The sequence below is a fragment of the Xenopus tropicalis genome, chromosome 1 (assembly GCF_000004195.4).
Source record: "Xenopus tropicalis strain Nigerian chromosome 1, UCB_Xtro_10.0, whole genome shotgun sequence".
Taxonomy (NCBI): domain Eukaryota; kingdom Metazoa; phylum Chordata; class Amphibia; order Anura; family Pipidae; genus Xenopus; species Xenopus tropicalis.
In genome coordinates this window covers 142,581,464-142,640,393 of record NC_030677.2, presented here as the reverse complement: position 1 = coordinate 142,640,393, position 58,930 = coordinate 142,581,464, and the positions used below count along the sequence as shown (strand labels likewise).

The following is a 58,930-nucleotide window of genomic DNA, read 5'->3' as shown; positions in this document are numbered from 1 at the left end:
CTTAATCAGAGTTTTAGATAAGTGTCGGGGGGGGGGGGAGGTTACTTAAATAATACAGCAGAGTTTGATAAAGCTTTTGGGGAGCTAACAAAAACAGACAAAATGGACATAAACAGCACTGACTTGATGAATACTGAGCGATAATGTAAGGTGAACCTTAGCCATGTTTTCCCCTGCAGGTCTAGTGCCAAAGAAAGGAATCTGAATGAGCCAATTCAAGACTTAACATGACACCCATTTCTTTTGTGTGTGACGTCACAAAGTTTTCAGGCCATTTATCTCAAGACACTTTGTTCTTTGCTTGGTATTGTTTTTCCCTATAGTTATGAAAAACTGGAATAGACCAAGTAGGGTATTTATTTAAAAACAATATATTTCCTGTGTTTAGAGAACATGTGGTATTTTAAGGACCCAGAAGTCTTAGGACGCGCGCTTTTTTTTAATTCGCGGAACAGCTTGAGACAAAACTATAGCAAGCCAAAGTGTGGAAACAAAAACATACATTTTAACGGTATAGGGAACATGTGGCTCCAAGAAATAAACCTGAGCACAAACCACAAACATTTCCTGCTGAGTGGTATAGAGGAGAGCGGGGGCCTCTAGTTTGCAGTGTAAATGAAGGCAGATCCTGTAAGTATGCTGTGGTGTTCACTCTACCACTAGAATCTGATTTTATAAAGCCTATGGAAAAATAAATACTGAATGCATACCACATTGTGCAATTTTGCACAGATCCAAACTGAATACAAGCCCTCCTCCCTCAGTGCTACTTTATTCCCTTCTCCCTGGGTGTCTGCCCTTTTTTTCATTTAAATGACACTGCTGGAATTGTCACTAATTAAATGCCCTCCACTCTCGGTGGCCTGGAATAATGTCCAGAATCCCTTGTTCTGCTAATGAACCCTGGAACAGTGCGTATGGAATGAAAAACACAGGACTTTTCTCTGTGAGGATACAAATGGGCAGTTAACTCTTTGAAATCAGTGGTGGCTATAAACAAGTGCTTGTTTTACCTCCATTTTACAGGAAGTCCTCACGATTGATGACTTTTGTGAAATAGCCATATCTTAAGCAAACCATTGTATGATATGATGGAGGGCCCAGCAATGTGAACTACCATACTCAGATGTGTCCCTTTTTGTTCTCTAGCTACACCCCCTACAATTTCACTAGTTTTGGGAGCCCTGCCAAGCCCAAGTGAGAGCTTTGTCCCACCCACCTCATCCTGCACTCTCCCTCTCAAGGTGGGAACTGATCTCTGACCCTGGGTTCCTAGGATAAAAGTATGTTACAGGGTGGAGAGGGTGCCTTTCCTGTTTAAAGAAACATCAGAAGGGAGAGAAGCAGGGAGGGTATAGATGGCGTGTTTGTATATGCTATTATCAGTGTGCCAGGCTTGGTATCAGAAGAACAATAGTGGAATAATTGGCATCATTTTCCTGTGCCAGCACTGTGTAGAGAGGAAAGAGAGATACAGACCTTGTGTTTATGATTCAGCTGTGAATTTATTTTAGACCCATTGAATAAAGAGGGAAGGGAGGAAATGAGAAAGGAGGGGGGGCTTATAAACCGAATGTGCAGAAGTACAGGAGTAAAGTAATGTTCTGCAAATCTCCTAAAATTCCTGATGGTGCTTTTCAAGTATAAAATGTCTTTTCTGACTGAGCCTATTTAGTTAAAGAAAGATTGATGAGCTTACACCTACAAAATGCGGTTTTGCACAATGGTATGATCCATGGCCAATTTGTTCCCAGTTTGCTCATCACTAAGATGCAAGGACTGATGTTCTGCATTTTCTGTCAGGGAACATTTCACACAATGCTTGTATTAGGAGAGGGAATTATCATTATTTGAAAACCTCTCATATGGTGGTTGGAATTTTCTAAAATTGTTTAGGGCTTAGGCTACATTAATTGTCCTCTGCTAAAAACTGACTGGAGACTAGTAGCAATGTATTTGTTTGGGTTTGCCACCAATTTTTTTGATGTTTTTTTAAACCTCATAACAAATGTTTCCTAGGTTTTGAATTATTTGTAGGCTTCTGCCTCCATTCTGTTTGCAATGTAAATTCTGTCTGGTGGTTAGGGCCCGCTAACCTCCACAGCCATAAAAACATTGCTCTGTGATGCTACAATTTAAAGGGGAGCTCTCTGTTTAACTGCCTAAAATCCTGGGCTAGATAAGTAACTAGCTGCCCAATAGGGCCCAATAAGATGCATTCAGATGGCAGTTGGCAGAAGAGTTCCTAGCTCACCTCTGCAGACGTCCATATTAGGCACTGTAAGATAGTCTGCTCTTACACCTTATGTGGTTTAAATCTAGCTCTGGCCTATGCCTCACAAGCAGCTAGTGAGCTTTGCTTTTCATCAACAAATGTTTTTGGAGAAACAATTTTGGGGTCAGAAGAGGAAGGAAATAATTAAAAAACTATAAAAATGAAAGAGCAATTGAAGAGCAATTGAAAAGCTGCTAAGAAAATGAGTTAACCTGAAGATGAACCATGCCTTTAATATTAGTAGTTGTGGATACCAGCAATTACATTTAATAAATAAAAATATCACCCAGGGGAGATTTCATCTCTGCATGCTTTAAAAGGCTATCCTAGTGCCGATAAAGAACATGGTGATGCACCGCAGGTGGCTAGCTGGGAGATCAATGCTCTGTAGGCCACCGCCATGTACAGGAAGATAATTTGCTTGCCTACAGGGGCAGGTTTGTGAATACAAACACACACATTATATATAGGCACATTCTGTAATCTGTAAATATAAAGTAGGTTTTAACCAAATAATACCCCATGAACAAATGTAAAGCATAAAAACTTGAGTACTTCACTGCTATAGGCAAGGTGATGTGCCAGGAAAAGCCCAAGCAACACTTGGGTTTTACTGAGGTATACTAAATCTTGCTGTACTCTACCCTATAAACCATATAAAAATATAGGGAAAACCATATAGAAATATAGGAAAAGGTGGCAACCCTATGCCTGTAGGGCAGAGTAGTGCCCTGTAATCCATGCTGTCGTCTAAAGGATGGAAATGGTGTCCCTCCTCCCCTCCTGGTGATGGTTCTGCAGGGAGGGGGTTATACAGAGTCCTGTGTCCTTCCTGTCATTGTGTAAGAGCAGAACAAGTCTGCCCCTGCATCACTGCCGTTTCCCCTGCCAGCTCTAATTAACCCCAACACCGCTACAGATTTCCATGCACTGTATTATCTAACTATAATATCTGAGAGCATGTCTTCACCTTGGCTATTACTCTGAGAAATACTTTCCTTTCCTTCTATCTGTATTGTAGGAACCAGGTAATCTCTTGTACTGACATTTGTGAGCAAATGCATTGTGCAAGAATGAAACCTACCTGTATGTAGCCCTATTCAGCCAAACCTTTTGCAGAGGATTCAGTATTCTATCCTACCCAAATATTACAGATTCAATGTATCTCTTGTGTTATAAGAGATTTAGATGCTATAGGTATATATATAGCAGATCGGTCAAATATGGAAAAGAGGGTCTGTATGAAAACAGGAAGGTGCCTATGTGTTCAGCGCAAACTAAAGAGAATCCCTCTTGGTTATTCAGAGACAGGACAGAATCCCTCTGTGTTATATGTAGGCAGAGGATGACTGCATTATATATATATATATATATATAGATGTCCCCGTTATGAAATATATATATATATATATATATATATTTCATAAAGGGGACGTTATGAGCAAATACGTTTTAGCTTAATTTGTATGGCTGCTTCAGGTACAAAAAATGATACTTTCTGATAGAACCATTTCCTACTACCTGATATTGACATGACATTTGCTCATCAATTCATTATCACATAAATCTACTTTCGCTTGCTCTGAACTACAGGTTGGACTTTTTGTTTATCAGTAGTGCCAGCAGGGGTCTCCAGAATAAAAGGTGGTGCAGCAACTTGGCCTGGTTTATCTATTATCTATTCTATGAAACAGCAAGTGTCTCCATACTTTAACCCTTGATTTTTCTTTTATTGAAAGACAAAGGCAGTTGTAGTGCAGCAGTGTTTGGTAACTAAGGTTATAAAATGTGCCATGGAAAAAGGCCAGAAAGGTGTTGTGGCTGTAGCCTAATCCCTTCAAATATTCTAACCTACAGCAAACTGTTATATTTAAAAAAATAGTTGTAGCTCTTTTTAGCAGGATGGATTATTATTCACAGGACTCCAAACATTTTTCCAGCATACCTGTTTGTTACCCTTAGCTTTTACTAGACCTGTCAAGTGTTTTATACTGAACGTTCCAGTAGGCCCTTGGTGTTGGAGAATTGGTTTCCATGCTCGTTTCTGAAACGCACTTTACAGACATTACATAGTTTGACCAATTCTTCGAGCCACACCCTGTTATGTCCATGTCACTCCCCATTACATCCCAACTGAAGAAAACTGGCAAAAATACTGGTGAAAATATCTGTTACTTAGGAAGATATACAATCTTCTGTGGTACTGAGGGCCAGAATTTTTCTGGCCTACATGATAGAGGGCCAAAAATGGAAGCTATTTTTGACCAAGTATTGGCCACTCCCCCTTTTAAACCACACCCACTCCCAACCACGCCCATGTTATCACAAGAGTATGGCACACAGGCAGCATAGGGCAGAGTATGGTACACATGGGCAAGGTAGGGCAGGCAGAGTATGGCACACACAGGCCGGGTAGGGCTGAGAGAGTATGGCACACACAGGCAGGGTAGGGCTGGGAGAGTATGACACACACAGGCAGGGTAGGGCTGGGAGAGTATGGCACACAGACAGTACCCTGTCTTCCCTGTGCTGCCTGTATGTGCCATACTCTGCCTGCCCTTTGCTTCCTGTGTGCCATACTCTGCCTGCCCTACCTTGCCTGTGTGTGTCATACTCTGCCTGCCCTACCTTGCCTGTGTGACAGGCAGCATAGGGCAGGCAGAGTATGGCACACACAGGCAGCATACAATGACACAAAGCTGGCACTGCTCCTACAGTCTGAGGTGTGAACAGATGAACAAGGTTGGTGCTTACAGTCTAAACCTGAGGTGTGAACAATGCAGGGATTTAAAGGTGTGAACCATGCAGGGCGTCAGTTAGTCTAAGTACTCACAACATTTAAAGCTTACACAAAGGTAAGCAGTCACAGCAGCCAGACAGGGGGTCACACAGAGGGGGGCTGTGGGCTGGATGCGGCCCGCAGGCCACCAGTTGTGCAGACCTGCCCTAGACCATATCTAAACAACAGGGGACTCCACACACATGTTTTTACAGACCCAACCCCTGGCTAGATTTAACAGTCATAAAGAGTTTATGACAAAATCTCCATAGAAATGTGGTGATTGTTTGGTTTCTGCCATTCTGTAAAACATAGTAAATAGAGAGGCTGATGGACTAACAAAGGTGGTACCATGATTTTTACATAGCAAATAATTCACTCTACCATTTAAAATTTCATTCTTGAACCAAGAAATGTATATTTAGTTGTAATATAGGTGTGTAGGCAGCCATCTCAGTACATTGTGCCTGAGTCTGAGCTTTCAGAAGCAGCCAGTACTACACATTAGAACTGCTTTCAGGAAACCTATTGTTATTCTCCTACTCCCATGTAACTGGAGGAGTCCCAAGCCGGACTTGGATGTCTTACTATTCAGTGCTATTCTGATATTTACTGGTATCTGCTATCTTGCTCCCTTCGCATTGTTCTGCTGATCAGCTGCTGGAGGGGAAAGGGAGGGGGTGATATTACTCCAACTTGCAGCTCAACAGTGTGACTGAAGTTTATCAGAGTACAGGTCACATGGCTGGGGCACCCTGGGAAATGAAGAATATGGCTAGCCCCAAGTGAAATTTCAAAATTAAAATATAAAAAAATCTGTTTGTGTTTTATAAAACCTCATTTCAATGCAGAATTCTGCTGGAGAAGCTTTATTAACTGATGCATTTTTCTATATATTTTCATATACTGTATTTCTCTGACAGTATTTCTTTAATAATTTGTAATAAACTCCTTTGCTTTACCCCTGTGCTTACCTTTCTGTGCTTGTAATGGAACAGGGGTTGCTAGAGAAGAGAGCACAATTGCACACTCCTATAACAAAAAAGGTGGATTTTTTAATATAATCCTCAGAAAATATGCTTTTTGCTGTTCCTAGTAAACTACCTCCCGAGGCAGGGTGAGATGCACCCCCTCTCAATGCAAGAAGCTCATCTCCAAATCAGCAATGAACATACACACACACAGCTCACATATTTTTGCAGCTGTGTTCCATTTCAATATACTGGGACTCACCTTAATAGCAAGTGTCACAAAATGTGTGCCGCTTGACAGGGCTTTATCAGTTTTACAATCATTCTTTTGCACAACCTAGTGATAGTACAATTTCAAAGTCCATCTTGGATATAGCACAAAGTGGTAATTGTATATCAGAATTACCGCAAGAATAGTTCAAGTATATCAGCAGTAATTGGTCAGTCATCTGGTCATGTATGGGTAGGGTTTGGCACTGAAAGGTTGCAGGACATTATCATATCCCAAGTGGTGTAACTTACTCATCCTCCATCTGGACACAGTCTTGTTTTAATAGTTTGCAAGTGGGGCAATTCATGATAAGAGTGTCACGTTCCACAGGAAAGTGCTGATCTAAGATAATTAACTTTTCTGATGACTGCTCTAAGTTACTGCAGACTATACTATTCATAAGCTCTTTGCAAAGAAAGCAAAATAGTAAAAGAATATATACATGCCATTAGAAACATAACATGCAGCGGTGTACTGTGTCCAGATTGCCCTGTGCAGACAAAATATGTCATGTGGACAAGACTTTTGTCAACACAAAATAAAAAGACACAATGCCTAGGTGAAAAGGCCAGGGATATCAGGATGCCCTGTGTGGATCAGCCATAGATTTCTAAGTATCACTTCTAAGGAAATTTGGGTAGTACCATCCCCCAAAATGGTGCTAAATATATGTATGTCTCTGGTACCTTAATTCATTTATTTATAGCTTCATAATTTACTGCATTTTTTGCTGTCTCTGTGGGATACTTTTCTATGGGTTCATTCTGAATGCCATCTCTCTGAGTACATCTTTTGTCTCTGACTAATGCTGCTACCTCCTATCGTGTCTTCCATTTTCACTGACAGTCAGACCTCAGATGTAAGGCTGGAGACGGTGTATATAGAAGCCTTTTGAAGAAAAGATTCTTAACCTATCCCATCAACAGTATGTGCTGTCTAAATAGCCACACAGAAGGACTGGAGCACTTAGTCATAAAAGAAGGTGATTCTGCTGTCAGTATACAACTGGGCACACATATACGTTTTGTTTGCTACTAACTGAACATCTTATGCAAGGCAATTTTAATTGGACTGATAGCGGATATCATCGCCTGAGAAGGCCATGCAGCAGAGTAGGGTCTGACTTTTACAGTTTCACATTGTACGCTGTAAAATCTGTCCCAGCTGGTTTCATGGAAACTGATTTGCATGCAATTTCCATGCAGCTCCATAGACATGATTGGAGATGAGGTTCCAGTGGTGGGATCAGATTAAACTTGTTATGAACAGCAACTTAATTTAATACTCGCAGTCGGGAACTCTGTCAATTCAGAGATTTCAAGAATTGCCTCAGAAATACAGTAGCATGCTATGATCTTAAAGTTTGGATCAAGTAATTACCTAATTAGTAGATTTTGAATTGTATTACAATAATAATATTCTATTAAGAAGTCTTTGTAGACCTTCAACAACCCCCAAGCACTGTAGATTTCCTTTGATGGGACACATTCAGGCCATGGGCTTTTGGATACACATTTGTTTAAAAAATTATTCCTCATAGACATTAGAACAATGCAGAAAATAATAAGCATATGGCATTATAAAAAATATAAGGGTCAATGGATCTTGAGAATAAGAGCACATTAAGGGGCATATTTATTATGCGGTGTAAAACGAATTCGGAGAAAAAACAGAGTAAAATAAACAGAGAAGATCGCTGTATGAACGTCAGATTTTACTCCATTATTTTATGTAAGTTCCGGCGGAAGAAAAAACGCGGAAACAAAATTATGTTGGTTTTACGCCGGTTTTTACATTGTGAAGCCTGGCGATGTGTGGTGAATTTTTTTGCCGCTTTTTACACAGCATAATAAATAAGCCCCTTAATGTAGAAATATAGGCTGTACAATATTTTATTGTGTTCAGCAACTGTCCAGTTCTTAATGCAACCTTATTTGCAGACATTTTTTAGAAAAATTATTCACATAGTTGAAATAGTGAGTCTTTAACTGATCCATGAGAACTGCTATCTGGATATCTAGAAAATGCACCAGTGATGGTGCATTACAGCAAGGACAATATTATGATCCCATGTTTTTAAAAATGTAAAAGTTACTGAGTAAAGGTGGCCATACACAATGTTTATTTGGGTCCTTTAGACCTCAGCAGTTTATCTGCCCATGTATGGGCACCCCTGATGGACCACACGACCAATATCTGGCCTACAATTGGCCAGATCTCGATCTGGCAGGTTTGATTTTCTGTCAGATCGGGGAGCATATCGACTTGATCGTATTGGCCCGATATCACCCACATTAGGTAGGCATATCGGGAGAAGATCCGCTTATTTGGCAACCTAGTGTGTATGGCCACCTTAACAGCCAGTCAGAAGGTCACAGCTCTGGAGCAACAGTAACAGGCAATGTCGCTGCTGAGATACCTTTATATTATATTGAGAGGACTATAAAAACTGTTGTTTTAGATACAAGGTTTTTTAGTATGTGGGGAGCAAGGAAGATAATGCCCCAGGTCACTTTGCTAGGTTTAGATTATTATGAGTAATTAGTGTACTGTTACCTTATGCACAATACTCTTTGTTTTCCTAGGGAGGCACCCATTAGTTTATACTTGAATCTTATTAGGTGGAGGCATTATATAAGGTACCTAGTCCGCCACACCTTAAACTCAAATTTGCCCTGTCCTTGCAATCAAGTACCACAATAAAATTATCCAGAGTATAACAAAGAAGAAGGGCAAATCCCAGGTATTTATTGTAAAGCCTTAGAATAAATAACCCTTAGAATAGCAGGAGTAGCCCTGTTACAGTCCAGACTGTATAAAACTAAAATTAGATTCATGCTATCCATCAAGTACATATTACTGTGTCTGTGAGTCTTAAGATTTACAGTAGGAAAATCGCCTGAGCAAGAACAAATAAATAAACAGTAGCATAATATACAGTATGTAGTAGAGTCCAAATGTCACCATGATAGTCCAAATGATGTTTATTTCACCATTTAAAAAACATGAATTTTTACTTAAAGGAACAATAACACCAAAAAATGTATATATTTTAAAGAAATTAAACTATAATGTACTGCTGCCCTGCACTAGTAAAAGTTTTGTGTTTGCTTCAGAAACATTACTAGAGTTTATATAAACCCTGGTGTGTGGCCACGGGGGCAGCCATTCAAAAGAAGAAAAGGCACAGGTTATATAGCTGCTAACAGATAAACCCTGTAGAATACAATGGTGTCTTATCTGTTATCTGCTATGTAACCTGTGCCTTTTCTCGCTTTTTCCAGCTTGAATGGCTGCCCCCATGGCTACACAGCAGCTTATTTATATAAACTATAGTAGTGTTCCTGAAGCAAACACCCCAGTTTTACCAGTGCAGGGCCACAGTACGTTATATTTCAATTACATCAAAACACTTTCATTTTTTGGTGTTACTGTTCCTTTAATAGATAATCATTTTAAAAGAATAGGTAATGTCATTTTTGTATAAAATGGAACTAAATTGAGCTAAATATCTGGTTCATACACAATTTGATTAGGATGTTACAGATTGCTGTGAAGACACATAATTAATTCAAATTGTAATGTGCGTGTTCTTAATCAACAGTATGAATTTTTTCATTTATCAATTAATACAGTTACAAAATGCATTTGCTCCTCTTTCTACATTTTAAAAATAGAAAAGTATTTTCCAGCTGTTTGAAACAATGTAGCTTAGTAAAAAGGTTTGGTGCCAAATTGTTCTCCTGAAAAACTATTCTCCATTGCACCCAACCCAGCTTGAAGTACTTTTCTGTTTAATAACCAACAGCCAATCCAAAACCCCTCTCATGACCATATATGAGTGGGATCTGCCATCAGAGGGAATGGATCAGCACTATTACATTGCCAAAGAGGGAGGTCTTGATTGAAGTTTGATGCTCCATCATCCGAAATCCACACCTGAGGTCACTTTCTTGGTACGTATTCAACTCATGGGCAAATGGGTTTTGTCCCATGGGTTTTGAGTCAACCTATGTATCATTAAACATTACTTAGGCCAATGAGCCCAACTCTTTCTGTATCTAAACCCCCTTAAATGTATTCCTGAGTCTAGGACTTCTGCCATGTTAGAAACTTCCCTTGGGATTACCATATGTTGCCGAGCTTTGGGGTTGCTGCCATCTAATGACTTTAACTGCAAGTTACACCAATTTACAAAAGACACTTTACCCACTTACACACCCGTGTATGGAAACACTGCCCCAAACAATAGTTCTGTCATTACATTTGCAACTCAACAGTTAGTGGTCCATGTGATTTTTGTAGGAGTGACTGTATACTTTTGCTTATATAGTATATATTATTAAATACTAACAACTTTATTGATGGAATCTTATTTGAAAAAGGGAAATTTGAATTAAAATGTTTATTACTTTTATATAAATTAAGAAATAAATGCAGTGGTGTAGTGTGTGTGAGTATACATAAAGCATAATTTACAATAAAGTTCAAAGTGCAAAAATTAGGCGGAAACCATTTGCATTGTTTGCATCATTGTTGACACCATTCATTAAACATTTTAAGTAATGTTGCTTTAATAAATGATTATAATGTTTAATATAATAAGCAGTTTGAGGTCTAGATGTAAATGCAATCTGTTGGGATAGTAATTCAAGAAGCTGCTTATAAAATGACTCCAGGGAGTATAATTTTTATATTCCGCTCATTAGAAGTGTTGCATCAAATATTATGCTACAAATCACTCTCCAGATTAGGCATTGCATGCTTTAAAATATTGGGATATGCCTGTTTTTCCAGTGTTATTTATAGGCTGATGGTGATAAAGTATCACAGACCCACAATCTTAACCCCTTGGCTGCAAACATTTGCTTAAAATCAAAATCAGGTGTTTCATATAACTGACAATACAGGACATTTACAGTACATATGGATAGGGCAAATGCTGATGTAATAAGGAGCAAAGATGTACTACTTACACCACCATACCCTATCAACTAGTCTACACTTAGGGGCTGATTTACTAAGACACGAATTTGAATCCGAATTGGAAAAATTCAGATTGGAAAACGAACATTTTGCGACTTTTTCATATTTTTTGCAATTTTTTCGGCGCCTTTACGACTTTTCGGAAATTGTCGCGACTTTTTAGTTAGCAATACGATTTGCGTGAAAAAACGCGAGTTTTTTGTAGCCATTACGATTCGCTCGTATCTTGTCGCGACTTTTTCGTATTGAGCGCTCGTAAGCGGCGGGTGAAACAGACAAATCAGACTTAGCATGATTTTGGAAGCCTCCCATAGGACTCAATGGCACCCTGCAGCTCCAACCTGGCCCAAGAAAAGTCACCATACTGAAGCTTGAATGAATCCGAACGCTACGAAAAAATCGGCAGATTTTGCGCAACTTTCGGAATGGCTACGAAAAAGGCGCGATAATTTTCCAAAAAATCGCCAAATACCGATCATTACGAAAAAAACGCAATCGGACGCATTTGGCCCGTTTGTGGGTAAGTAAATGTGCCCTTTAGTAGACTAAGCACCGTGCTCTGGATTGAAAATCCCAGTGTATAATATCTGAAATGAGGTAGGTACAGGGCTCCAGATATACCAGATATGGTATGAACAATGTATAAGTAGGGGGCATGTAGGGAGTATGTGCCAGGATGCCAATGGACCACCCATATCTACATAAAACCATTGCATGACATTACAATTCTTTGTGCTCCATATGGCAGGGACAACCAGTTGTTTCCCTGGTAGACAGTTTTATACTTGATGAATGGGCCCTTACGTGTCTCTCCCAAGGCACCTGTCAAAACTTACAGACTCACTTTCTCTCTTGTACTTTCTGTTTGTTGTTCATTCAGTCTCTACATTTTACCATCCACAATCTTTAATTATCTTAATTTTACATATGCGAGTATTGCAATTTCATTGTACACTCTAAACTTTTTTTTACCCAACATCCCCTATCTCTTTATTACTCAACCTGCCTCCTTTTTAAAGGGGCAGAGGAGAAACCCCAAATATGTTTTTTGATATTTGTGTTATCTACCATGCCCATAGGTGAAACTGAAGGTATTACAGAGATTACTAGCTGGCTGGCTCTTTTTTATATACTAAAAACCCAATGTTTCCTTAATGTAAAGTAGGAGTTAATTGTATCAGTAGATTATGCACAACCCCTGGGGAGGGGGGACAGGATGTATGGGGGCCCTGTGTGTGAGTAGCAAGATAGCAACCCTGTGCATTACTAATAACATATTAGAGCCATACAGTGCCAGAACTTTAATTTTGTGTTTGATGTACAAGTTGTCACAATAACACACAGACATAATGAACAAATATCATGCACCGCTGATCATGATACAAAAGGTACATTAAAATAAATTAGGTACAAAAAAATCCCCAAAATGCTAAATTGAATAAACATCTAAGATTTAGTGATGTTCCTCCCCCAACAGTATACATTTATCCAAGTCTTGAATAAAAGCCAAAAATGCTTACTCAATAACCAATAAAACATTAAATTTAATTATATCCTGCATCTGACAGTGTGTATAAATCACTAGGCTTTACTGTGCACTGGTTGATCAGAGATAGTAAATGGCTGAACAAAGTAGGTAGCCAGGCTTATACTCAATAAAATAGCTTCAATTGTATGGATTGCCACTAGTGTATAATCAGTGCTGGGCCCTAACTATGGCTATTGCTAGCTATTATCTTCTATTATTTATAAAAATCCAATATATATGCTGCAACCCTGCTGACCTCTTTTTCATAACAGCTGTTCAGGTCTATGGACCATCACATCAGCCACCTACCCCTGAACATAACAAGGATAAAAAAGCAAGGGAGAAAATGACTTACACAGCATCACAGGCACAGATCCATTAAGCTTCACCCATACATTGGCCTCTAACAAAAACACAATGAAAAGAAATCCAGTCTGCTTCTAGGTTGGAAGCTGTTCTCCTAATCCGCTTGTAATGGATTTAATAGACCAATCATTTTATATACATTATTGATATACTTTATTATATTTATATATTATATATTTACATATTTCATTATGTCTTCTTGGCAGAATTACACCTTAATCAATAAGAACACTTAAGGGGTATAGTTATCATGCTGTGTAAAAAATGGAGAGAAGCATTACCAGTGATGTTGCCCAGGGCAACCAATCAGCAATAACATTTCAACAGTTAGAAAACCAAATCAAAGCATCTGATTGGCTGCTATGAACAACATCACCGGTGATGTTTTACTCCACTTTTTAGACAGCATGATAAATATACCCCTTTAGAGTGTATGTGATAATTATACTAGAAAAACATGGTATCATGGTGGCGAAAAGGAGAATAGTGAGGTCTTTGGATTTGCACCACCTTAACAAAAGTACTCCAATGTGTTCTATTTATTCGGTTTAATCCATGCTGATCCTGGGGCTTGAGAGAAAAGGTTTGGTGGAAAGTACAAACAGAACAGTGGCAAAATACAAAACAATGCCAGATTTCACAGTAGCTGGGACTTTATACAAAGCAATATATGGGATCTAGTGTTTAGCAACACAGTGTGGCTAGATTCTGACAAACACAACTGTAAAAAGTACTTATGTGGACATTTCCATATAGTTCCATTCTTTGGCGCTGCCTTCCTTTTTGCCTCATCTTCCAAATTATACATTGCTGCGCCTATTGACTTAGGGGAACCCTAGAGCTCCCGCCACCACCTCTGAACCCAGTGAAAGCTTCAGGGTTTCCAAAGTGGCTGCCTTAATTGCTGTAGTGTAGTTGTGCTGAAGGAATAGGCAGAGAACATCATAGGCTGAACGCCATAAATTACAAGAACCGGATTTGAAAATTTTGACCTCTTGGCTGTGATTTCTTCAGCCACATACCCCTCTGGGAACTACAATAATAATAGAAATAAGGGATGCTTTAAGGGTAAAAACATACAATTGTTTTCAAAATTGCACTTAGCCCACCTTAATTTTGGTTGTAAATATTTGGTTATTAGATACTCTGAATGCATTGAGTGTGAGGTATGCTAATCAAACATGGCTGACATGCTGTCCCTCGTGAAACAAGGTGCCTATATAGAACAGCATTGTACATGAGAGCCGTCTAAATTGTATGATTTGAGCTCCCCCTTGGAGGACCAGTCTTTTTTTCAGTGCTCCTTTAGCTCATAACAAGTTATCATTATTACTAATACTATCCAAGGGAGAAAATAAGTGCTTGAACTCTAAATGTCAAACTAAGTGACCTTCTATTTGAATTTTTAGTGGTTGCTAGAAGAGCAATAGGTATTCCATAGTATTACTCTAAACAACCTTCACATGGGGTTGTGCCAGAGATTGAGAATCTTTGCCATAGAGAATAAGGAAACAACAGACAAGTATGTTGGGCAACCATATCAAGAAGCATATATGAGGAAAGTCCAGTTTTGTTTTTTAACCTGACATAAGTAATAATATTAGCACATATCTAATAAACTTATTTTTTTCATTTATATGCAATATATATTTTTTTACATTTTCATCACAAATGAAGATTCCCTCAGGTAGCTGTGTCTTTATGCTGTGTCCCTGTAAATTCTGTCCAGGACTGCTTTTTTCTCTGTTACTGAATTGAACGGAATTGCTCTTGCAGCACTTGAGAGAGATGAAAAGACTTTTCTCGCCTCCTGTTTGCTTGGTGATGAAAAAAGTTGAGCAGAGCCCAATTAGATGGCTAGAACATTGTGTCTGCGTCTGAATGTTATATCTCTGTCCACAGAAAAGAAACTACGGATAACTAGAAATAACTGAGCAAAAAATGTTATACTCGTGTGAGTCTTAGCAATTTATATTATATTTACAGATAGTATATGACACTCAATCTATTGCAGCACATCCAGAATGTATGTACAGTATTTTCCTGTCAATATTCCTGAAAAAGTTGTACTTTATCATTTGCTTGTATGCCAGGGCCATATTTACAGTTTGGTTCCATGAAAGCCCAAGGACTTGCTGCACCTGTCACTCAATGCTCATTTAGCTGAACTTTTGAGGTTTATTTTGTATTTTCTCCAACTTCAAATAGCCTCAAATGAGCCTGAAGTCTCAGTTCACAATCTCTATTAATGGCTACAGGTTAAAATTAGAGTTAGCCAGATTGAACAGTAGGAAATAATACTTTATTGAGGAGCAATCTGCCACACTGAGCCACAGTGAGCAAGATTCACTTTTGCTGGTAAATCTAAAACAATGAGCAGGTGCTTTACTAAGAATCTCAAAATAGGGCCACATGTATAACCCAGTCTTGGAAAAGAAGTCCCTCTGATTATAGACAGTTTCCAACAATGACCAAAAACATATTAGGGATGCATTGAATTCATTATTTTCAATTTGGCAAATAATGAATTCACAACAAAAGATTACTTGAGCACAAACTCAGCTGAACAATAAGGAAATGGCCGAATTCTGCAAAAAAGTGTTGGCCAAATCCCAAATGGAATCCTGGATTGGGTGCATTCTAACATAACATAAAACCAGAAATGTCCATTAACCTTGTACCAGTTTGTCTGTATATCTGCTCATATCTCTATCACAATTAATCACTATATTCAAGAAATAAAGAAAGATATATGTGTGCATACTGGGCTTTCCAAAGAAAACATCATTAGTGACTGAACACTTCTTGCAGCCATAAATAATAGGGATGCACTGAATCCAGGACTTGGTTCAGGATTCGGCCAAGATTCAGCCTTTTTGAGCAGGATTCGGGCGATTCCATTCCTCTCGCCAAACCGAATCCAAATCCATAAAATCATGTGGCTTTTTGTCACATAAACACAGAAGTTGAAAATTTTTCCAATGCACACTTTGTGCGCCGTTGGTTTTAACTCCTTTTTTATCTTTATTTGCATATACAAATTAGAATTCGGTTCAGTATTCAGCCTAATCTTTCACAAAGGGTTCGGGGTTGGGCCGGATCCTAAAATAGTGGATGCGGTGCATCCCTAAATAAGAATAAATATATTTTTGGCATTCTACCCCTTGGACCTAAAGTCAATGTAGAGGGGTCGATATAGTATAATTTACCATGCAAAGAGGGCTGATGAGTGCTATATAATCAGCTCCTTGATTGCTGTACAGTAAATAGGCTATAGGGCATGAGGTTAATGGCTTTTGGTATCCAATTGCTTTAGCAATGTCATATGTACATGTCTAGATGACATAAGCAATCTTCTGGACCAGTCATTGCTTTGGGTATGGAAGAGCTGACTTCACTAGAACAGGGTTACAGAGCAGATTGATTTGACTAGCAAGGCAAAAGCAATGACCTATCAGACATATTATTTAACAAGAAAGCATCCTACTACCAAAATGTATTGGGGGGTGTGACAAGGAGGTTAGTGTAGCTTAGGGCGCTTCACTTCTAAAAAGAAAATATTAGAAACACTATTTTTCTGTGTATTTGGGGGCTAGATCTATTACAGTCAAGGCTATTTAATAATGAGAAGGATAGATATGGTTGCAATGAGAGGAACAACTGTTAAATGTGAAACTAACACAGAAAAATTCTTGGTATTTGCATGTAGATGGCAGAGATCATAAACATGTTGCTGCATGCTTCACAGTTGACAAATGTTATTTTTTTCTACAAAGCACTTCCCTCTCAATGCCCAATTATTATCCAGCAATGTTATTTGCACAGTGGCTGTTTCATGCAAACACAGATGCTTTGAATGATTTAAGCCCGTCCATTAAAGAGATTCAATTTCAACTGCAAGCAGTCAGTGCAGATTTAGCAAGCCACAGAGTTTTATACCAAGCCTGGCTCACAACAGAAAGTTTAAGACCCAGAAAGAGATGTAACTGCAAGGTTTGTAGTGGTCATGACAGCAGCAGAACCCTAGGGGCCCATTTACTTACTCACGAACGGGCCGAATGCGTCCGATTGCGTTTTTTTCATAATGATCGGTATTTTGCGATTTTTTCGGAAAATTATCGCGACTTTTTCGTTACCAATACGATTTTTGCGGAAAAACGCGAGTTTTTCGTAGCCATTCCGAAAGTTGCGATTTTTTCGTAGCGTTAAAACTTGCGCAAAAAGGCGCAAGAGGCTTCCAAAATCATGCTAAGTCTGAAAGTTTTGCCCGCCGCTTACGAGCGCTCAATACGAAAAAGTCGCGACAAGATACGAGCGAATCGTAATGGCTACAAAAAACTCGCGGTTTTTCGCGCAAATCGTATTGGTAACGAAAAAGTCGCGATAATTTCCGAAAAGTCGTAAAGGCGCCGAAAAAATCGCAAAAAATACGAAAAAATCGCAAAATGTTCGTTTTCCAATCGTAATTTTTCCAATTCGGATTCGAATTCGTGGGTTAGTAAATCAGCCCCCTAGTGTGTGACAGGATTAATGCTTCTATTATCATATTAATTCTGTGCAAGAATTTAGAGTAATAGAGGGACAGCGGTGGTGGGTGGGATAAAGACTGATGGTAACTCAAGGCAGAGGTTTTTTTGACTACAATAAGGGCGAGCCACAGTAAATGTTAACATGGGCCCACTGGACCATAATTACACTACTTGATGAGAATACAAGGGTATAAGGATATTATAAGTCATGAGGAGTTCCATGAGTTAATGGAACTCTGAGGTGATTTCTAATATGCTCATATTTTACAAAAAGTTCCAGTTAGTCATGTGACAAGCACCGATTGTAACTGATGACATCACTAAGCACTGTTTATAAGAATATAATTCACAGGATATTCATGGCTCTTGTAACTCGAGTATAAGCCTAGGGTGGGAAATGCAGCAGCTACTGCTAAGTTTCAATAATCAAAATAAATACCAGTAAAATTACATAAATTGAGGCATCAGTGGGGCATAAGTTATTAAATATTTATTTAAAAGAAAAACAGTAAACTAGCTCTGTAAGCGGAGAAGAGGGTCAACAAAAACAATATTAGTACTACTCCATGCTCATTGTGCATTGGCAAAATGCAGCAGACCCAGTCCCGGAGGACACGTAAGGGAGATTAGGGGGCTGATTTACTAAAACACGAATTCGAATCCGAATTGGAAAAATTCCGATTGGAAAACGAACATTTTGCGTCTTTTCGTATTTTTTGCGCCTTTACAACTTTTCGGAAATTGTCGCGACTTTTTCATTACCAATACGATTTTCGCGAAAAAACGCGAGTTTTTCGTAGCCATTACGATTCGCTCGTATCTTGTCGCGACTTTTTCGTATTGAGCGCTCGTAAGCGGCGGGCAAAACTTTCAGACTTAACATGATTTTGGAAGCCTCCCATAGGACTCAATGGCACCCTGCAGCTCCAACCTGGCCCAAGAAAAGTCACCATACTGAAGCTTGAATGAATCCGAACGCTACGAAAAAAATCGCAACATTTTGCGCAACTTTCGGAATGGCTACGAAAAAGGCGCGACTTTTCGCGCAAGTTTTAACGCTACGAAAAAATCGCCATATTTTACGCAACATTCGGATGGCAACGAAAAAGTCGCAATAATTTTCCGAAAAAATCGCCAAATACCGATCATTACGAAAAAAACGCAATCGGACGCATTCAGCCAGTTCGTGAGTAAGTAAATGGGCCCCTAAGTATTGCGAGTGGGAGTGGGCCAGGGCACTGGAGGGTCTGGTTGCAGGTGGCCTAATTTGCGCACAAAGGACAGAGGGTGCTAGTCTGGAGGGACCCATGGCACCCGACTCGAGTATAAGCCGAGGGTGACTTTTTCAGCACATTTTGGGTGCTGAAAAACTAGGCTTATACTCGAGTATATACAGTATATATATATATATTATATCATTTAAATATATTATATCAAATATATTTACTTTTAGTTATTTATATCTTTGGTTTGCATTTTCAACTGCTTTGCCTTCAAGCTGCTAGGCTGCTTAATACCTCAGCAACTGGGAAACAGTTCAGCAGAATTGTAAGATACGCAATTTAAAATAAGAATAACAAAATCATTGATGCCTTGCAGTTGGTATAATTATATGGGGCGGGTGACATTAATGTGAAATGATATAAGTTGAAACACATTTGTCAATAGAATTTACCTGGCATTAACAAAATGTGATGCTATAAAGAGGGGTGAAATTAAGGGGGTTATTTTAAAATATTTTTGAAATTAGTATTAGTGATAACATTTTGTCTCTCCAATAAGGAAAACAGTAGAACTATAGTTAATGCTGAGAAATGTTGCTTTTCTGATTTTTTTTATAAATGGAGTATTAAAGACAAAATGTTGTCAATATTCTGGCAGACACTTGAGCATGAGAACCATTGAGACTTAGCTGATTTATATAGCCCTGATGTGTTACATGTCCAGTATGTATGGGTGTGATTTTATAAAAAGGGACCACATTTTCTAATGGACAAAGTTAAAGATATAATGGCAAAGAATAAAAAAGCAGACCCTTTTGTTAATTGATGTAGTTATAGCGTTATCTATTAGTACCTTCCAATTAGTGGTCTTATAATCTGATAAACAATATATTCATGTGTCAGTTTATAATAAAAGAATGAAAGTCATGCAAAGAAGTCAAAGAAGCCCTTTGGTCAATTAATGCCCGATCTGTTTAAACTTTTCTGTCTGTCACAAAATAGAAAAAAAGTAGGTTGGCCTCATTTACTATTAGCAGAGACAACACCATACAGAGTATGCGCCTATATTTTGTGTTACCTAAGTCAATCTATCTGTTACATCTGTAAGTGACGCACTTTGCACATTAACCTATTATTTGCTACCTAAGGCAACTGCAAAGAGGTTGGCAGTTTTTGGCAGGTGAACTCCTAAAACACCCCCCAAATTATGCATCCATCAGGTTCAAAGAGTCTAGGAATCATCAAGGGCCCCAAGAAGCAAGAGAGCCCTCTACTGCTCTTTCTATGGCAGCACTACATATTGCACCTTGCATAGTATTCTGCCCATCATGCAGAGGGGAATCTGCACAGACCAGTGCCCCAGGTGCAACTGCAACATACATGGAACCTAATGGGTTCAATTTTGTGCTCTTTAGTGCACCTAGGACACTGATAAATAAATACCATGCTGGTAAACATATAATAAAATATGCAGATAATTCTAGTTATTCAAGTTTTATGTGCAAGGTCAGTTCTAGTGACCATATGTGCATTGTAGAACAAAACACAAGTACACAAAAGAATGTTTTAGAAACTTAGTATTTAATAAAAATAAAATAGGTGAACATTTTAATTCATAAAGTAGTTCTACATTTAAAAATGTAAACATTTCCAGCAAATTACCATATGCAGTATGCACAGCTACATTGAATTTCTAATTACTCCTTGTGGGTTTCCATGTTTCTTCAGTATTCTGGTTATGTGCTGGCTTGTTAATAAGAATTCATAATGGGCACAGTAATATTTATTGAAAGCCATTATATGGCAAATAACCCCCTTAATTTCACCCCTCTTTATAGCATCACATTTTGTTAATGCCAGGTAAATTCTATTGACAAATGTGTTTCAACTTATATCATTTCACATTAATGTCACCCGCCCCATATAATTATACCAACTGCAAGGCATCAATGATTTTGTTATTCTTATATTTAAATGGCTACTGAAAAAAAATCATCCCTGAAGTCAGAGCCATGTTTGGGTAAGAAACTGCTGCTTTATGCATATACCATTGCTGCCCATGGGAAACAACTCAAGGATACCATTGCGTTTAGGTCAACTCTACTATTATAGGTAGCCACAACACCATTTTTTCTTAATTAAAGGCTTATAAATAAGGATGCACTAAATCTTAAGGTTTTTTTTAGGATTATTATATTTATTCATAACCCTTAAGGGGTCATTTACAATTCTCCCAAGCAGAAGTGCGAGACCACATCCGTAAGTGCTCCTGCACAGAGTACTTTTGGCCAGTGGAATGGCTGCACTGTGCACCTCCTCTCAGATTAACAAAACCTGGCATGAGGCGCACAGCTTAGTGTCAGGCCGCACTCTACTTCTCCCTAACTTGTATGTCTGATGTTAGGGGACATGTAGAAAAGACCCTATGTAGCTCGGCTATTCAGGAATATTGTGCTGGTCAAGGCAGGCAATGCTATAGTTTTTTTGGGCAGCCTGGTGACTTTGCACAATGCCACAGAGATTGTAAATAACCACTTTAGATTTAGTCATGTGATTAATGGTAAAGGGTCACAGGATTAGAATGGGGTCTCAGGGGAGGAGTGAGGGGAGCACAGAGTCTACCTGCTGCAGAGTCTAACTGAGTGCTGTCCAACTGGCGGCCCCTTGTGTGGTCCCCCATCTGTCTGGCTGCTGTAGCTGTTTACCTTTGTGTAATCTTTAAATGGTAACAGTACTAAGATTAGCTGGACCCTCCATTGTTCACACCTCAGATTCAGGCTGTAAGTCCCTGCATTGTTCATACACATAAGGCCCTGCATTGTTTACACAAATAAGCATTTGTGTTGTTCACACCTATATGTCCCTGTATTGTTCACACCAGTACAGTACAAACTTGTTACAGTGGTCATAAAGCGTTCTGGGTTTTTAAGAATGTAAATAAAGTTCGAGTTTTATCCATTCTCTGGCTGACCATGGTGCTTTGCGAGCCGCTTTCTTCAGAGATTTGAGTTTGCTCCCTTGGGTTACGGGTTCGGGGCTCCAAGCACCCGAACCAAATTTCAGCATCGGTGATTGTGTGTATATTTATGTGATCTTCACTGCTTGTGTACTAACATTTGAAATATTTGGCGAGGGACCTGGGGTATTTACACCCAGGTCAATACCTATTTTAGGTAAAGATTTTTGTCTTTAACTCTGATCTCTTTTATAAATTGTCTAATTAAACTGTGTTAGCACACTATATATATATAAATTTTACTGAATTGGGTGTATTCTTTGAGGATTTAGACAGTGGTCATAATCAGTTACTGTTCTTGCAAAGTCATGATAGGCTTCCCTGTCTCCCTGTGGGGGCAAGGGCGATTCTGGACATATCGCCGCCTGAGGCGGCTCCTGGATCCCGCACCCCCCCCCCCGCTCCCCAGCGCTTACCTTCTGAGCGCAGGAGCGGGTCCGGGGGCGGTGAGATCGCTAGTGCAGAGAGCGCAATTGCGCTCTCTGCACTAGAAGAGCCAAATTTCCGGTTTAAAAACCAGAAATTCGGCTCTTAAAGTTACCAGGTAACTGGGGCGCTTCTGCCGCCTGAGGCGAGTTTCTCAACTCGCCTAATGGCAGAAGCGCCCCTGGATGGGGGTTCCTGTGCTATCCACAGGAGCCTTATGTATTTAAGGGTATGTCTTAATATGACTTAAAACATTTTTAACATATGTGTGAAGGGTGATATCCCTGCAGTGGGAACCAATTATTTGGTTTTTTTTATGTGATACCACCATTAATGTGGGTATGGTCTTTAAAGCTTAAAAGCAAAGAATTTTGATAGCACTGATCTAACTGATATTACTTTTCAGTAAATAATGCAAATATCATACGAAAATAACCTTTGCTGTATGCTTTCAAATGCACAGAAGTTGCCAGGCTAAACAGCCAGAGGTCATTGCATGTACGGAAAATTGGTATCACTGAGACCTGGTGGGATAAAACATGACTTGGCAGTGAATTTATAATTTACCTATTTAGAAGGGACAGAGAGATAAAAAATGTGGAGAAATTTTGCTTCATAAGCCATATGTGACATAGCAGGGTCTGACATCATGACACTGAAGGTGCTGCTGTTGCTGAATTACTCAGCTTAACTCCTTATCATTTTATAGTCTTTTTGGCAAAAATGTTCTTTTGTTAGACTTCAAAAACTGGTCAAAATCGATACTTCTCTGCGGGCCCAAGCCTACACTGCATCATGGTCACCGAAAACACTTACTGCACACTGTGCCAGCTTTCTATCTGATATGGAGAAATGATTTGATTTATATGATGTGCGTGCAGACCACATTTTCTGAATAAACCACATTTTCTGGTGCCACAATTATGTTCATGTATGGAATATTGATTCCTGGCGAAACGGCAAATATGAATTAAAAGGGATCATCATTATTAAGAAGAAAATGTAGTTTTATCTACTTGGATTCATTTATTCATTAATTATTCATGTTCACCTTTTAAAACAGAATAGTGGTATATATCAGATCAGAAGAGCACCTTCAGATGAATGTATTACACAAGATTATGGGGAAGGTTTATTCTTGCATTTGTCATCCTGAAATTGTTTTGCCATTAACCTGAATCACAGTAAAATGCAAATGCTAAAATGAATAAAAATGCTTTATAATATAGGACTGGCTTTGCGCAGAACAGATTGCGCAAGACTTTGGGATATACACAATAAGTCTGAAGTCTGTAGTGCTTGCTGGAAAAAACATGATCAAAGACAATGTGGAATCTCTGTTTCAGTGACCTGATTTGGTATTTGGATTTTCTTGACTTTTTTTCTGGATGTCAAGTTGGTCCTGAGCTTGTACGGGCTTTGTTATGGTAGTATGTGGGGGAAAGGGCTTGGAAAAATCCCGCCTTATGTTTGTCTGCTGGTAAGAAACATGGCCAGGCCTTTCTTGCTGTGGACTTTCATTTGTGCATGATGTGCATCTGAATGATGCTCCCCTACTTGCTCCAGAGTTCTCTGAAACCATAATGTTGTTGTCTCCAATTTGCACTCCATTGGTATTTTGAATAATAATATTAGAGCCTGGAAAAGAAATAATATATTTTTAAAGCACACACATTCCAATCACTGGCATGTGAATACAATACTGACAGATTTCCTGTTTCCACACAAAAACCTGTTAATATGCGACCCCTTTGTCATCACTTGCCTGTTCTGTTTTTGCAAGTAGTGTTTGTACTGGTTAATGTATATGATATCTTTGTGTATATGTATATGAATATGTAGGCACATTATATATAAAGAGAGTACTATGTCCAAGGGTAAATTTAAGTCACTAACGAAATGGTTGTTTTTTTCTATTTTAATGCTTATCAGTTGCAAAAACAGAAGTATGATGTCTAATATTCTTTACAAATAAAATAAGTTGGGAAATGTAAATGCCAGAGTGGCACAACAGAGAAAATAGATGGCGTGGCTATTGGGCTTGAAAGGAGGACAGGAGATTAAGATCCTGCTGTGGTGGATTACACAAAATGACACTGACATGTTTCTGCAGTGGAAAATGAAGTATAAATAGCCCTAGAGATGGTATTAGGTGGATTTGATTAAGGGAGATTCAAATGTCACCAGAATGGAATCAATTCAGGGAAGAATGGATGTTATTATATTATTCAGATAGAAGATAGAATGTGTGGACTAGGGGTTTAGTTAGTACAGGTGTAGGGGTTTACTAAAAATAGGCCCCACAGGATGGATACCCCTAGGACAGGCCCCAGGGAGGTAATGGTTAAGGGACACTGGGTATGGTCTGGGACAGCAATAGTTAATGGGGAGTATCCCTGTAGTTTGGGTTACAGCCACAGGGTGGTGCACAAGTTATATAAAGGGATGCAGCCATGTGCTGAGGGAGATTGAGTGTGGGGATTTCCTCTGGACAGAGGTGCTCCATTTAGTAGGGGTTAGAAAGCAGTTTCCATGTTATAGGACACTCTAGGAATGCCATGTAGAAAGTGGTAGAAAGAATGGGCCGACATTGCCCCTCCAGGAGTGTAGAGGGGTTAAGACCCCCCAGCATTACATTAGCTGGAAGATCAGGGCATACAGTGGTTAGGCAAGAGGGAGAGAGTCCCTATTAGATGGGAGATCCCTGATAAAGAGTGCCTGAGCGTGAGTACCGGGGGGGAGTCTTTGTGGAGGGTCTGCCTAGCGTGAGTACTGGGGAGAGCCCTATGAGAGGGCCTCTTGGCGAGAGTACCGGGGAGAACTCCTAGATAAGATCATCTGGGCAGGAGTACCGTGGGTACCCCTTTGAGAGAGTGGAGGAATGGTGGATGTGCCATGACTGCATGTATTACACTCCTGGAGAGGTCTGCCCAAATAAAAAATCCATCTGTTTCATCATATACCTCGGTGTTCAGCTTATTCATACCCAGGACCACTAACCAAGCCGGTAAGAAACTACCCCAGGGAGGGGTAATACTGCCGGGCATAGAGCGGATCCCCTGAGGGGTTGAACTACAGCATTAAGTTCCCAGGGTGGGAGTTGTAGTCCCACAGAATCATCCCTGGGTGGAGGCACGCCATTGCTGGGAAAACACCTGTCCCCCCAATAGTAAGCGGGGCTCAGGGCTCCTGTAGCGCCAAAGTGACACCAGGTATAGAATCTGTTACCCAGGAGGATATTTCTGTAATTTTAGTCACCATACCTTAGATCTGCTAAATATCATTTAAACATTAAATAAACCCAATAGGATTGTTTTGCCGCCAATATGAATTTATGCAGCTGCCATCAAGTACAAGGTACTGATTTATTTTTCAAGAGAACATAGAATTATTTGCTTATAATAGAGTATATGGGAGATGGCATATGGATCCCATACCAGTATGTGGATAGACAGAGCATAGGTTTTCAGGCTGTGGGGCTGCTTCTTTTAGTTGTGCTTTTGGTGTTATAACCAAAGGAGGGCTGTGACAGCTGCTTGCAAACTGGGGGCTCCAACTGTCTGAAAACCTCTGGAATAGAGTGAACAATGTATATGTCACAATGGAGGAAGAGAAATTATAATATGGAATAACTGGGGGGGGGGGGCTGGAATATACAATTGGAAGTTCAGACTGCTATGAAAGGGATAGGACTTCCCATCAAAGGGGTAAGGTTTGGGCAGACCAGGGACAGGGTTTATATGAATCTGGTGAAGTTTTGGTGAATCCGGGCCTGGCGAGGTTGGTGTATGGAGCCCCTTTATTCCTAACAGCAACCCTAAAAGAAGTGATACTAGAAGGTTCAGAAGGAAGTTGGAGACGCATGAATGCCACTCAGAATAACTAGAGGGTGAGTGAGACATTGCACACTGAATAGTGAAAGAGGGAGGTAGATATTTTACTCAAATTTGACAGATTAATGTATAATTTGTTGAATAAGAGGAACACTGACTAAATAAAACGACTTTAAGCTGTCACTCAGCTGAGTTTGATGAAAGCAAAAAAAGATAATTTCCCTTGAAGAAAAACTTATGATGTGGAAAATGCTGTCATGGTTTAAAATGAGGAAAGAAGGTTATATTTGCAAGATTGTGAAAAATACAAATTGTCTTGAGTTACTGCTAGGCATCTAGGGATTCCCATGTCACTGAATACAAGTGACCAGCTACCTGTGTGCATGATGTGTGGGTGGAAAAGCACAAAGGGAACTGAAAGAACAGAGGATTTAAAATAAATTGTGATGTGATAAAGATGAATAATTCAAATTCTCCCTGTTTGTACAAGGGATTTAGTGGTACATTGCAGGCAGGTGTCAAAAAGATTCTACATTTCAATAAAGGTAAAAATACTGAAATGAAATATCTTAATCTAAGGAAAAAGCCATTAGCAAAATATCCAGTAAAATGATAACTAATCAAAGTGCAGGTTTTAAAGAAATCTCGAATGTTGATCTTTTGCAAAGCCATGAAAAATCTCTGTTTAAAATGGTAGTTAAGTGGATAGCAATATTCTAAAGCTTTTTCATGGTTTTGAATTATTATTAGCTTTTTAGTACTGGAGCTCTCAAGCTTGGAATTCCAACTGCTATCTGTTTGCTAAGGATAAATTTCCGTAGACCCCAGAAAGTAGGTAGGAAGAGTGAATTGAATATGAACAGAAGAGGAACTGATTAAAAAGATAAGCAATAAAATATATGTATATAGATATATAATTATATGTGAAAATATGAATAACAATATATTTGAAGCCTCAAAGTCAATTTTTGTTTGGTTGCTGGGACCAGTTACTTAGGCAACCAGGTAGCACTTTTATTTGCGGGATGGAAATAGGTAGAATAGACAAAGGCAAAAGTTGCATAGTAAGGGTGCATTTAAAGGCTAGTTTGAATGTGAACCTCTTCTTGAACTTTTAGTCAAGTGAGTTAATTTCTGCTTACCATGGTTAGGGTATGGAGGGTTGAAATACTGAAAAAGGAAAGAAGGACACAGTACATTACTTTTCCATGCTTAGGTTGGTTTACACAATTCTACTTGCACTAAAATAATGCTAGCAGGATAAAGTTAGTATGCCACCGGGGTCATCATATATTAAAAGCACATGTAGCACTTAAGGATAAAGTAAGTTTCTTATGGAGACTCAAGCTGTGGCCACAGTTTCCTGAAACACTTGCTTTATTTGCAACCAGACCACTCATATGTCTCCTAGCCATAACCCATCTTCATTTAATGTTTAAGGATGTTTTTTGCACTTTGTTCTATTCTTGCCCCTACCTGTTCCATAACTTTAGTGCCATTCAAAAGTGCAAGTTAGGGAGTGTCAATAGATGCGTGACGCAAGAGGACCCTGTCCTTATCACCTGCCCAGTGCGGGCAGTAAGGAAAGAAACTGACCTTTGCCTCCTGACCTGTGCTTTGTTCCTTGTGCCAGATTTTCAGAACAGTGCAAGGGTCAACATTCCCTGGAGCGCAAGTCTTTGTTACATGCTCTAGAACTTGTGCCCCTTGGAGAAGTAAATGACCCCCTTAGTATTTAACATGTTCATTTATGGCATCCATAAAGTCTAGCTTATTGAGATGGTTTACAGTTATGAGGTATTAAGGTAAAGAAAAAAAATAATGAGGCAATATATATACTATTACATATATAGATACTATTAACATTGCAGATTATAACATTGTGTAGCACAAAGCTTTAAGTTAATTACATACCGATGGTCCATAGGAGCCTCTTGGGTAAATTGGATAATGAGGATAGTAGACTGAAACAGCAAAATAAAATAAGAAAACCACAGATAAGTCATGAATAGCATCTCTTTTTTCTGTGATAGTAAGTCCTACCTTGCTAGGGGCAATCTTTAAAGATTTTTGGGTTGACAGTGACATTGGTAGAAAAGAAGTTACTCTTGAAAATGGAAACCATTGAAAAGAAAAGTGGTGACCAAGAATAAAGATACCATTGCACAATGGAAGATATAGAGGGTAGATATTATAAAGAAACCCTGTACATATATACATATACTGTAGTTATAGATAAATATATGTGAGTAACACAGGACATTTGCTTGGTGAGAAGGAAGTGAAACGCTGGGCAGAACATACCTGGTCTGACAAAAGCACGATGAAATTTTTGTTCTGGTGCCTAAGTTAAAATGCGAGAAAGACAGAAAGTTGTATAATAAAAGCTCTGCAATACCATCCAACATACAAGGGGTAAAGTTTGAATTTAATTTATCTGCGATATTTCTAGAATAATTTGGCATTAAAACATAAACTGATTGTTTCCCCAACCAGACTGCGTTAGCCTACCTGCCCAGTGAGTAAAATAAATTTCATTGGATAGGTGCTGTTAAGTATGAGTTAATAGTTCTATACAGGGTGTTTAAGCCATGGTTAATCTGGGTAGGGATATCAGGCAACATGACATAAAGGTAACAGATACATACAATTACAGTTCCTTGCAGTATGCTGAGCTCTTTTTGGTTCACTTTCTGTGATTATTTGATGTCTTTCCCTTTCCATATAATATGCAGTGAAGTGCTCTTTAAATAAATAAAGATGATACAAAAATATACAGAAAAAATACCAAAGTACTGTATTTGTTATTAGAGTTGGTATGTTAAACTTGCCACTTCTCCACTTTGACAAAAATATGTCAGTCTTCATTAGAAATTTGGAGCAAAACTGGTTCAACATGTTTTTATGATATCTCTCTTGGCTGACAAGTGAGAAAAATTAAACACTTACCATTCCCCATAGAGGAAACCTGGAGGAGTGCTGGTGTGAATATCCCTGAGGCTGGGTTTGGTATTCAGTTTTATCTTCTCTTGTCATCACTGGCCTGTAGTTTTCAGGCTCTGCCACTATGATTAATGAGTAGAAAGGTAAAATGCCTCAGTAGAAATTAGTTAAAAAAATAAATGTTGAAGAAAGACATTTATGTGTATTTATTAAATAGTGAACTCATACTTTCACTCAGTGATAAATAAGCTTCTAAATATCCCATAGGAAAGAATGGAAAGTGAGTGATTTTTTTCTGTGGTGAGCTCTAATCTCACGTTTTGATAAATCTGCCCTATAATGATTGTAGATACACACCATTAATATATCATAAATCTCACATTTTGATAAATGTGCCCTGTGTGCAAGTGATTTGTATACTCTGGACCCATCTTACTATTATTTTTGATTAATGTAAAATTAGGTTTTATGATCCTTATTTACTTTGTGCAGGTGGCATCGCTTCAGTGAAGTGAAGTGTCTGGAATTTTCTAATTGCTTCTGACATATCAGTGCTAGCAGTCATTGTTGTGTTCCGAATGGATGGAGAATCTGTGGTTGATTTATTCTTAAGGATGAGAAAGACAACTGGTGAACAGGTGATTGGTTAATAAATGAGTATCAACACACTACTGGGCTGGCCAAGCCTTATAGGGAACCCCAACCTTTTCCACATGGTCAATCAGGGCATATATTTTTTCTTTTAAGAAAGACCAAAGATAATCAACTAGTACCTTTGTTGTATTTTTCATAGATATAATGTTTGAGTTATTTTCAAAGTAATGACAATTTAGATTGTACAGAATAGATGAAATAAAAATGGATGCTTTCAGCCGAAAATTACCAACCTCCTGCACTCATGGTGTCGAATACAAAACTCCACAGCCTCAAAATAGTCAATAAGTAGCCATGGTATTTTAAAAGTAGATACTCTATGTTGTAAATTTCCTCTCAAAACATTTACAGCAACACTATGGGGCTGATTTACTAATCCACGAATTCGAATCCGAATGGCAAAAAATTCGGATTGGAAACAAACTTTTTGCGACTTTTTCGTATTTTTTCATAGCTGTTACGACTTGCGCGAATTGTCGTGACTTTTTCGTAGCCGTTACGACTTGCTCGTATATTGTCGCGACTTTTTCGTATTGAGCACTCGTAAACAGCGGGCAAAACTTTCAGACTTAGCATGATTTTGGAAGCCTCCCATAGGACTCAATGGCACTCTGCAGCTCCAACCTGGCCCAAGGAAAGTCTCCCATAGGGCTCAATGGCACTCTGCAGCTCCAACCTGGCCCAAGGAAAGTCTCCCATAGGGCTCAATGGCACTCTGCAGCTCCAACCTGGCCCAAGGAAAGTCTCCCATAGGGCTCAATGGCACTCTGCAGCTCCAACCTGGCCCAAGTAAAGTCTCCCATAGGGCTCAATGGCACTCTGCAGCTCCAACCTGGCCCAAGGAAAGTCTCCCATAGGGCTCAATGGCACTCTGCAGCTCCAACCTGGCCCAAGGAAAGTCTCCCATAGGGCTCAATGGCACTCTGCAGCTCCAACCTGGCCCAAGGAAAGTCTCCCATAGGCTCAATGGCACTCTGCAGCTCTAACCTGGCCCAAGGAAAGTCTCCCATAGGGCTCAATGGCACTCTGCAGCTCCAACCCGGCCCAAGTAAAGTCTCCCATAGGGCTCAATGGCACTCTGCAGCTCCAACCTGGCCCAAGGAAAGTCTCCCATAGGGCTCAATGGCACTCTGCAGCTCCAACCTGACCCAAAGAAAGCCTCCCATAGGGCTCAATGGCACTCTGCAGCTCCAACCCGGCCCAAGGAAAGCCTCCCATAGGGCTCAATGGCACTCTGCAGCTCCAACCCGGCCCAAGGAAAGCCTCCCATAGGGCTCAATGGCACTCTGCAGCTCCAACCCGGCCCAAGGAAAGTCTCCCATAGGCTCAATGGCACTCTGCAGCTCCAACCCGGCCCAAGGAAAGCCTCCCATAGGGCTCAATGGCACTCTGCAGCTCCAACCTGACCCAAAGAAAGCCTCCCATAGGGCTCAATGGCACTCTGCAGCTCCAACCCGGCCCAAGGAAAGCCTCCCATAGGGCTCAATGGCACTCTGCAGCTCCAACCCGGCCCAAGGAAAGCCTCCCATAGGGCTCAATGGCACTCTGCAGCTCCAACCCGGCCCAAGGAAAGTCTCCCATAGGCTCAATGGCACTCTGCAGCTCCAACCCGGCCCAAGGAAAGCCTCCCATAGGGCTCAATGGCACTCTGCAGCTCCAACCCGGCCCAAGGAAAGCCTCCCATAGGGCTCAATGGCACTCTGCAGCTCCAACCTGGCCCAAGGAAAGCCTCCCATAGGGCTCAATGGCACTCTGCAGCTCCAACCTGGCCCAAGGAAAGTCTCCCATAGGGCTCAATGGCACTCTGCAGCTCCAACCTGGCCCAAGGAAAGTCTCCCATAGGCTCAATGGCACTCTGCAGCTCTAACCTGGCCCAAGGAAAGTCTCCCATAGGGCTCAATGGCACTCTGCAGCTCCAACCCGGCCCAAGTAAAGTCTCCCATAGGGCTCAATGGCACTCTGCAGCTCCAACCTGGCCCAAGGAAAGTCTCCCATAGGGCTCAATGGCACTCTGCAGCTCCAACCTGACCCAAAGAAAGCCTCCCATAGGGCTCAATGGCACTCTGCAGCTCCAACCCGGCCCAAGGAAAGCCTCCCATAGGGCTCAATGGCACTCTGCAGCTCCAACCTGGCCCAAGGAAAGCCTCCCATAGGGCTCAATGGCACTCTGCAGCTCCAACCCGGCCCAAGGAAAGTCTCCCATAGGCTCAATGGCACTCTGCAGCTCCAACCCGGCCCAAGGAAAGCCTCCCATAGGGCTCAATGGCACTCTGCAGCTCCAACCCGGCCCAAGGAAAGCCTCCCATAGGGCTCAATGGCACTCTGCAGCTCCAACCCGGCCCAAGGAAAGCCTCCCATAGGGCTCAATGGCACTCTGCAGCTCCAACCCGGCCCAAGGAAAGCCTCCCATAGGGCTCAATGGCACTCTGCAGCTCCAACCCGGCCCAAGGAAAGTCTCCCATAGGCTCAATGGCACTCTGCAGCTCCAACCTGGCCCAAGGAAAGTCTCCCATAGGGCTCAATGGCACTCTGCAGCTCCAACCTGGCCCAAGGAAAGTCACGATACTGAAGCTTGAATGAATCCGAAACTTTCGTACTTGGTGCGATGGCTACAAAAAAGTCGTAATTCGCGAAAGTCGTAACGCTACGAAAAAGTAGCGACAAGTTGCGAAAAAGTCGTAACGGCTACGAAAAAGTCGTGACAATTTACGAAAAAAAACCGCAAAATACCGATGATTACGAAAAAAGCACATTCGGACGCTTTTCGGACATTTGTGGATTAGTAAATGTGCCCCTATGGGTCAGATTTATCAAAATGTGAGATTAGAGCTTAATACATAAACACTCAACCACAATCTATTCATTCCTATGGGGTTTCTAGATGCATATTTATGAAAAGCTGAGTTCTAACTTTCACATATTGATAAATACACTTCTAAATTTACCCTAGGAATGAATAGAAAGTGGGTATTAAGCTCATGTATTAAGCTCTAAACTCACATTTTGATAAATCTGCCCCTGACACTTGTTAAGCACTTAGGGGCAGATATAGCAAAGTGTGAAATTAGAGCTTTCATCACTCTCTATCATTCCTATGGGATTTTTAGAGGAGTAGTTACCAATGGGTTAAAGTTAGAGCTCACCATTTGATAACTATGCCGCAAAACATCCCATAAAAATAAATAAAGGGTGGTGGAATTTTTCTGTGATAACCTCTAATTTCACACTTTGATAAATCTACCTCTTTATCTTTTTGAAGAATATTAAGACCACTGCAGACCAGACTCATGTGCCCCAATTTTGCTCTTTGCCACGTTATGGTAGGCTTTGCCTGTGGTGGTTTTCAGTTTCAGCTGGCAGCATTGGTATATTTAAATTGTGATTTAATCCCAGCACCTTCCAGACACCAATTTATTTTCAATTACCTACTGAACACACATTCTTTTATGTCAGGAACCAAATGCTGCAATTATATTATAAATAAATTTAGTAGTATCACATAAAAGTAAACTCAGCACTGCTTATACCTACCATGTTATCTTGTACTTGTCTTACTGAATCCAAGATCTTGTTTTTATGTGCTAAGCAAAATATCTCCCAGCTGTTACAGCATTCTGCAATAGAAATGTATGTGGAGAACATGCAAGTTGTGCAGCATCAGACAAGGCATCATTCCTCTGTACATAAACTTGTAGAGGGAGATTTATAAAGAAATATTTCTCAGGGTGGTATTACTACTGAGTTTCATCTCCAGCTTACATATCTATTTTTGGGTCCCATTCATTAAACCACGATTTTTGGTTGTTCACGATTGAAAAAAAAATTCGGAGTAACCAAGATAATTTCTGATGTTCGAAAATGTCACCAAAATTCTTTTCTCAGTTGTACGAAAATATTGTGGTTGCGATCTGAAAGGATCCGAAAGATCGCAAACAACTTGAAAACCTTTCTGACTTAGAAACCTTCAATGCATTATTTTGGAAGCCTTCCATAGGACTCAATAGTACTCTGCAGCTCTAACCTGGCCAAAACATAGTCACCAAAGCTTGAATGAATTCCGAAATGTTCGTTGTGAAAAATGCGACTTTTTCGTGGAAGTTAACAAAGACCACAAAAATTTAAATTTTAGCACAAATATCGTGGACATAACGAAAAGTTCTATAAATTAGAAAAAATATGTTTTTTTCTCAAAAAAAAATGGTGCTTTCATGAATGGACCCCATAGTGTCAGGGGCACAGTTGCAGAAATATGAACCTAAGGTATAGGGTATGTACTAGGCATAACAGATTACAATTTGTTATTATTGCATAAAGGGGTAATTTCTTCAGTAAAACAACAACTTCCTCTCCTAGGCTTTATGGACCCTTACACATGGTAGTGATGGGGGAACAGAATTAGTTTCTGGGGTTTGAGGTAACTATTCCACCCCTATTGAACAGTTTAATAACCCACCTCCTGCTAAAGGGATCCCCACCATGTTCATGTCAACCTACCTCCTTCCATAGTGTCAAAGTAATGAGTCCTATTGATAACCTACTGTGCAATTTAATTTACTGATACTCCAAATGCATTTATAATGGAGCCTAAGAACAATCAGCATGTACCCCAAAGGGTATGCAGAGAGGTGTTCAGATATATAATCATCAAGATTACAAAGCTTTAAAAGAATACTGTCACAGGAAAACATTTTTTTTAAAAAAAAAAAAACACATCAGCTAATAGAGCTTCTCCATCAGAATCCTGCAGTGAGCTCTGTTTTTCAAAAACGCAAACAGAATTTTTTATATTTAATTTTAAAATTTCACATGAGTGATATCACCCCCCCTCCCTCTCCCCCCCAGCAGCCAATCAGCAGGACAATGGGAAGGTAGCAAATCAGCAGTTCCTAGTAGATATGAGAATAGCACCCAATAGTAAGAAATCCAAGTCAGGCTTGGGACTCCAGTTACATGGGAGTAGGAGAAACAATAGGTTATCTGAAAGCAGTTCTAATGTGTAGCACTGGCTCCTACTGAAAGCTCAGACTCAGGCACAATGCTCTGAGATGGCTGCACACCAATATTACAACTAAAATAAAATACATATATACAGTATGTTGGTTCAAGAATAAAACTTTAAATAGTAGAGTGAATTATTTGCTATGCAAACAGTTTCATTAAGAAATAAAATGGACCATAAAAATCATGACAGAATCCCTTTATGTTACAAAATTCACACTAAATTCTAATGAAGAGAACCCTATATTTTGAATAGCATTTTAGTTTCGATCCAGTGTCTGTCTGGCTCAGTTTTGCAGATGTCATTTCTTGTGATAACCCTGTGCCCACCTGTAAATGAAGGTCTCTTGGATGGGTTGGGCTGCCAGCAGCAATGGGTAAGCCTAATTGCCTCCTTAAGACATGCAACAGAATATTCTTCCTCCAGGGACCTAAGACAGGGCCTGTCCCCTTCGCAGACACGTTGTCTTATCAATGTAGAATTTGTAACTGTTTAAGAGTAAACATCTGGTTAGCATTCTGCAGAATTACTAACATTAAAAATGAAAATCCTCTGTTTATACCTGTATAATGTCATTTACTCTGTAGTTTTTGAACACAGTAAAATTACATCCTCCATTTTTGCTTTTGCAAACTGCATATTTCAGTGTTATATATATCTTATTTTTTTGCATAATATTTTATTAAAAAAAAATCTGCCTTTCAGTACTTTGAGTACTTTAAAATTAGAAATATCATAGAGAACAGAATTTCAGTATATGATTTGTAATTCAGTAAAATAAGACAGTTCCACTGGACGATCTAAGTATATTATTCCTATTCTGTGCAATCTATGCATTTATTCAGGAGAGCAGAGCATCGTGCCAGGTGTTATTTGCATATTTCATTAAAAGTGACCTACTTCGATATGGCTCCTCTTCCGTTAGTACTACAGTAGTTAAGATGGCAAAGCTAAATATTGGAAAACATATGGAGAGAGAGAAGCAGAATGACAGAAATGAGTACGTGAAGAGGAACATAATGAGATAAAAATGATCAAGCGCAATCAATGTATTGTTCAAATACTCTGGATGCAGCTACAGTATAAAAAAAATAGCATAAACCTGTCAAGTTTATAAAGTATTGGTAACCACTGGCAAGTGTGCAGGGCTAAAGCACTAAAAAACACTGCTGATTTCCCATGCTTGGGAAAGCCTTAAAGCAAATCTTACTTGCATCATGTATTGACACTATGTTGACACATCTGCTTAGACCAATGTTTATTCTACCCCATATCTCCTATGGTAAAAGGCATTTTATAAAGTCTGGGGCAAACGCAGCTGGACACTGGAAGGTACAGTTGACCCCCCTCCCCCTTAGTAGTTGCATTGCAGACACTAATTAGGACTGATATTTTCTGGTATACAAAGTAAGAAGTGACTTGGGGTGAGTGATCCTGCTTATTATATGTTTATTTATATATTGTTTTGATGGGAATAACACAGTAAGTGGTGATATGGACAAAAGAGTTTTTAGCCCCCCAGGGGAATCAAGTTTACAGCTGAATGTTTAAAACAGAGACTGTCTTTTTGGAAAAGTTGGAACAGGCCATTCCCTCATACAAAGTATGTACATCGTAAAATAGAACACATGATGTGGAAAGAAATAAGATTGCAGTGGGATGTGTGTTTCTCTGAAAATTATATTAGTAAGCAAATGCAAAAGTGTCCTGTTTTCTCTAACATGTCCTCTGCATTTTCTATCCATGGAATTATATTCTGCTACAATGTTCCTTTACATTAATGCAATTAATTATTGACCATAATAAAGAATTACGTGAGCAATTACAGTGAGTGAGTGAGTAATAGATATCACAAGATACAAAGACGATGGATGTACAGAATGGGGATTGCATATGATTGATGGGAATTATATAAAGCAATGCTGAAGACATATTAATGATTGATTGAAGCATGACTTAATTGATAATATTAATGATAAGATTAATGTTGAGACTCTTGAAAATAAATAACACTTTGTGGACATTTTAATTAATACTAATAGTTATTTTATGAATGTAATAAATTTTCCTTGATTAACGTGTCTATGTCATTCAGGAGCACTAATACTGGAGTCTTAAAAACAACAACTATGCTGATTGGTATAATTCTAGATGTATTGCATTTGTCAGCTTGCCAGACTGAAAGGCAGTATGTTGGTAAGGCACTTATTCCTGCTGGGGTATGCTTTGTAGAGCATCTTTTGCCCATGCTCTGATGAGACATGCCAATATTTCACAAATGGGCATTCAATATGTTTTAGTCAATAGAAAATGTCTGAAACTGGACAAGAAATTGGAAAAAATAGAAGTTTAGGGGACATATAAGTTAAAAACTATAGAGAGTTGGGGGGGGGTCCTTAAACTGTGAATTCGTACTTTTCTGTTATATTTGATATTAAAGCGGACCTGTCACCTTAAGAAATAATTCCAAATTGTTTTCTATTGTGGTTGTCAAGCAAAATAAACTTTATTTACACTATATAAATTATTTTAATCTTAGTTTCTTCAGCCTTGGAATTCACAATTGCAGCAAGCAGGCAGGGGCCATTTTGTGGACACTGTTATCAAAGCAGGCATTGCATCCTGCCAATATCTTGTTTCTGTGCCAGTATGGGGGACCCAATACCCATGTCCATGCACTGGTTACAAAATTACATGGTGAGGAGGGAGGGGGAATGTGAGGAGTGCAGCAACATCTAAAAAGTTCTGAATTGAAAGTGAAAGTAACTGTCTGCCACACCTCTATGCCTAAGGCATAGAGGCGGAGAGGCGGGGCAGGCAATATATGACTGACAGCTTGGATTTTTAAATGCCTTTATAATGGATATGGATGTGGTAATAAAAAAATGATTTTGGATTTCATGTTTAATTTGAAAAGGGCTTTTATTGTACAGCTTTTTATGTCTGGGTGACAGGTCCACTTTAAAGTCATTTCTCATATATTATATTTGTTCTAAAAAAGGGGGGTTCTGTCATGTTCTTTCACACAGTCCTTTAGACAACAGTTTATATTGCCTACATAATATTGACACAATTTAAATTAGATTAGCATGTATATGTAAATTTTTCAAGTGTATATATACAGGTATAGGACCCATTATCCAGAATGCTCGGGACCAAGGGTATTCCGGATAAGGGGTCTTTCCATAATTTGGATCTCCATACCTTAATTCTACTAAAAAATCAATAAAACAGTAATTAAACCCAATAGGATTGTTTTGCATCCAATAAGGATTATTTATATCTTAGTTGGGATCAAGTACAAGGTACTGTTTTATTTCTACAGAGAAAAGGGGAATCATTTTTAAAAATTAGAATTATTTGCTTATAATGGAGTCTATGGGAGACAGCCTTTATGTAATTTGGAGCTTTCTGGATAATGGGTTTCCGGATAAGGGATCCCATACCTGTATATATCTATTCTGTATATATATACACTTAAAAAATTTACATATACATGCTAATGTAATTTAAATAGAGAAATTGTGTCTATTATATGTCAATATTATATATATATATATATTTTTTTTAACACGTTTTATAGGTATGTGCATTTAAGACATTAGCCTTTCACACATAAGGGTTGATTCACTAAGGTGCATTAAAACGAGCGCTATTTATAGCATGCGTTAAAAATTTTATTGCGTCTTAACGCACGATTCACTAAAAGGATACTTACATTAATTTAGACGCGATGCTGTTTGCGTTATTTAAGTTGCGAAGACTATTTTCGTGCGCTATTTGACGCAACGCGCACAAATTGTCACCGCGTGCGAAAAGACGCACGCCATATTAGCCCTACACGGAATTACTTTCGGAAAACTACTGTTCTGAAAATGCCCATTTCCCTGCAAACTGGCGGCTGCATTACTCTAGGGCCAACACAGACTTGAATAAATCACACTGCAAAGTCCATATTGTGTTGCCAAAAGCTCACGAACTGTACTTTTCTATAATTACCGCCTGCCTCAAGTAGGTGTTATTTTTTGACTAATGCGATATTTAGCTCGTCTAAGTGTTTGTGAATCATGCGTTAGTATTATTTCTGCGCATGTGATAATACTTTAGCGAATCGTGCGTTTTTTTCCATGTCAATTTTAACTCAAAAAAAATGTGATAACGCTTATCACACTTTTAGTGAATAAACCCTATAATCTTTAATACTATACTATTATATATATAAATATATACAGGTATATATATATACAGTATACCTTTAATACATATGTCTTTAACATGTCACACCTATGCCTGTATGTTTTTAACATGGATGCCTTTAATACATATGCCTTTTATACTTACGCCTTTAACACTTATATTATTAACACATATGCCTTTAATGCACATGTCTTTAAGAATTTTAAAGGGTGGAGTTTTGCTCTATGCAAGAGGGGTTGGGCCTAGAAATGCATCAGACATTTCTGCACCACTTTTGTGATGTTATCCCTCGTTTTATCCTAAATATAGTGAATTTTTAAGGAACATATTGAATGTGCATTGAGGTATTTTAGTCACATGAATTAGATGTGTACTAACTAGCATTAACTAGCATAGATCACCTGCTACTATTATATCAGCAAAGGGGAAAGATCAGGGTATTCATTTTTTCATATTTCATATGCTATTCACATAAATGTATGTGCTGAAGTAACGGCTCTGTCGGGTTCTTCTGTTTTTTTACTCTGCTGAGCCTTTCATTGGTGTGGGGTACTTGTATCATTGTTGGAATGTAACTGATATATTATTAAGTCCTTTCAAAAAATAAGATGCAAGCATCTCTGTGTATTGTTCAACCTCTGCCTAAAGAATGGTAACTAACATATTTTCCCCTGCACCCCAAACAGCAAAGGTTGGTGCCAAGTGCACATAAACGTTGCCATGCATAGCATATACAAATGATTTTTTGGCTCTAGGATATTAGTGCATAAATTTGCATGGGATAAAAATAAGTACTTTACCTGTAGATATCGGTTGATGTGCTTGGTCTGTAATTTGCCTGAAATGCCTCTGGTGGCATATACTCTGGTGTTCCTCCATCTTCTTCTAATTCCGACCCACGAGTAGAGGTGGTTCGAATAAACCTAGATAACCCAAAGTCTGTAATCTGTAAATAAAGCAATATGGAGGTTATGTAATAAAAGGAACTTATGTTTGCCCAGGAGCAGTAACCCATAGCAACCACTCAGCAGTAAGCATTTACCATTCACCTGTTTAAAAGCAATCATCTTGTTGGCTGCTATTGGTTACTGCTCCTGGGCAAACTTGGTGCCTTACATATAGGTTTTAGTTGGCTATACAGAAGCAGATTTTTGATCTGTTCAGTTAATGAACTCAAAAAATGCAAAAATATTTGAACTACCCAAGGATATTTTATGTCGGGAACATATTTTAAACATTAAACATATGCACAGAGATGGCCATATAGCAATGCCCAAAGATCATGAACATTTGCTACAAGTTGGACTCCTTTAAGGATCAATACTGATTTATAAAGTGTCATGTAAAGATTAACTCATTAATTAAAAATGCATCTTTATTTAGCACATCATTCAGCTTTAAATTCAAATAGCCATAAGAATTCTGTATTTAATTTCACAGCAGAAAAGAATATTAAATGCATATTATGTTCTCCCTTTAAATCTGTGATGTAGTTATTGACAGGATAACACTCACCTTTACATTCATTTCAGGATTTAAAAGGACATTCTTTGGTTTGAGGTCCAGGTGCAAAAGTGGTGGACAGAGGGAGTGCAGCCAATTCATGCCAAGTGCCACCTGATGAATGATACGGAATTTCAGAGCCCATGGAATGGGTTTGTAACAGGAAATTAGTTTATCTAGACATCCATTCTCCATGTACTCCATCACAATACCGCGACACATATCTGTTTCCTTCACAATCCCATACAAGGTGATCACATAAGGACTTGGAGAGGCAACAGCCATCTTTTTGGCCTCAGACAGAAGTTCCTCCAGCCCCCGAGATACATCCCTGGTCAAAAGGGATGCAATAAAAATGACTTATGAATAGAAAGCAGCATTGATCAAGGTAACCAAGTTTAGGAGGATACAACGGTGGTCAAAGGAACAACATATACATCATATCAGCAATGCATGATTCCAGGGATCTAATTAAGCAATTAAAATAACAGACATCAACAGGCTAATAATCACATGAAAAGGGCATGGTGGCTTTTGCTGGCAGGGCTCTAAAATTCACATGTCATACGCTGCATCTTGGGAGCTAAAAAGCATCATGTGAATTATCCATAAAGACAAAGAAAACCTTCTATTATGAATTGTTCTGGTGAGCAGTTATAATATATACATAGTCCTGGTTACACATTACAGTGGTGTTTAATTAAAGTATTCACGGCAGCAGCCATTATATATATTCTTTTTCTCATTGATCTGCACCATATATTTTTTTTTTTTTGTTTTGTTTTCCATGCGCTTCCATCAACTGTTTTGTACACAAAGAAAACCTTCATGAATACAGAAATGATATTTTCTAGTGATGATAAAAAATAAAATCAATATAATTATTCTGAGAGGGTGGGTTAGCTCTTTTGATTCTGATGTTATAAGTGGCATGCAAGTATATGAGTGATGTTTCTGAGGATATGACTATTTTATATACAAAGCCCAAAAAAGATACTTGGACTTCCAGGTCTTCTGTAAACCACTTGTAAATAAATGAAAATTGTTTCCATTTTTACACGCTGCCCTATACTATTTAAATAAAGGGCCTGAAATGCCATGTCCTAAGCCACCAAATACCTCCAGATCTCTATTGCCATAAATATAGAAAATGTCTTTGGCTCTTCCATAGAATATACTGTACAGAGAGACATTTCAAATGAAAAACTTCATGTTTGCACACCCACAGTTAGGTCATAATGAGCATCACCCACACACAAATACAAACAGTCTAGAAATTTAGTTTTCACCAAGCAACTTTTGTAAAGAATATGATATTTTTCTAGATGTGACAGCACTCTGACACCTGAACTACAGCTATAACAGCACAGATCCCAAATGCCAGGAAACTTGTCAATTAACAGCACAAACTGATAGACAAGACTGTTTCAGTCCTATTAGGTTTCTTTTTTTAAGACCCAAATTTGACTTTTGGGTAAGAGAGGCTTTGATGGCTTCTGTGAGGCTGAAAATAAAAGAGACACTTTCAACTTTTTGGTTAAATAAGGAAAATCCTTTTTAAGCAATCTTTGGTTGGCTGTAAGCTAAAAAAATATTCTGTAACTCTTTCAAAACACACAATGTGACTTGCAAAATCTAGATACTGCATGTCAAATTTCTCTTATTCTTTTGGCTCTTTTTACACTTCAATCATAAAATTGTGCAGCACTGCATTTCCTAGTAGCGTTTTATAAATAAAGTTATACATACATATGTCTGCATATATATATATACAGCCAATGTACCTACTTTTCTGTGATGAAGTCTTGCTTGGCCCTATACGATCTGACTTTTGGCCACAATACTCCACAGAAACTGCTCCTGGCTTACCAATGACCTGTTATCCATAAAGCCAAAATACATTTCTAATACTTATATCTGTCTATGCAGCTTTTAACATCATGTATCCTCTTCCAGGCATTCTACTGGATTCCACTTCCAGTCCATATTAACCTTTGTCCTACTTTCTCTCTTACCTATTAAGTATCTTCTACTATTGTATCTCTGTCTGTTGGATTTCTTCTACTTTTCTCCCCCACCCACCCCTCTTGAATGCAGCACTGCTGAATGCAGACAGCATTGTATTGAAGCTGCATATGTCTGTGCTCCCAAATGGAGAACATGGGGTATGTGGCAATTTTGGAAAAGAGGAAGGCAGAGTGCAAAGTACAAAACAGATGCATTGCATCTCACTTTATAGAGCAGTATTTGTATGTAACTGGTTGACTGTTGTATACACACTTCTGTTGTGTAGCTATATATACATATGGTGGTATTTTATCCTTATGCTACAGTGTTTCAGAGGACCTTCTGGTCACCCTAGAGAAGACATGGAAAGGCATGCCACTGAAAATATTAATTATGTTGTTTACATAAATATTTAAGCTGAATAGAAATAGAGACTACTAAAAATTCAAAACAGAGAAAATACCATTCTAAAGTGTATAATACTGTCTGGTTGAACTGAAGCAGATATTCTATATACATGTAATATTTACCCTCTCAGCTTCTTCACAGCTACATCAAAATTCCATTCAGTGTGCCGTGCTCGGTAAATCATCCCGAAACCTCCTTGTCCAATCTTTAACCAATCTTTTAGTGATCCTTCAGATATATGCTTCAAAAGCTCCATCCCTCAAGTCAATCTCTGGGTGCTACATCTGGGAAGAAGTACAGAAGACACTGTCAGTTAGTACAACCATATTCAGACCAGAAGAAATGAAGAGATGATCACATGCCGTAGTACTGCCCATGCACAGAATCTCTGGTTCCATACTCACCAGAAAATATGCAGGCATTTTTGTTTGAACTTACAACAGCTAGAAGCTTCACTGACAAACAAAAATAATGCAGATTTCACACTTTTAGGGACACCCATGCAACCAAAAGATTAATTCTAAGCAATGCATCCAGCAGCTGGCAAAAGATCTTTGTGAATGGCTGGCAGAGCACAGGGGGGAACAGTACAAACTATAGCTGCTTTTTTACAAACATAGTTCATTGTGCTGAATGTACTTCCTGGATGCAAATCGCCATATTTTTCCCACAGTGCATTTCTTCCAATACAGCAAAATGCATGATAACTACCTTGTGCGTTTCTGCAAATTATTAGCATATTACAGCCAACATTTTCAGAGTGGTGATGGCTAATGCCCACCTAGCAATAATATACAGTCCTCAAAAAGTTGTGTGTGCATTCATCCATCATGCTCAAAAATCTTGAATTGGGTGCAGAGCAGTTAAAACCTATTGCCAGAAGTGATACAATTGTGGTACAATTAACACACTACTTATCCCCTCAAAAAAAGGGGAGTGTACTATACCATGCTTAGCAATAATAATGACATTAGTGTGCAATGCATTGCCATTAGTCAGTTGCAGCTATTGACACAACCTGCTAGAAAACTCTCATTTGAGATCCGACATTTAGACAGGACTGTATAGTTGTATCCTAATATGTTGTATCAGTTTTAGGTCTAGGAATAAGAAAAAAAGGTGTTCACTCTTGATCTCACTTAAATTGACCTAAAGGTTAGATACCAATTGTACTATATCTAGCAGATCAACTAGTCTATAGGCAGAGCTCCCCCAATCACTGCCCCAAAGTTTAGGAACCACATCTCTAAAGCCATACCAAATACAGCAGATGAAAAATCATCATGAAACGTTAACTTTATACTGGCATAAAGCTTTCCATTAATTGTTGCTTTTTATTGGCTGTCATTACTATCCATCTCGATGTCTACTATAATATAATTGAAACATGAATTTATTGCTTTGGCTCCAATAAGGATTAATTTTATCTTAGAGTCAAGTAGCTTTCTAAATAATGGGTTTTCTGGATAATGGATTCCATACTTGTAGTTTAAAACAGTTAGAAACATGTGCCTGATGCTTGAATAGAAAGTTCTTTTAACCCCTTAATTCTCATAAAGGCTGTCTTGAAAGCTGTTCTGAAAAGCACTGAATCTCAATCTGAAAGCACTCATGGACAAGGGAAGGACCAATTTATTAGAAAGTTCACCCCCCACATCTATATATATATATATATATATATATATATATTTATATTTAACTTGCTGCACAGTTGTTGAAAAGACAGCCCAAGGAAAAAATGTAAAGCTACTTGCTGCTTTGTACTAGAAGTAAATAGACTGCTTATAGTGAGGAATATTTATGTATCCTTATTAAATGTAATACATTAACTGCCTTATCAAGATTTTAATAAAGTTCAGTATAAAATATATAGAGTGTAACAAAGGTTTATGTGCTAACCATCAGTATCTTTTTATAGTTGTCACGAATAAAAGTTGGACCTGTGAAGAAACCTGTAGTCATTGTTCAGTCTTAAGGTGGCCATACAAGTTTAGAATTTAGTCTTCTTCCACCGAACATTCGTATATTGATTGTATGTTTTAATACAACAATCTAAAACTAACATTCAGACTGAAATTGTATGATAAAGTCCTAAAAATAACAAATTGGTGGATGTTCTGAATATGAAATGTTGGCATACACCAATCGAAAGCGACGGAAATGCACAATACACACACAGATATTATTGTTATCCGACCAAAATTTTCTAACCTGTCCGATCGACTAAACGATCACCACGGTACCAAAATTATTGGGAAGATAATCTGGAGCCCACACATGGTCCAAAATTGCACAAAACTATATTTCATCTTATTATATCGTTGCGTGTATGGCCAGCTTTAGATACCAGAAAAACTCATAAAAATGCGCTTGTTCTCCATTAGTGTAATGAGAGAAGGGGCTAAAGCAGTGAGATGATGTAATAATCACCTTCAACCTCTCATATTTTTCAGAGCCACTACACGCAAACTTCAGAAGCTTCGTTATGACTCTGGAAACTTAAAATAGCATAAATCAAAAAGAAAAGTCTTAATTGCAGTCTAGGCTAGCAGTGTGTGGGCAGATTTTCCTTTGAAACAGCTAGATGTGTAATACATCTAATGATATGATAAAATAATAGAAAGTCACTCCTTTGATGCATGTAATAATTATCTATTGATCTGAATTAGCTTATCTGCATATAGTAATTGCATTTAGTAATTTGATATCGGTTGTACATGGCCTGTATACAATGTATGAGCGCGAATGGGTGGTTCAGCATAAAGGCATTGCGTTGGTTCTATGGTTACCTCCATCATATAATCGGTTACATATATTACTGTATATATATATATACAATTAGTAAGGTTGGGCACTGACAATAGGCCTGGATTGCAACTTTCAAGTCTATTTCTACCCCCCCCCCCATGTGTTAAATTGGCTTAAAGGGGTAGTTCACTTTTACATTAACTTTTAGGGGCAGATTTATCAAAATGTGAGTTTAGAGCTTAATACTTATAAACTCACCCATGTTCTATTCATTCCTATGGGATTTTTAGAAGTGTGAGTGGTGAGTTCTAACTTTCACCCGCTGATAAATACGCTTCTAAAAATCCCACAGGAATGAATAGAACATGGGTGTGTTTATAAGTATTAAGCTCTAAACTCACATTTGATAAATCTGCCCCTTAGTATTCTATAGAACAGGGGTCCCTAACCTTTCTGACTCATGAGCCACAATCAAATGTAAAAAGACTTGGGAAACAACACAAACATCATAAAATATCATGGGGATGCTAAATAAGGGTTGTGGTTATCTATTTGGTAGCCTCTATGTGTAATCTGAGCTTACAGGAGGGTTTGTTCGGTGGTACATCATGTTTTATGCAACCAAAACTTGCCACCAAGCCAGAAATTTAAAAATAACTACCTGATTTGGGGACACTGGGAGCAAAATCCAAGGGGATTTTTTATTGTTTTTGAATTATTTTCTTTATCTTCTGGCTCTGTTCAGCTTTCAAAAGGGTGTCACTGACCCCAGCATGCAATAATCTATTGCTCATTGAGGCTACATTTTCATTGTTATTGTTTCATTTTATTACTTATCTTTCCACTCCTATTCATGTTCCAGTTTCTCATTTGAACCAATACCTGGCTGCAAGTGTAATTTGGACCCTACAACCATATAGCTGACAAAATTCCAAAATAGAGAGTTGCTGAATATAAAGCTAAAACCACAATAAAAAATGAAGACCAATTGAAAATTATTTCAGAATAGCACAATACAGCATAACAAAAGGTAATTACAACATGAACAACTGCTTTAAGGCCAGGGCTCTCAAATGGCCAGGCAATTCCATTTACTCAGTTCTGTATGGACTTCACTTTGTGCACTGGAGCATTATTGTGCTGAAACTGGAAATATCCTTCTAAAATCTCTTTCCACAAAATAAATTTGAATGCAGAAGTATGCAATGTCAATTAAGTAGTTGTATGGGGGAATCAGGGAGCAAATACCAAACCACAGATTATTCTTCCTTCACTAAGCTTTATAGTTAGCGACTAGTCAGCAACCTGACTCAGAGGCAGAAAAAACTTTTCGGTACTTTAATTGCACCATGGCTATAAATAAGGGTTAAAATATTAATTCCGAAAGTGGACCACTCTCTATTTGAATGCACTAGGGCTTTTGAAACACACCAACAGTTCTAGTGTTAGTGCCTAAGTATGCAGAAGCACAGGTGGGCCATTTATTGACTGAGGAATGCATAACAATAGTCCAGTTCACATAGTGACTCATTTGAGGATATCCAGAACCCATACAGTTCATTTACAAGCAATTAGTCATAGTTCAGTATCCCACAGCAAACAATAAGCAATTAGGTTTATTCAGTCTAAGGTTAATTACAGAAACATATCTATGCAGTTTTGCAACAAATGACTCATGATCATTTATTTATATAGTGTCAGCAAATTCTGTGGCACTTTAGATTAATATTCTAACAAGTGGGGTGATTAGAATCTATTAACAAACAAGGGTTATAGAATGAAACATTAGAATTAAAGAGTCCTTCTTGTAAGAGCTTCCCTATAAAAGATTCCTATATAAAGCTCAGTGCTGGAAGGAATACACATACTATGGGAAATGCAGTGTTGATTATATATATATATATATATATATAAAAAGGAATGCTGAATAAACCTTATATAGGCACTGATCATTTATCACCACAGTCTACATAATTACTTGAACTTTATCTTTGTAGGATCGCTTATCCAGAAACACCTTATCCAAAAAAGCAACCAATAGTGTCCCATTTAAACAAGCAGTTATTAACTTTTTACGTTTTTGCTTTTTCTCTGTAATAATTAGACAATAAGTTATACTCGATGATAACTAATCTGAATCAGGGTCAGACTGGGCCAGTGGGACACCACTCCAAGCCATTAAATTTGTGTACTTCTCCTCTGCCCCCAATTGCAGCCATATGTAAAAGTCCGACACTGAGCTGAATACAGACATATACATAGATAAATTGTAGACGGAGCACAGGAACATCCTTCCATAAAATATCACTTTTATTCAAATGTTGAAAACCATCACGGAGTTAGGCACCCACAGCTGTGGGTGCCTAACTCCGTAATGGTTTTAATCGTTTAATCGTTGTTATGGAAGGATGTTCCTGTGCTCCGTCTACAATTTATCTATATTGCACTGAGTTTTGCCTGGATCAGGGGCATGTCTGAGACGTTGCAGCACGGAGCACCTAGTTGCAGTTTAACCCATCTGGTGAGTTCTCCCCTGTTTTGCTACATAAATATGCAAACTGTCCTGATTTTTTTAAATGTATTTTAAAATGTACATTTTAAAACACCTGTAATTTAAGGTGTACACCATGGGAATTTCAGCTTGAGTACAGTAGAGTTCCATGGCCACACAAGAGCTAACTGATCTCTTTATATTCTGTAGGTTAGTACAAATGCAAGAGAACACTAATGCTGAACACATTTTTGTTTTATTTCAGCATTAGCATTGTTTCCCTTGGGTACTTTCTCACAATGTAGTGGAAGACATAGATGCACTGCATGGCAAACACAAGCTGAAATGCCTGTAGGTACAGAGCCTAAAACTTTTTCACATTCAGACAAAAGTTACACAAAATTACAAGTATAACTGATCTAAACACAAATAAGCAGGATTTGTTTCAATAACACTATTACTGTACTAGGAATATATATACATATATGTAGCGTCTCACCAATTTTGTATGTCTTTTGTTGTTTGTTTCATAGAATTTCATAGAATTTTGCCACATAGCTCCAAAGGCAAAGAAAATAATTATGCTGCAGAATGCTGGCTCATTTTTTGCATATTATTTACCCAACCCGTAGCCATTCAGATGGGGAAGTTGCATTGCTATGATGCAACCAGATCCCCCTCCTTCCTCCCGTGGCTCAAATGTCTGCCACAAGTCAACTGTAATAATTGCATATATGTTTTTTCTCTTTCTCATATTTTATTAAAGACTATAATGTTTTTAGGCTCCAAGCCCACCTGCAATTGTCAGTTCAAGACAGTAAATCTTGACCTTTCCCCTTATCACTTGCATGTATATAATTACTGCTAGATGGGAAGGATCTGTCAGATCTTTTCTGTTTTTAATAGCTAACTCCTACCCTTTGGTATCTAAGATGTGGTGCTGGCCTGATGGCGTCACTGCGCATAGGGAGTGCATCAGTACTTTACACCATCACATCCTTACAGTAAATCCAAGCAGATTTGTCAAAATGTAAGTTTAGAGCGTAATTCATAATATGCTTTTTAATATCCCATAAGAATAAATGGAACCTGGGTGGGTTTTTTACATAATAAGCTCAGTATTTGATACAGTAGACTATTCTTTCTTTTTAAAATACTTTGAAATGCTTGGTATTGGTGTTTCTGCTTTATTATGATTACTATGCTATCTCTCTATGCACACCTTCATATAGGCCTCTGTTCTAGTGTCTTCATATTCTTTACTGTATCAGCCCATATTGTTGCTTCTTATTGCAAAAATATGTCCCTTTCTCTGTCTTTCTACAGCTCCAGGCCCTCATACTCTCCAGGATAGACAATTAATAGATTACTAGCTGATCTCCCAGAATCTCATCTCCAGCCATTGCATTTCATCCTTACTGCTGCTGCCTGACGAAATCTCTCTCTTATTATCCTGTCCTTCAGAACCTTGTATTCTTCTGCTGCTCTTTCTATATATCAGCTCTCATGTTCCTATACAATCCCTCCTGGGCCTTGCACTCAACTCTACTGACCGTACAGTTCACCACAACAGCTGAGTTGTGCATAAAAGCTTTTTTATTGATTGCGCCCCAATTATGGAGCACTCAACTACGAAGTATCTCATAGCTTCTTAGAAGGGACACATAGGGGGACATTTATTAATGTACGAACGCTCCGAGCGTATTTTCTGTGACAATTTCGTACCTTGCAACAAAATTTGTGCGACAAAATCGTATTGCCACGCTGAGTACGAAAGTTTTTCCCGCTGTTTACAATTGCTCGGTATGAAAATTTTGTGACTTTCGGATCACCAATATAATATTATCGTGACTATTCCGATTTTTTCGTAAGAAATTATAGTATCCGATCCAAATTTTACCCATTTTGGGATTCAAACTCGTGATTTGATGAATGTGCCTCATAGCGTTGGCTCCGCTGGTTTCTGCCAGCATTTTTTCTGCAAACTGAGAAAAGCAGATCTGCTCTCTTCTGCATCTCTGTATAGCTGTATTGACAATCACAGCTTCTACCAGCATGTAGCTGCATGGAACGGAGCAGGTATCTCTGTTTCTGATCCCTCTTTGTAACTACATGAGGGCAGAAGCCGTACATGTCAGTGCAGTTTTACTAAGTTCCATAAGGGATTAGATCTGCTTCTCTCTCAGTCTGAGAGCAGAGGAGCGAAAGCACCATGTGCCCTTTACCTTAAAAATCATTTTCCAGAGAAAGCACTTAGCTAGTCCAGTCTAACTGGTTTAAAATGATGCACAGTGGAGCCACAAAAATGCATGTGTGCATTAAACAATATTGACTAAGGTTACCAAATCATATTAAAATCAGGGACACCTCTAGGATATCCAGTAGAAGGGTTACAATGCATTTAATTTGAATACAATCAGTTTTCAGTGCAATCATTAGAGGTCCATGATCTATAACATGAATATAGACTGCTTGAAAAGAAGGCCTAAAGGAGGGGAGTATAAACCTAGGGCATAATTTACAAAGTGCAAATATGAGAGCAAACTGCTATATTTTTGTGTGCTTGCATCCTGTCCCTAGGTTTGCAGCAGAGGTGCAGTTTTTGAGCTTTAGGGTTGGCTGGAGAAGGCACATAGAATATTTGGTTTTATTACAGGTATGGGACCCTTTATCCAGATGCTCGGGACCTGGGGTTTTTCAGATAAGGGGTCTTTCTGTAATTCAGACCTCCTACCTTACCTTAGTTGGAATAAAGTACAAGGTACTGTTTTATTATTATAGAGAAAAAGGAAACCATTTTTAAAAATGTGAATTATTTGATTTAAATGGAGTCTATGGGAGATGGCCTTTCTGTAATATGGAACTTTCTGGATAATGGGTTTATGGATAAGGGGTCTGATACCTGTATTCTGAACTTGTACGTCTGGCTAAACATACAGTGACTATTTACCAACTAGTTTCTGTGGTTTGCCAATTTTAATTTGTCTTAGTACAGTAAATTAGCCTATGTTATTGTGCACAGCGTGAGATCCTCCTAGTTGATCTATAATACAACAATATATCCACATACAGGTAACCATCAAAACAAATATCAACCTTTTAAAATAGATTTAGGGACAGTGGAAAATTTTAATAGGTGGTCACTGATGTCCAACCCTGACCTTGAAATACTTATTTGCTGGGATACAGAAATCCACATCAGCATTTAGCATCTTCCCAAAGTTATCTGAATCAATACCTGCATAGATTAATTACATGCATAGATTAATTACAGTTTGATTCAAACTGATCTGTATGCTGATCTGTTTCGGGTTATTGTAGTTAACCAATGACAGGATTCGGGATATTTATGAAGGCTCATTGGTGAGGGTGGAACTGCTCTGACCTATACTTTCTTTAGTTAACCAATTGAGATGCCCTGGGTTAATCTTTTGGATCAACGCAACTGGTTTATACATGTGTATTGCCAATTTATTTAATATCTAGCTGACAGTTCCAGTAACTTAGGTTTCTGAGAATTTGTCCTAAATGTGGCTATATAAAATCTTTGTCTGCTCGTGGCAGCTATTGCTAGGCAATGTGCTAATCCCATACATTTGCACAGAACCCAAAAAATGCAGAATCTACAGTCACTTTAGTACCAGTGACATAGATTCCATTATTGCTAGGAAAAGGGTTAATATGTCCACTGATGCCAAGCAGGGTTAAAACACTGGCCTGTACATACATTTCAGGATTTGCAGCTTGCAGTGTTCCTCTCTGCTGAGTCAGTACTAGGGTGCTTTTCGAAGCTGAATTTGGGCAGGAATCCTTAGTTGGCTTCTTTCCAGCAGCCAGAGGTTTATATAATCTTCTACAGGCATGGGAAACTTCACTTGGACTACTTCAGAGGTACTATACATAGCAGAAGGAACTGCGTGATATTCTGTTTTATATTATCCTATTTACATGAAGTTTAGCTTTCAATTAACACTGCAGAACAAATAATTCATCTGATTAGATGGGAGGCTGATAATGTTAAAAATAAATAGTCTAGCATTTTACAAGAAGAAACAGATCTGCGTCTGGATATTTAGTGAACAGGGGCAGGCTTTATATCCTCCACAAAACAGAAAACCCTTGCACAACTGAGCTTAAAGATACATTATACTGACCAATTATAGATTTCATTGGATGACTGCTTCAGAACAGTCATGGCTACCACCTCTCACATAAGTAAACATAAATATGAAGATAAATAAGGCTCCATATGCAGAAAAATCACTGCAATGTTTCACTTAACATTTAAAAATGCAAAGTAAACATAAGGCTAATTATAATAATAAGCTTAAAGATGGCATAAACAGGGTATGCAATTTCCTCATTAATTTGTTCGTCAGCAGATTGAGTGTGGCCTTCTTTAAAGAAGTTCTGGTTTTAATTGCCGACTGTTTGCTATCCGCTGTGCTGTGTGCCACCATGTTTGCCTAACAAAGCACCACCTGTTCAGTAGATCCGTAGATATTGCCTATCAATACACATAGCCAAAAAGCCTGCCCTAGAAAATATCTTGTTTTCTATAAACTGTGCTGTTTAAAAGTACAGGCTACATGAACAATCTCTGTATATGTTTTTAGGATACCTTTAATTCCTAATGTTATTGGCCACATCATCTTGTTTGTTTGGAAGCTTCCTGTTAGCCTGCCATTTGGAGCATTTTACAGTTCAGGCGCACAGGCAATAATTTTATATATTATTATATATGCTATTATATACAGTATGTTGGAGCATTGATTTCTTAACCACTTGGGGTAGTTTTCATCACCATATCAAAAGTACTTTTACCATACTAAAGGACAGCTAAAGCTCAACTAAACAATTGGGCTAGAAATGCTAACCTTATGTTTTGGGCTTCTGTACCAGCCCATTGCCACCACAGCCTTTTAGAGGTAAAGATCTTTACCTTCCAAGATGTCCTCAGTATTTTCTTTTCTGCTGCTTCTCAGTTAGCACTGCCTAATAAGATGGCAATCCCCTGTGGACACCTTTTAAGGCACTGATCATTGACTTTGGGATAAATGGGGGATTTTTTACTATCTCTTTGCTGATGATACTAAATTTATTGTCTGTTATTTATATAGCGCCAACACAGTTCCGTGGTGCTTTAATGCAATTATCCATCATTCACAATACCCTCAGCGGGGCTTGGGTCAGTATTATTAGGAACCATTAACCTGCCTGTATGTTTCTGGAGTGTGGGAGGAAACAAACACAGACACGGGGAGAACATACAAACTTAGATAGTGCCCTGGCTGGAATCGCAGCACTATCCACTAAGCCACAATTCTATATATTCTTTCTTAGCTCTGTTTTTACTTCCATGTATTCTTGCTTTGCCTGCATCCTTAGTTTATCCTTAATTTTGCTCCTTCTTTACCTTCATGTTTACTTGATCTACTTATATTCTTGCTTCACTTTATGATTGCTTTCATGTATCCTAGCTTCAATGCATTTATGCTTTTATATATTCTTAGTTTACTGGGCCATAACATTCTTGTATCCTCGCTTCAGTGCATCCTTAGTGGTACATATTCCCCATCATTCCTTCCAGTGCAGCCATACTTTCAAGTATCTTGGCTTTGCTGCATACATTAATGTATTCTAAGATTACTGCATAGTTACTTTTGTATATCTTTGCTTCACTTCCATGCAAAGTTGCTTAATTACATGATTAATTCTGTGTATCCTTGTGTCACTGTATCATTACGTCCACGTATCCCTGGGTCACATGTATCTCTACTTCCATATGTCTGTATACTTTAACAGAGCTGTCAACCCTAGGCAGAAGATTCTCAGGGGAGGAATTTTTTCCAGGCTAACTGGAATATGTGTGCTCTCACTTCCAGAAGTGACGTCACTTGCGTAAATTGACCTGCTGAAGCAAAAAAATTGCTGCTCGCTCTTGGAATTTAACTAAGAACTTCGGCAACTGATGGAAGACTGGGAGGTAACGTACAAAATTATAGGGGGAATTGACAGCTTTGCTTAAGTGTTGTAACTAGAAGTTACTGGACAACAAAAAAATCATTTGTTTGTTACAACAACAAAATCATTTTAAGCCCCCCCTAAACTTTGGGAATAAGATGTTTCGTAAACACATACTAATTGCTGATCAGTCACTGCCTTGCTGGCCCCCTTATACCTCAGCGGCCCCACAGCAGGCACATGGTCCTCTATAATTCATCTGTTTTGGTATTACCTGAGCACATGCCTTTTTTTCTTGCCTTTACCCATCATAGTTGGAACGAAATTAAACAGCTATTTGCAGTATCAGAAAACAAGTACTAAAGTTGATGCTTTAAGAGACTTTACTTTTGCTATTTGCTTTCTCTTTCCAAATATGCCTTCTGTGGTTTGGGGCCCCATACAAATGCCCCAAAATCCTTGCCCTAAAACTAACAGAGTTAATTCATTCTGCAGCCTCATCTAGCTAAATTCCATTCTATACATAACAATCCTCACACATTTATCTACTGGACATGTAAAACTTTGACTCAGAAATCAGCATTGGTCTTTGATTGTAAACAATAACTATGTATTAAAGGTAAGGTGGAACTTTTTGTACTGCAAGGAATGGGTGTGCTCTTTGAGAGACGTGTAATTCTATGTGTGTCTGTGAGTGTCATATGAGTGTCAAGTGCTCCCTGTGAGAGAATGTTTGTTTTTTTTAATATATATATATTCTAACTTGTTTCAGTGCCTACCTTACCTCCAGGGTTATATGTTATATCCCACCTGTCCCACCAGCAGTGCTTTCATTCGCATGTAGGCCACTGTGATATTGTATGTCCCTTTGAATGGAAACAGTTCTTCTTCTTTCACTTTCTAAGTCCTGCCTTTCTTCCTGGCCTCTCCACTTTACCCCTCCCTTTCTATATTACGTACAATACTGCAACTCTCCTCCAGCTTTTGTTCTTTTTTTCCCTGGCGTTTCCTTACTATTGATTTAAGTTTCTTTGTGTTTGATCCAGTTGTTTACATTAGTGATTTTTTTTTTGTTCCTGTCTGATCTTTTCTCTGAAGTATTGATGTTACAGGCACTTTTACAATGTTTATATTTCAGGGGTACATGGGGTTTTCTTAGTTCTATTTAGTGAATGTATATGACAAAGCTGGTACACATTTCCACAATATTTTTCATTTTTTTCAGCTTCGTAGGAGTTGCTTGACCTGAGAATGGCCTATATATTGGTTAATTACCAATAATAAAAATTTTTGTGTAAGGCTTGTCAAATACTGTTTATACTTAAACCCCAGTTTGCTGTACAACATGTAACACTCCAGCTTTGGACAGCTAAAGGCTAATGGGTAGTGGGAACTGTAGTAAGCAGGGCTGTACCAATGCCCTTATTCTTTCTACCTCCACTTTAGTGTTCCCACAGTGGATTGTGTCTGTAGGTGCAGCAGACTTGCAGTTAAAATCATCAATATAGTAACTTTCTGATGAATATTCCACTGTGTAGCTTTTTGTTTTGTTTACTGCTTTTTTATATTAAAACCACACACATGCATACCAAAGGTATCTTGCCCTGTATGGTAAAGTAGCTTTAAACTAAGAACCAATAGTTTCTGAGGGTTAGGTTAAATATTTTTAAGCAGATTTGCCTGAGAAAGGCAGCAAATCTCTTTACTGTAATGGTAATCATGGTGCAAAATACCCCTTTTTGTATGCTTTGGGCAGTATTAGGGGGTGTTTGCCAGAGAATAATTTGCCAACAAATTGGATTTACATTATTTAACAGATCAAACTGAAGTAATTTCAATTCCCCTGGCAGAAGTGCAAGAGCACTAAGGGGTACAGGAGCACTTTGCACGCAGCCTCTAAGGTTGGAAATGACCCCTTATGTCTTTTCTATGATAAAAAAAATGCTTAAGACATTACATACTCACATATATTGGTAACTCTGCATCTATATGTATGTTTGGAAATGGGGCAATCAAGATGACCTCAAAGGAAACAGGATTTATTATTATTATTAACATTTATTTATAAAGCAGCAACATATTCCGCAGGGCTGTTGGATGGAGGTTGCACCCCTGTTAAAGGAGTACTTCAGCTTAATTAACCTGGAAGTTAACTTTTAGTATGCTAGAAATAGGGATGCACTGAATCCATGCTCCTGGCTGAACCAAATCCTTAAAATCACATGACTTTTTGTCATCTAAACACGGAAGTTGAAAACTTTTCACCACTTGCGCAGCGTTTGACCCTTCTGTTGCCTAATTTGCATATGCAAATTAGGGTTTGGATTTGGTTCTTTATTCAGCTAAATCTCTCTCAAAGGATTGGGGTTCGGTCAAATCCAAAAAAAAGTGGATTCACCCCATTCCTAGTTAGAAAGTGTTTTATTCTGTAAGGGGCGCTCTGGCAAGAAGGGGCGTTACCCCTACCTGAAGCCTTCCATTAATCAACTGCAGGGGAAGGCTTTTTAGAGACCTGGCTTCTGTTTGCTTGTAGCCTATGCGGTCAGGTTTTGTGTTTTGAAGGTGGATGTTGTGGAAAGCTTATTTCAATTAATCCACTGAGTTTCAGCTATCAGTTGGTTTTTGACGTTCCAGTAGCCCAATGACCCGTAGGGAAACGTAGGGAAGCAGGGGCATGACGTAGCAGTAGGACAGACATAGCCACTCCCAGTTTGTTATCTGATTGGTTGTTTCGTTTGGGGTATAAATAGCTGGAAAATGTTCCCGCTCCTCATCCATTTTAGGCAGCATAGGAAAACGCCCACCCTCCCTCCCTATAGAGGTGGAAGCAACGAGTGGTGTTGGCGGGGTGATTCAGTTGGGGGAAAACAATGGTTGGGTTAGGAAGGGAGTTTGTTAATTGTTTGGGGATGGCATGCCTGGAACCTCAGGGGTAAGTAAGTGGATTAGGAGGTGAGTTTTGTTGGGTAGGGGGTTCCGGGCTGGAAGGGCAGCTGGCAGCGCCAGTTGCGCTGCGCAGTTATTGGGTTGTTATGGTGTATGTTATGGTTTATGTTTATTCAAAGTTGGTTGTTTGTTATACAAACATTTGTATTGTGTTCATGAGTTGTTTTCTATCTTATTTGTTCTTATGATATATTTTAAATTAAAACTCTAATTGTTATTAATAAATGTTCTGCGGCCATTTTATCCCAAGAATTGGTGTCCGTGTGTTTATTGGGGTTGGTAAGTAAAAACAGGCAAAGGGGTTAAGGTTGGGAGAAGGGCAGGTCAAGATCCGACGTTGCTCACGTCATGTCCAACTGATTTGTGTTGATCCTTGGGTACCATGTTGTCTAGCTTATTGGTTACAACCCAGCTCTGTTCTAGTTTCTGCTTCCATTTAATCCCAGGTACTCTGCTAAGGGGTGTAAATATATATCTGTCATTTTCTGTAAAACATAATAAAATGTATCTTACCTTATTTTAACTCCTCTACAGTTGTTGACACCAGTGCACAACTTAATATTGCAGACCAGAAACACCCAAAACTGAGCCCGAGGATAATTCCATGTAGAATGTTACTAAACTGTGTTTAATCAGGGACAGTCATTGGTTGCAACAAATAAATAACAAACAAATAACAAACAATTTTTCAGACATTTATTTTTGGTTGGCAACAATACCTAAAATCACTCTAATTGCTACAGTACCAACAGGAATTGTTTAATGGGCTGATAGAGCTTCTTTTGTATGTGTATTGCTTTCTTGCCTCTTGCTTTAGTGATGTCTCAGCTGACTCATTGCAGTTAAAAGCTGTCCATACATATCCAATTTTAGTGGGGTAAGTGGCCCCCCCTTCAGACCAAGTCAGTGGCTTACTGGACTGTGTATGGAACAAAACTGAAAGCCTGTCCAACCTTTATCTTGTCAAGAATCAGACAGATATCTAGGGATTGCATAAGCCCCCCCAAAAATCCGATCATTGACCTGGGGAGCCTATGGGTGGTTAAAAAAATTAAGATTATTTGGCAATGTATGGTTAGCTTTAGCCTTCCCCGAATTTTCATTGTTATTTAGATGAATAAATCACAGTAGAAATAACACCCCTCAGACTGAATCAATCTCATTCTGTGGGCTTGAATGTATGTGTTGCAACATATTTAGGGGCACATTTACTAACCCACGAACGGGCCAAATGCATCCGATTGCGTTTTTTTCGTAATGATCGGTGTTTGGCGATTTTTCGGAAAATTATCGCGACTTTTTCGTTGCCATTCTGAATGTTGCGCAAAATCTGGCGATTTTTTCGTAGCTTTAAAACTTGCGCGAAAAGTCGCGCCTTTTTCGTAGCCATTCCGAAAGTTGCGCAAAATGTTGCTATTTTTTCGTAGCGTTCGGATTCATTCAAGCTTCAGTATGGTGACTTTTCTTGGGCCAGGTTGGAGCTGCAGGGTGCCATTGAGTCCTATGGGAGGCTTCCAAAATCATGCTAAGTCTGAAAGTTTCGCCCGCCGCTTACGAGCTCTCAATAAGAAAAAGTCGCGACAAGATACGAGCGAATCGTAATGGCTACGAAAAACTCGCGTTTTTTCGCGCAAATCGTATTGGTAACGAAAAAGTCGCAAGACAATTTCCGAAAAGTCGTGAAGGCGCCGAAAAAATCGCAAAAAATACGAAAAAATCGCAAAATGTTCGTTTTCCAATCGGAATTTTTCCAATTCGGATTCGAGTCTTAGTAAATCAGCCCTTTAGTGTTTACATGCCCTTTACCAACCATAATCACAGCACAAGTAAAATCAGTATTTGGATTTCCAAAGACAATTTTCTCCAG

General features: G+C 38.7%; 1 protein-coding gene across 4 annotated transcripts; it reads right to left on the bottom strand.

Moving 5' to 3' along the window:
- Positions 1-23,492: 23,492 nt before the first annotated feature.
- Positions 23,493-55,028, bottom strand: LOC100497374 (receptor-interacting serine/threonine-protein kinase 4). Of its 4 annotated transcripts, none has more exons than XM_004910744.4 (13): positions 54,897-55,027; positions 43,037-43,198; positions 40,512-40,830; positions 39,797-39,942; positions 35,700-35,749; positions 35,129-35,287; positions 33,332-33,414; positions 29,630-29,753; positions 29,153-29,268; positions 28,508-28,547; positions 28,118-28,167; positions 27,346-27,373; positions 23,493-24,008 (listed from the first exon to the last, which is right to left on the bottom strand). In XM_004910744.4, the coding sequence occupies exons 2-13, from the start codon at positions 43,168-43,170 to the stop codon at positions 23,713-23,715; spliced, it is 1,545 nt and encodes a 514-aa protein (XP_004910801.2). In that variant the 5' UTR covers positions 43,171-43,198; positions 54,897-55,027; the 3' UTR covers positions 23,493-23,712. The 4 variants fall into 4 exon arrangements, with proteins under 4 accessions (XP_004910801.2, XP_002934332.3, XP_031747310.1 ...); XM_002934286.5 differs by having other exon boundaries at positions 54,902-55,027; XM_031891450.1 differs by having other exon boundaries at positions 54,928-55,014.
- Between the last annotated feature and the right edge of the window lie 3,902 nt (positions 55,029-58,930).

What these genes read in the sequence shown, in the direction of transcription:
- LOC100497374 (XM_004910744.4), bottom strand. Translation starts at nt 43,170, where the DNA reads ATGGAGCTTTTGAAGCATATATCTGAAGGATCACTAAAAGATTGGTTA. An exon ending in AGCGATGCCACCTGCACAAA is followed by an intron (nt 29,269 to 29,629) that starts GTAAATAAGGAT and finishes CATTAATCATAG; the next exon opens with TGGCAGAGCCTGAAAACTAC. An exon ending in CCCTCCATACCCTAACCATG is followed by an intron (nt 24,009 to 27,345) that starts GTAAGCAGAAAT and finishes TTTCTTTTCCAG; the next exon opens with GCTCTAATATTATTATTCAA.